At 42.2% G+C, this 70,865-nt stretch overlaps 6 protein-coding genes across 6 annotated transcripts in view; 4 read left to right on the top strand and 2 right to left on the bottom strand.

The window, feature by feature from the left end:
• got1 (glutamic-oxaloacetic transaminase 1, soluble) overlaps window positions 1-3,662 on the bottom strand; it is a 5,068-nt gene extending 1,406 nt beyond the window's left edge. The window contains exons 1-8 of the mRNA XM_061086906.1: window positions 3,414-3,662; window positions 2,000-2,181; window positions 1,791-1,914; window positions 1,426-1,538; window positions 1,235-1,339; window positions 972-1,122; window positions 346-511; window positions 112-254 (exon numbers count right to left, since the gene is read on the bottom strand). Coding sequence (XP_060942889.1) covers window positions 112-254; window positions 346-511; window positions 972-1,122; window positions 1,235-1,339; window positions 1,426-1,538; window positions 1,791-1,914; window positions 2,000-2,181; window positions 3,414-3,522 — 1,093 coding nt within the window. The 5' untranslated portion in view covers window positions 3,523-3,662. The remainder of the gene's footprint in view (window positions 1-111; window positions 255-345; window positions 512-971; window positions 1,123-1,234; window positions 1,340-1,425; window positions 1,539-1,790; window positions 1,915-1,999; window positions 2,182-3,413) is intronic.
• Window positions 3,663-14,460: 10,798 nt separating this feature from the next.
• Window positions 14,461-17,243, top strand: nkx2.3 (NK2 homeobox 3). The gene is made up of 2 exons (XM_061087681.1): window positions 14,461-14,851; window positions 16,103-17,243. Exons 1-2 carry the CDS (start codon window positions 14,464-14,466, stop codon window positions 16,735-16,737), a joined length of 1,023 nt encoding a protein of 340 aa, XP_060943664.1. The 5' UTR covers window positions 14,461-14,463; the 3' UTR covers window positions 16,738-17,243.
• Window positions 17,244-33,388: 16,145 nt separating this feature from the next.
• Window positions 33,389-40,337, bottom strand: slc25a28 (solute carrier family 25 member 28). The gene is made up of 4 exons (XM_061086965.1): window positions 39,766-40,337; window positions 37,225-37,453; window positions 35,623-35,679; window positions 33,389-35,193 (listed from the first exon to the last, which is right to left on the bottom strand). Exons 1-4 carry the CDS (start codon window positions 40,108-40,110, stop codon window positions 34,619-34,621), a joined length of 1,206 nt encoding a protein of 401 aa, XP_060942948.1. The 5' UTR covers window positions 40,111-40,337; the 3' UTR covers window positions 33,389-34,618.
• A 3,132-nt stretch (window positions 40,338-43,469) lies between these two features.
• On the top strand, window positions 43,470-50,109 carry pyroxd2 (pyridine nucleotide-disulphide oxidoreductase domain 2). Its single transcript, XM_061087532.1, has 16 exons — window positions 43,470-43,664; window positions 44,727-44,746; window positions 44,857-44,950; window positions 45,331-45,404; window positions 45,497-45,652; window positions 45,769-45,922; window positions 46,045-46,106; window positions 46,188-46,285; window positions 46,419-46,560; window positions 46,667-46,801; window positions 46,888-46,960; window positions 47,601-47,754; window positions 48,475-48,626; window positions 48,911-49,017; window positions 49,400-49,520; window positions 49,756-50,109. The coding sequence occupies exons 1-16, from the start codon at window positions 43,472-43,474 to the stop codon at window positions 49,824-49,826; spliced, it is 1,806 nt and encodes a 601-aa protein (XP_060943515.1). The 5' UTR covers window positions 43,470-43,471; the 3' UTR covers window positions 49,827-50,109.
• A 1,817-nt stretch (window positions 50,110-51,926) lies between these two features.
• On the top strand, window positions 51,927-61,386 carry zgc:123010 (uncharacterized protein LOC641500 homolog). Its single transcript, XM_061086856.1, has 16 exons — window positions 51,927-52,106; window positions 54,731-54,813; window positions 54,908-54,988; window positions 55,106-55,153; window positions 55,245-55,457; window positions 55,615-55,728; window positions 56,713-56,761; window positions 56,951-57,041; window positions 57,131-57,272; window positions 57,404-57,508; window positions 57,703-57,796; window positions 57,943-57,976; window positions 58,173-58,250; window positions 58,427-58,529; window positions 58,628-58,752; window positions 58,867-61,386. Exons 1-16 carry the CDS (start codon window positions 52,049-52,051, stop codon window positions 59,000-59,002), a joined length of 1,554 nt encoding a protein of 517 aa, XP_060942839.1. The 5' UTR covers window positions 51,927-52,048; the 3' UTR covers window positions 59,003-61,386.
• Window positions 61,387-66,225: 4,839 nt separating this feature from the next.
• Window positions 66,226-70,865, top strand: part of loxl4 (lysyl oxidase-like 4) — a 21,958-nt gene continuing 17,318 nt past the window's right edge. Inside the window, exons 1-3 of the mRNA XM_061087484.1 lie at window positions 66,226-66,544; window positions 67,438-67,739; window positions 67,826-68,034. Coding sequence (XP_060943467.1) covers window positions 66,226-66,544; window positions 67,438-67,739; window positions 67,826-68,034 — 830 coding nt within the window. The remainder of the gene's footprint in view (window positions 66,545-67,437; window positions 67,740-67,825; window positions 68,035-70,865) is intronic.

Raw genomic sequence — 70,865 nt, 5'->3', positions numbered from 1 at the left:
TTTCCCCAAAAGGGCTGCAGCCGAGGTGTGTGTATGTTTGTGTGTGTGTGTGTGTGTCCGTCCCCCGATGTTGAGCGAGAGAGAAAATGTCTGAATGGTCTTTGCACTCACTGTTGAGGCCTGTGAAGCTGAACATGCCGATCTGCTCCGTGATGTGGTCCCACGTCCCTGGTGTCCCCAGAGTCTGGAGCTTAGCTTTCAGCTGAGCCCTCATCAACAAGACCCTGTCGGCCATGGTCTTCACATTGTCCTTCCTGGAGTCAAAGACACAGAAACGAGTCAGTTCCTGTCAGAAAAAACTTCACATTACCACTTGTTGCTTCTTTGGTGATACATTGTGCTGACCATTCATTGAAGAGCTCAGGTGAGTTTAATGTGACCGCCACAATGCGTGCTCCCTGAGACGGTGGGTTGGACCACGTGGTCCTGACGATCTTCTCCATCTGGGACAGAACTGGCTTCAGGTTGTCTGCATCGCGAGCCACGATGGTCAGGTTGCCCACACGCTCATCTGATGGGACAAACACATCACATTTAGAACAATGGTGTAGCAAGTACTTATCCTGTAGATGGCGACATTGATTAATCTACATGCAGTATAGAGTCTAAATTGCTGCTCACAACTGTTGGCCTGTGTAAAACTGCAGTGACTGAACAGCGCCCCCTCTGGACAATCCACAACTTGGTAAATGTGAAATCCCAAGATTCCTTCTCTGTAAATTGTTTCTGTTGTAATTGGCCAAACAAGCAGTATCTTGTGGCATCTGTGTTCAAGTTCAACCATGAAATAACATATAAACTATAGTTTTCTGGTATTTTCTCTGCACCATAATCTAATCTTCTGATGTTATAATGAGGCCATATAAAGCTCTTCATAGCTGTCATTCTTTTTATTAACACTAAAATAAATGTCACTCTTGATCAAACTTTTACAAGCACGTGATCCACAACACAATGCACAGGTCACTCACTGTAGAGGCCAAAGTTCTTGGAGAACGACTGAGCGCAGAACATTTCAAAGCCCATGGAGACGAAGTAGCGAATCACCCAGGCGTCTTTCTCCAGGCTGCCTGAGGCGAATCCCTGATAAGCTGAGTCAAAGAACACAAACAGCTTCCTCCTCTGGAAAAAAGAACACGATGAAAGATCAGACGATCATCGGTCCTGTGATCAGCACTGAGTGTGCTTAAACTGACACTTGTGTGAGTACTGAGTGTGTGTGTGTGTATTATACCATCATAACTTCAGCGATCTGCATCCACTGCTCCTGTGTGGGGTCTGTGCCAGTTGGATTATGGGCACAGGCGTGCAGGACAAAGACAGAGTGCTGTGGACAGCTCTGTAGGAGACAGACAAGATGTATTGGTGCTGTGAACTCCTTTCGACCACAGAGAATTACATGAGTCCTTATCACACTCCTCTTACCTCTAAGTCACTGAGGAAACCGGACAAATCCAGGCCCCTCTTCTCCGCATCCCAGTACTTGTATGGACGGATGTCCTCAAATCCGGCATTGGCAAACACAGCATTATGATTTTCTGAAACAATTATCACAGCTTTCTCACTTGTCTGTTTATATTTGCTCTGAATACAAGGCTGAAGATTGTTTTGTTAATGTTTCTGACATCAAAACTGATTAAAAGTCAATATCCAATATTAAAGCACTCCGCTGACATGTTAAATCTAAAGTCTGAGTCTAAGGATCAAAGTCCTTGATAAGGAGACTTTCTAGGAAGTACGTTAGCTTCCACTCTGTGCTACACTGTGTGTTTGTGTTTGCATGGATGTACCCCAGGTAGGTGCCGACACAAAGACGGGTGTTTTGGTGTTGTTGTTTCCATTGTGGAAACGCCTCAGAAACTCAGCACCCATTTTCAGAGCCCCTGTGCCGCCCAGACACTGGACAGCTCCCACCTGGCAGGGACGGACACAGACAGTCAGTTTAAATGTGAATATATATTCAAATCTACAACATCTTATGGTCTCTTAGAACACAAACCCTGTTCTCCTGGATGGCAGGACTGTCGTCTCCCAGTGCAATCTTAGAGGCTGCTGATCTGAACTCAGGAAGGCCCAAGATGGGGAGGTACTCGTGGTTCAGGGTTGCATCCTGCACTATGATGCTCTCCACTTTTTTCACCACTGGTAAAACCCATGGCTTGCACTCATCGGTCCGGTAGGCTGAAAGGAAAAATGAAGGTTCATATTTAAGATACATATACTGTATATTTTAAGCACTGCAGCCAGCAGTGATCTTTTCACATTTTAAGAAGCATCTAACATTATGTAACTCTGAGCCTGGTACTGATATTGTAACGGACATGAATTGTTCCCTGTATATATTAACCAGTTGAACTCTAGTCAACACCTGATAATGACTGTAGAGCACAACAACCTTTATACCCTAAGAACAAAGACCAGCTCACCAATGGATCCCAGGCACAGTGACTTTATTTGTAATCTATTGTACAGACCACAATATTATAAATCCTCATGTGTAGTATTTAAAAATCCCCTGTTATGTACAAAAGGAAAATGAAAAGTATTAAATCCTGATAAAACCTAAAGGGATGGATACTGGTAGATTTAAGTATTTCCACAATTAGTAAATCAGCAAAATAAGATCTGTTTAATTTTATGTAAACCTAATTATCAGTAAAAGACGATTTAAGATGACTTTTCCTGCCACCAGGTCAGCAGATATGACAGATGTAGCTCTAGATATTGAGCGGCCTACATTTCCCAGTTTCCCCTGAGCTGCCGACCATCTGCAGTGCAGAGTACTGTACAGAGAGAAGGGGATTAACAGGCCTCAGCCTACCAAACTAATCATGGGACTCAGGTAGCCTCGTTCCTGCCTGGCTGTTCCTTTGCCATGTAAGCAAGAAGGATTACTTCTTCCAATAAGACTAACACAGCAACGTGTCATGCCGAGGACTGAAATATGCCATTTGCTTGCTTTGGAAGAGAAGCATGACTAATCCACACATATTTAAACTCCTGTCAGTAGCTCGTTCTGGCTCCAGTGAGGGAGCAGTAATCCAATCGACTGCCTGGTCCACACAGAACAGGTCATTACAGTGCAGAGGGGGAGAGAGAGAGAGGAAACCAGCGAGGATCAGAGAGGAGTGCACTGGGTGTATTACACTGTTACATAACAATCAAACATTAACAACAAGTCAATGGTCTGGTTTGAATGGGCAGATCCATTTTATTTACAATCAATAGGGTCTGATGAACTAGTTAATGGTTCAGGTCACAATCTCCCTGTCAGTTAATAACAAGTGATACATAGAAAACATACATTTTTCACACTTCTTATCCACAATATGGGAAATGCTCCGTTACAGGTGTCACAGTGAAGTTTGTCCCCTTTCACATCCTCTGACTCTGGACCGAGTTCACACACTCACCTCCCACTCCCAGGTTCACCTTGTCCGGACACGGGTCGTTGTTGAAATCCTGCGAAAGCTTGAACACGGCCACGGGGGCGGCCTGAGGAACCTCGCTGAACACCGACATGACTGGAGCTGGTTTCACCGGAGGCTGTGGACTGGGCAGCGGGCAGAGGAGGAGCAGTGACCGGGACAGAGGAGGAGCAGTGACCGGGACAGAGGAGGAGCAGTGACCGGGACAGTGGACGGGACGAGAGGAGCTGCTCCTCCAGGGAGGGTTCGAGAGGAGGGAAAGTGGGCGTGAGCGGATCCACCAATAGAGATGCAGAGGTCTGTGCCCAGCCAATCACAGCGCTGCTCCCGGTCAGGTCAAAGTTAATGAAAACGCACGCGCAGGAGCCTTGGACCAATGACGTCACATGAAGCTTGACTGACAGCCTGACAAATGAAAGCCGGTGGGCGGGGATTTTAGTGCAATAAAAGATTTGGCCACAAGATGGGGCCATAACCCTGCTAACGAAGTTTCTTTAGTCTTCCATGCATCACATAACATGAATTAATATTCAATTAATTTATTATATAACATGACATTATACTACATCATACTATATTGCAATATATTAAATTATACTGAATTATATTATATTATTTTGTATAATATTATTTTATATATCATTATATTATATTATATTACTATATTACATTATACTATATTACATCAAATGCCTTTATACTACATTATGCTATATAACGTTATACTATATTACATTACATTATATTTAAACAATTGTTTGTATAAAACAATATGAATAGTCAGTTATGAATAATCTTTTATGTGAAGTTACCCACAGACAGGATGATTATCTAAAATGGTTTCATCTTTAACAGTGGAAGCTTTGTTTCAGAAGGTCGGGCTGCATCCCACCATGTACGACCATGTTTGAACACTGCCCGAACAGTCACTAAGCCGGGCCCCCACACTATCTAACTCTCTTTCTAAAGCTATGTGGATAAATTAATGCAAGGATCTTTATCTGTTCTGTTTGGAGGGCTTTGGCTGAGCCGTATCTTTAATCCTCCAGCTCCTCTGTTTCTTCCCCTGCAGCTGTCAGCAGGAGCAGGGCTCGTTGATAAATGAAGGCCACTTCAACCTGCTCCCCATCCACCAGGAGCTAGACTGAGTTAGAAAGCTTTTCAGCTGCACTGGAGGCAGAGCTCAGTGTGTTTGAGGCCTCACTGATCACTCTGGATGTTTCTGTCTGGTGAAGAAGAAGCGGCTGTTGCACGGCTCAAACTAGTCATGTGGTTAAACAGAGAAATGGAGGGGTGCATTAACTCAGTCTCAACTTCTAATAAGGGATCAAAATGGTTTATAAACTTTGGCTTTCAGGAGGCTGGTAACATGTGATAAAGTAAATTTACCCATTGCAGTACTGTATTTACTTAATAATACTTTTGAGGTACTTGACCTGGATTTTTCCATTTTATGCAGCTTTGCAGCTCCACGAGATTGTCCAGGAAAATGCAGCTTTCACTGCAACACATGCATCTAGGAGCCGTAGTTACTGTCAAAATAGTTACTGAGTCACAGTTTAAGCACAAAAATATGATCACAACATGCATTGCAGCAACAGAGTATAAAGTATTTTAAATTACTGCAATTTATCTAGATGCAACAGTAAAATATTTATAAACTAATGAGGCAGTAACAATAAACGTCTTTAATCTAAAATAAAAAATTAAATGAAATGGGCAGTTTTTCTCTTTAAAAGTAAGTTACTGTTAAGTCCTATTTACTCTTAATTAGACTCAATCAGTAATATAGCTGTTGTGAGTTTGATGTCATGCAAGGTTTACATGTGGTGGAATGCATTAAAGCTTATTCATTTAATAAATGAATGCATGTTTCTTAAAGAATTTATGAGTCGTAGTTAACACCTTTACTGATGTTTAATACTTACTAAAAATGACCCCTCAAAAAATAAATGGGGTCCGCTCAGTGGCCAGTCATTTGTGTGTGCTTGACTTTCACTGAGCAGAATGATTAATGTGCAGTTTGACACTGGAAGGTTTCTTTTTTTCACATTCATCTTGTAAATATCATCTGCTTATAATGGTTACATTGCAATATTTATATTTTCCTTTATACTATCTTGTAGTATTATTTATATTATGGTCACTTACTTTTAATTATTTTTTCTGTATCATGGTCACTACTGTTGCAATATTACTTATAATACTTTTGTTTTCATTACAATAACACTTACATCACTCCACTTTCTCCCCAGTACCTGCTTTTGCACAGTGTCTGTTTTGCAGGTTGTTTTTGTTTTCTGTATATTTTTACTCTCATTATGTGTAGTTTAGTAGTGTATATATTTTGATCTTTCTTTTTTATTGTTGCTTCGGCACTGTTATTTAAATTCTGTTTTTCTCTTTTTTGCTGTAACAAGTGAATTTCCCCGTTGTGTGGATAAATAAAGAAATCTAATCTAATCTAATCTAAAGGGGCAAAGTTTCTCTGTTCTCACGTTAAACCTCAGTGTTACATGTGTACACATACGTCTTATTCACGGCCTCCAGTCAACAGGAGACATATTGTGTCCAGCAGAAACTTCTAAAACAGGCAAAATGTACATCTTCACATGTTTTAGAAAATATATTTTTTTTGATTTTTAACGGAGTAAATAAACAGGAAAACTATATTAGCCACAAATTATTATTCCAAGCAACATATCTTTATGGGTTTTAAACCATGACTCGAAGACTCTTTAATAGTTTATGTATCTATTTTAAGACTGTGATTGTTCCTAATGTTTCTCTTATATTAAAACCAGTCCATTGCATGACCCCAACCAAGTTTGTTTAGTTGCGTTAGTTAAACAGTAATTCATATTTCTTACTCGCAGTCAGTAAAATAATGTCATGCATGAGAAACATGTCACGTCTCATTGTGATGAATCATCATACTCTGAAGTTATCTGCAGTTTATGGAGTCTTCTGGTGTCTTTCAGCTCATTGTTTAGATTTCTATAAATTTTACATCTTCACTTTTTTTTTTTTTTTTCTTTTTTTTTTTAACAGAGTGCACCGTTCCCAGCGACACTTCAATGCTAGGTCGATGCGTGGAGAGAAGGGAGCAAGCTCCACATTTCTGCTTACATCTTCACTTTTGATCAGTCTTATCAATACAATTATCTAGTTGGGTTTTTTTTAATGCAAAATACAATCGACCCTGTCACAAACCACATACATTCAAGATATAAGAAAATAAAATGAGGTAAAAACATCAATAACCACAAATAAATTGCACATGTAACAGAGATTATGATGTATTATCACATCTTTGTTTTCAGTGAATAGACTCTTGATAAAACAACTGTACACTACCTGCCCAAATCCAAAAAGCACACATGCAAAGTAAATAACCAGCCTGTGAAAACAGTTTAAAACTTAGTGGTTAAAGAGGTTCATGTGTGTCCTTCCTACTTGGGGCAAAGCAGCAGAACAAAAAAACTGATTAGTTGAGTTTTCTGTTCCCTTGATTACTATAAATCCAACAAATTCAAATAAATGCTATGATGTGGTGTCTACTATAGGGGAGTAAATGGGGACCTGTACAGAGATAAACCAGTGTTGTGTTTACATCTCATTCCACTGACTCAACTTGCCAAAAGTGCTGCTTTAAACTCTAATAACAAATCATTCAAATGATCAGTTAATGCTTTATAGTTCAGGAAATCACTGAGGTGAACAATCTACATTGGGAAAAATCAATTTAACTCATAAATCTACAGTTAGTTGGTTAGTGTCTTGTGCCTGATAGATAAACCATTAATCAACACCCACTATTAAAGCATCATTTACGACTAATCCCATATAAAGTTGACTTTACAAAGGTGATACAGTTAATCCTAAAGCCAGTTATTATAGAACAGGTTACTGTTTTCTCCCTCTGTTTTGTCCCAAAGGTTACTCACTTTCCCCACAGCAGGTACCACCCCCACTCATCTCCTCGCTTCACTTTGACAGTAGATGTTTTCATTCTTTCCGACCAGGTGAGGGTTTCTTGTATGTTAGCTATAACTGTCAGCCCTGCAATTATGGGATTTGAGCTCCCAGAACAAGGCTGGGGGGCCCAGAGGAGGGTTTTGGTGTGTTCGATACCAGGATGCCCCGGGGGCCACGGTCTGCACTGTGATGTGAAGTGTGAGTCAGAGCGGGGACTGACAGCAGTGGCCCGTGGCAAGACAGTGCCCAGAGGGAGAGTATGTCACATGGAGATGAATGCATTACTCAGCCAAACCTTCACAGAGCATTCACAGGAGCTGTCTCTTTATTTCCTTGACGTTGATATGTGGAACGTTTATTTTGGCATCTAGCAGTCGAAAGCAAATATGACCACAAAACAAAGAGTTGTGCTAACAAGGTTTCTATTATCAAAGTGTTTTCATATTGCATGCTGGTTTTCCCCACTGCTGCAGCACGCTGACACCGAGACACACAAAGACACATATTCAGGCACAAGACAGTCACATTCCAGCTGTGGTATCACAGAAACACAAACAAGAGCGTGTGCGCACACACACACACACACACACACACACACACACACACTGGAGCACATTCCAAGGGGGACGCTGCAGCGTTGCTCACATGTTACGATGGCCTCTGTGTCTCTGGGTCAGAGAGCTGTGGTGAGTGACCACCTTTTTAGCTTCCCGCCGTGTTTGTTTTCCAAAGACAGTGTCATCAATTCTCTAACAAGGGACTAGACACAGCAACAACAATGTGCACAGGACCTCCCTGTTGCTCCTTGTGTAGTGCAATGACTGATGGAGCATGCATTCAATAACACACACCGGCCCTGTGTGCGTCTGTCTGCATTCCGACCGGTGTATTTGTATGTTCGTATGTCGTATTTTAAAACTAACACTTTGGTAGCACTAAAATGGCAATTACCAATAGCACTTTGTAGTTTTGCTTTATTTCGAAGAATTTGTACTGTCTTGATTCTTGTTGTTCTGGGTTTGTTCCCTCGGGGTTGAATGCACTTATTGTAAGTTGCTTTGGATAAAAGCGTCAGCTAAATGAAATGTAATGTAATGTATGTCTGTGCAAGTGTGCATATGTATACATAATTGTGTGTGCGCCAAGTGATATTATAACAGGATAATTTTCTGTCTTTACTGCATCATATAGATTGAAACTTAAAGCCTAATCATCTGCATGAGTAAATATGATGACTCGACATGTGAGATTAAGGAGTTGTTTGGATAAGGCTTTTCAAATGAAACACAAATTCAACCCGTCAGGGAACACTTAGACTTTCTTCGGAAAATGCAAATTCTCCAAAATCCCTTTAGAAAAACTCCCTTGGCTATTTATATTTTGGGTGTGCAAAGTGTGCAGAGTGCTCAGTGTACAGTTTCCATTGTTGAAAAAGCTTAACACAATATGTTTGTCTAGACCCATGTTTCCTCAAAACACGTGTTCTGAAAAGGTTTTTCCAGATGTCAGAGGAATGCTGTCAGTGTCACTACATGTGTCGCTCATGGAAAATCAAGGAATAACTCAACATTGGGGCAAATAACTTTCTTTGTGTTCTGACTTTGAGATGATCGACACCACTCTCATGTTTGTACTCGCATCTGTACGATAAATATGGAACTATACACCTTAGCTGGTTAGATTACGATAAACTCTTAAACTCACTAATCTGTTAAATCCATACAAGAAGTAAACTTTAAAACACGTTGCTGTGATAATGAGTGAGTGTTGGACGTGCTGCTTGTTGCCTCTGCACCTGGGACTGAGCCAGACTTTCTGTTTCCTACAGACGTGCAGATGTCATTTGACTCAATAGCTCCTTAAACAATAACAATTTGAGGCCCAAAGATTCCCTTAAATTCCGCACCAAATCTGTCACGTTCATTTAGACCTAATTATGAGATTATTAGAGATACAGAAAAACTGTTGATTCTCTTCTGAATCTGCATGATCTCAGCTCCACATGATTGATAGTTACATGTTTGTTTCAACAACTTAAAAAAAACTGCCCTCCTATCAAACCCCATTTAAATCCACTAAAAAACTGATTTTGTATTTGGATCTGCACCAAATTACACAGACTCCTAAATATCAGGCTCCTGAATTATGCCGGATATTTTTGTCAACAAGGATCCGTGACACATTCCCTAAGAAATTGTTGTCAGAAAATACTACACCTTGTTGAAGAATCTGTCTGGTTCCATAATTTCCCTGGTTCTCTCTTGGTTCGGCCCATATCCTATCCTCTCACCCAGTTTTGTGTGAATACAAGCTGAAGTTATCTGTGTAATCCGGCTGACAAACAAACAAACGCACAGGGGTGGAAACATGACCCCCTGCTGAGGGGAAAACACATGTAACTAATATTTAAGAAAATGTAGAATGTATGTTTCCTGTCACATATTAGAGCTAAGACTTGACTTTGGTCATCTTTTTGCGAAGGATGAGAATGACTATGAAAGAGTCAACGATTTGTCCTTCACCACATGAGGCTGGGTGGAACCTCCAACACAGAGTCTGTACAGTGGAGCTATTCTAATTGATTGATGCCGTCTTTTGGCCGACTCTCCAGACCACAGCTTTAAGCTAAGAACGAACAGAAGAACAAAGACAGGAAGCGGAACACTCATGTCTGAATTTTTTCACCCTATAGCTGACTGCTCATTTTTGTCTGCATAAAGCAAACTGCCAAAAAATTGGTAGCTGCCATGAACCCTGTGATATTGAATGAATCCACACAGGGAGGTTTTCTGATTTTATTCTTCTGGTCACAGAGAGGTCAGAGGTCAGCTACAGAGCAGATTGGCTCAGTATCTATATGAAAGCGGATGCCTGCAAACACTGGGGCTGGGACCCAAGTCGTCCAGCTGAGGTCGTCTGTGACGTTCAATCTGAACTGCAGCATTAGCAACGGCCATTGTTGTTATCAACACAGCAGCAATGCAGGACACTGAAACTGCATTGCTTGGTATTTTACACAGCGACTATTTACAGAAATCAAACTTTATTCATAAAGAGGCCGAGTTTTGTCAAAACAAACTGTCACAGTGATAAAGACACTGCCGTTGCTACCGGGGAGAATGTAGCATTTTCTCTCAAGGATGTTTACCTCTTGAAGCCAGGATGCTTTTACTTTAGCAACATTGTCTTCCCCAAGAGAGTCGTTATGGCCGGAGCGAGTCCGACCAAGTCCCATGCAGAAGCAAGATGAACTTGATTTAACCTTTGATATTATGAATATTTGTTCACCCACTCGGGCCAACATAGAGTCAGCGAGAGGGAACGTCCACGGCCCCCACATCCCACTCAGAGAGAGCCCTCCTCCCCACAGAGGCTTTATCTGCACGGCCGGCGTGGCACCGAGAGGATAAGCATATTTAGGTTGCGTGTTTCCTCCTGAACAACATTCCCAACACCGTAGATCATGGACATTACAGCCCTTACATCCCCTGTTAGCGCTCATGTATACAAACACACACCTGCTGGGGCAAGGCCGTCTGGGGGAGAATTACAGCGGGCTAATTTATGAGACCCAGGGGAGGCCAAAGGGCAGGAGACCCAGACTGGCCTGAACTCACTTCCTCCTCTCATGGTCTCCACGTTCAATGCCTGATTTTCACCGTCAACCTCTCACAATCTTTCAAACAACCTAATGAGAGTATCTTTTTTTCCTATAAACTCATCAACACAATGAGCCTTTTGGGGAGCTGTTGCAACATGTAACTATAGCTACTGCCTTGGCTCCGCCTTCGTCAAATATTTGGCACTCTTGGAGCCGAAGGTAAGTGGCTGAGAGCCTGGTTTTTGGTAAAAAAATCTGGCCCCGGGCTCGCCCCTGGCCTCCTCACTTCCTCCAGTGAGAAGACGCTGTCATCCGTCACTCCGGCTCAGGCAGCGGCACAATAGCAGGGTCTGGGTCTTGGCTACTGACACCGTTGCATGCGCTGCTGATAAGACTCACCTTCCGGGACCCAAGACTTGAGCCATTACCGACACACACAACAGTTTGGTCCAACGGATGACCGTGAAATAAAGAGGAAGAAGGAAAGTCCGGCAAACACACTCTGCATGCGATTGTGCTTCATATTTTAAAGGTCTTCTAATCGTTATGGCCTCATCACTTCCACATTGCAACACGGAATAAAGATTGTGCAGACACACTTGAGCTGATCTATTTTCCCATTGAAACAATCTATTGTTGTTATCAGTCTACCCAGAGCTGTGTAGGACAAATGGGTCATCATACTTCAGTTCCTCATCACACGTCCAGGCTGTAGCACCTGTAAACAACCAGCTGCTTTGTAGCAAGATGTTAAGTGCTACTCCACGAAGCTTTGTCATGTCATAACACACACACACACACTCACACACAAACACACACACAAGGCCTGAACAGTGCACCCACAGACACAAGAGATATTGGTGCTTTGAGTGCACACATATGCCAGTCGCCTCTTGGCTTTAAGGAAGCATGAGAGACCCCAGGGGAAAAGTCATTACCAAGTCATCAAACCTCCATTTAACATTTACCATTTCCCACAGGAGGCGTGCATGGTTCTGCTGAAACCACTGCCGCCTGCGACTGTACACCTGCCACTCTGCAGAGGAGACACTGCTTCGAGGTGAGCCTGCCACAGCTATGGAGAGAGAAAAGGAGACGAACAAGAAGAAACATGTTGAGCGCTGCCTGGCAAGTCACCAACTTTAAAGAGATGCACCAGAAAGTGAAGTGGAGAGGAATGCGTCCTATATTCAGCCCTCATATCCATGCATGAGCCGAGTGGTGGGCCTGACCTCACCCAGCTTATCGCGATGATTCTGAAAACGTGGGAGATGATGTATTGAGGGAGTCACATTGAGCACCGAGCAGCTCCTTGACACTGACTGGGAGTCTGGGTTTTGTTACAGGCAGGAAACAGACTCTTCCGCTGCGTAAACACCGAGTCTCTGCTTGGCCACCTTCGGGCCACCGGTGGCACGCGAAGACCACCGATGATGGTCAATGGAGGCTGCACGCAAGTGAGTGCGCGTTTTGGGGCCGAGGAGCTAATTGTGCCATTAGTGAGCTGTGTCTGTGACCCGTGAACTGACGTGAATGGAAGGAGCGGATTTCCAGACTGACACAGAAAGAGCCTCAAATAAACCAAATAAACCTTCTTACTTTCAACCACTTTCCATTTGTAACAATTGCGACCTAAATACTTAATGTGCCAAAGACATTAGTATTGATCACTGTTTGTTTTTAAACACTGCACTCAATAAACACAAATTGCTTTGTAAACATTTGGGGAAACAAATGGATCAGATTATTGCATTTTTACGCAAAGAACTTGTGCAAAATCTTCTTCCGTGAGAAAACTATAGCAGCAGTTTTTCCTTTGAATTAACCCTCAAGATCTACTATAGTAATGGACTGTTTAAGTGTTGTCTCATGGTGCAAAATCTCTGTTTATCTTTTTCTGGAATCGCTGAAGTCTTTGTGTTGAAAAAATTATTCCTCCTCCATGCTTTCACACTCCACTTAAGGGGAGAATTTTAAAAGACCGAGATCTAAAAGAGGAGGTGGGTGGGTGTTGGAGGTGGTAATGTGTGTGTGTGTGTCCGTAGTGGTTTTAGGGGGGGTGGGGGGTCTCTGTCCTAATCTAAACAGCGCCATGTTGATGGGGAGCGGATGAGATTATGTCGGCATGTTCTCCTTTTCTTTCCACACGGTTTACGCGCAATGGGCCTTCAGACCCTGGCGCCTGCACTTGGCCACAGATCGGCGACCATCGCAGCGGTGTCCCGTTTCACAAGACTCGCCCTTTGGCGCGAAGCTAAAATTAAAGCAGTTTCACATGTAAATATTTTTTCTTTATTTATTGGACACCTACATAAATTATTCTGGTGATGTCCCAGGCCCACGCAAAACTTTAAGAACTTTTTCTGATTTAAGGAATAATAATCGTCAATTTCAAATTTCTTGAGCAGGCATTATTTTTATCGTTATTATTATTGTTATCATTATTACCATTATTGTTATATTTTGCAGAGAATTCCAAATTTCTTTACTCTTCTTGAGTTTTTTACGCATAAATACTGTTTCTAATGCTCCTAATATCAAGGGAAAACATCGCCGTGGCCAAATTAGGGTTGAAAATATCCAGCACAACTTTCTCAAATCAGGGAACCATAAATAACCACAAGAAGCACTGCATTTATATTATTCGGGCTTCTTGTGTGTTGCCAATTTCATCTCATTTCCCACAGTCTTGGCACATTATCTTATCCATGGATGCGAGGACAGGAAACGGAGATATGCGTAATCTTAAAACCACCGCAGTGATGATGGGAAGAGCTGTGATGTCTTGGGACCATTCGGTGATAACGAGGGGATAATGGATGTTATGCTATTCCAGTCAGCGAATATATAAACAAAATACAAATAAAAGCGCTGCATTAAATTAAGACTTATAGAAAATTCAAAGACTTCAGTGTTGCTTCTTCTGTTTTCTGCAGTGAAAAATAACATAACTCTAAAAGTTTGGGCGGGGTAAATGGTTCTAGTATATTTTGTTTATTAATTCCCAGAGAGAGAGAGAGAGAGAGAGAGAGAGATAGAGAGAGAGAGAGAGAGAGAGAGAGAGAGAGAGAGAGAGAGAGAGAGAGAGAGAGAGAGAGAGAGAGAGACGCTATCAATCCCTCCCTCGCTTCAGGACGTCACTGAAAGGGAGAGGACAGAGTCTTTGCTGATCCAGCTCTGTCTGAACAGCCAACCAAACAGGATCGACCTCTCTCTATTTGTCTCCCTCTCTCTCTGTCTAGCCATAGACACACATCAGCCAGAAGAGAGGGATGTCAGAGCTGAAGGAAAGCCAGTCCTCCTCCTCGGTCTGCATGACAAACAAGCGCAGGGCGACCCTTCTTCACCATTACGCACGGGCTATTTTCTTCTTTTACGCGCTCTCCGGAGACAAATCGGTCCAATTTCGGACCCACTACTGACCGTTTGTCTGTCATATCTCTGCTCCTGGTGATCATGCTTCCCAGCCCGGCCATAACTTCTTCCACCACGCCTTTTTCTGTGAAGGATATTCTCAAATTAGAGTTGCAGCAACAAACCCAGCAGCACCAGCTCCAGTTGATCTCCTGCTTCGGTCTTCCTGGTGCGCTGTCACAGCAGCTGGGCCCAGACAAACTTCTGCGCTCCCACTCGCCGCCCTCCTGCATGCTGGCCGGCAGGGACAGTCCCAGTCCCATCAGCTCCGGCCTCTCGGAAAGCGAGGACAGGATGTCGTACCTCAACACCATGACGGTGCCGGACCGGCTGGTAGGATCAGGTCTGCCCGTCCAGATGTTCGGCATCCCGGAGCAGAACCACTCTGCAGAACTCCGGCTGGAGACCGAGCAGGAGGACCAAGACAGCAGTGAGTACAGACGCTTATATAACCCACAGTGATCCTCAAGCGAGGGAGCTGTCGTAACAGCATATTTACCAATAAAGGAATCAAAATCAGATAAGCAAGTTCACAGAAATAAAAGTAATCATCTCTCTTGCTAAATAATTACAGGCAATTTTCTAAACTGACTTTAATAGACAACGTGGCGGGCTACCATATGTTGATTTACTGTATAACAAGGTAACGAAGTGGTTTTAACTGAGGACCAAATGACCAGAGGAGGAACAAGTCAAATACAAAATTTGATGTCATTTTTATCAATAGGCTCATATAAAATGAATTTAATATTAGAATGAATTACACTGATTAATTGGTTCTTTTTTTCTGTAACGACAATGTATAAAAAACACCTTATATATAAGGACAGGAGAATTTCCAATATATATATATATATATATATAGAGAGAGAGAGATAGAGATAGATAGATAGATAGCATGTGCCACACCTTGAGCAATAGTAACCCATAAAATGGTTGTCATGGTGTTCATTAGCTTAAATAAATGTAATTGCTCTATATGGAGCTTGAGGTTATTTTAAGTGCTTATACGTTTACACTGATCAGCACTTTAAATAATCAAAACAATACAAATATGAAGTAAAAATCATATCTAATCACAGATTCAAAGATAGACAAATTCTTATATTTAGCCAGATGCATGGACTTTTAACAACCACAGGCATTACATTAAATCTCAATATATTATATGTTTATTTCCATCTTTAATCTCCTTTGTGAATTTTATGTTATGTTTATGTTCAGGTATGAAAAACTAATTACTTCAACAAATACTTGAAAATGTAATATTAATATATTATTTCAGTGAGGTCAGCGATGTCGGTTTAATTCCGAATAAATATGAGCAAAAATGTTGGTAAGAGAATTTCCAATCCATAGGCTACATTTCCACTTTATATATTACAAAGTATTCAGGCCACATATATTAAATATCTACATAATGTTGTAAAAAATAGTATGGGAAAATATTGCAGATATAAGGGAATATTTCAAATGCCCATAACAAAATAAGTTATATGCTTCAACAATTTCGGGAAAAATAATATTTTTAAATATATAAATTAATGTGTGTAGCACGGTGCAGGGGAATTAGGAAGTCATTGAGTGTTGGATAAATATTTAAAAAAACTTAATAATTACCATGTTTTGTTTAAGTTTTGGTGTGCAGGTATTTATATACATTTTTCCATTCTCCATGCAGACAGCTGCGGTGTGTTGCGGGGCGAGTGCGAGGATGCGGATTCGGAGAAACCCGCCACCAAGCAGCAGAGGACCCGGAGGAAACCGCGCGTCCTCTTCTCCCAGGCTCAGGTGTTCGAGCTGGAGCGACGCTTCAAGCAGCAGCGGTACCTGTCCGCCCCGGAGAGAGAGCACCTGGCCAGCTCCCTGAAGCTCACCTCCACCCAGGTCAAGATCTGGTTCCAGAACCGGAGGTACAAATGCAAGAGGCAGCGGCAGGACAAGACTCTGGAGATGGCAGGTCACCACCACCCCCACCACCATCACCCACCGCCGCCCAGGAGGGTGGCTGTGCCCGTGCTGGTCCGGGACGGGAGGCCTTGTCTCAGCGGATCCCAGAACTATAACTCGTCCTATGTGGGAGCTCCAAACCCGTACAGCTACAGTTATCCAGCCTACAGCTACAACAGCTCGGTGTACACCAACACTTACTCTTGTACTTACTCCAGTTTACCTGCTCTGCCGCCCAGTACCACCTCTGCCAATGCTTTCATGAACATGAATTTGGGAAACCTTGGTTCACAGACGCAAGGCCAGGCTCCCCAAGGACCAGTCACACCCTGTCAAGGAACTCTGCAGGGCATACGGGCATGGTAGCGCAGTATCTGTGCGCAAACACAACCGGGACAGACTCCTCCGGGATGACTGAATATAGACTTACGCACACAAATCGGATCGACTGATGCAAGAATATCACAATTCACAACTGTTACACGCTACAGAAAGTACACATAGTGAGGAAACCCTGACCCACAGACTGAGAGACAGAAAATGCTCCTTTTTCTCTGAGCCACAAAGTATAAAAGACGTTTTTAAACCTGCTGTTGAATATTTGATTGTATGATTGAATGTTGTCGTTGAACTAAGACTGTGCGTGTGTGGCCTGTTGTTTAAAATGTGCGACAGAAAATGGACCGTTTGGACATTTTTATAAAAACATACATGTTCTATGCACACAATAATCAGCCCATGAGGAATTGACTGGGCTCATTGAATTTAAACCCCAAAATGCATTGGGATTATCAACATGGACCATAACGATGCAGTCTTATAAAGTATTATGTTTTTCTTTGTGACGGTGTGATATGTTTTTGAACAGCAGCCTTTGTTTTAGTCTGAAACAGCTTTTCTTTTTTGAAAATGATCAATGATGATGAAATTAAATGATGCAATTGAAAGTTTTGCACTGTGCTTCGTGTGTATGTGTCTGTGTGTGTGTGTGCGCACGCACTCTTGTATTGTCTTATTTAAAACCATGCAGTACACATTTTTATAAAAGTGCACATTTTCGTACGCATATGATACTGTAGGATGCACGTTACGTTAAATTTAAATTTCCACATTCCTATGGGAATAGAAAACTCAAATAAATAGCGGTTGAGTTCCTAATGCATGTAGTTTCTCATCGTCTCGAATTGTTTGTCAAGCCAGGAAAGTTTTTTTTTTTCTCTTCTTGTGAGAAAAGCTTGAGATAGACTTTGGTCTGAGACAAGAACCAGAAACTCGGAGGCGACCTAATGTCCGGTCAGGATTCACAGACGGACATTAACCAGACAGCCAAGATCCTCGGGAACCACAGAGCGAATAAACTCAGAGATTTGGATGATAAATATTGTTCGAAAATGTTCTCTTGGTTGATGTAGCCCAGATAAATATATAATTTATCATTCTAAAAATATAACAATAAAACCATCTACACAATGATAACAAAACAACCACCACTATATATATATAATATATCAAATAATAATTTAATCGGTATAATCTCAGGATGTGTCTAACTTTAATTATATTATAATATTAATACGGGCTCACAAACACACAGACACACACACGCGAGATGAACATAAACACACACCTCCGCCACCCAGACATGGTCGAATACGCAGACACTATTAATGGAGATGATTGGCAACGTAAGGCGAGTGTCTGTCTCCTCTGGTCGCCTCGCCGGCCACTTCCCCTGGCTACTGCGCTGCTGGTAGGACATACCTGTTGTCAGCTCTAAGTGCTGCGGAGTCACAAGTGTAAATAGAGCTGGCGACAGGACGGCGATGCCTGAGGACGCGCGGCCAGGCCACCGCTGCTCTGACAGGCGCTGCGATCACTATCTCGCATCCTTCCAAAGATAGCAGCTCCGGCTCATCACTGCGCGAGGAGTGGAGTTCCCAAAACAAAGTCTCCAATGGCAACCACTCAAGGAGCCCACAAAAGAGCCAGGGCCCAAATATAGAAGAAACAGTGGGTTGAGAGCTGGAGTGAAGGCTGGTGGTGGTGGTGGCCCTCCGAGTAACGTCCCGGCAGCCAACATGGCATCGAATGGAAATGAAAGAGTTGTGCAGAGCTGCAGTTACATTTATACCAACATTTTACCTTGAATATTATGACATCAGAATTTTATGTAAATATGTTCTAGCAGGATTTAAAAAATACAATTTCAACTCAACGTGTTAAGTGAAGGAGAGTTGTGTGATAAGAAAAAATATATTTAGTTGTGCAGACTGAAAACAACTCAAAACCAAGATTGAAAGGAGTTTTTTCTTTTGTGCGTAATAGAAACCATTTCCCTTTGCGCATGACTTCAGTCCCGTAGAATACATTTTCAGTAATTGCTGACTGGAGCGATTCAGAGGATGCACATGCAGAGTCAGGATAAGTTGAAACAAACTGATCCCGTGCGGAGGAAACTACCTCGCAGGAAAGAAAGGGATAATGGAAATATAATTTTGTTTATTCTCAAATTATAACTCAGGTATGTAATGGAGGTGAAGGAAGGGCTGCTTAATTCAACAGTAACATAATTTATTAGGAGCATGTTATTTTAAAGAACTAAAATGTCACGTCGTGTAATTGTGCCAAACTCTCCTGCTTCATATTGTTCTTACCTCGGAGCTGCGTTGAGCTCTGTGGCCAACAGAGATTTCTCTGTTTTGTCAGAGGAAGAAAACAAAACAACCGAACGGAGGCAGATCATCGCGTCTGTCATCACGTCTCCTCTCCGGGGATAGGCCTGCTGATTGCGTAATGCCCGGGCTGGTGCATGAGTGAGAGAGGAGTGTGTGCGGATGTGTGTGTGCAGAGTCATCGTCTTATCTTTTTACGCACCAAAATCATGACCGCAAGGCGGCGCTACTCTCCTGTCATGTCAGCAACAAGGCTGGAAGTACCTTTACATAATAAAAAACTCCGTCTAGTCATTCAGTGAAAATTCTGCTGTGAGTTTTGATCTCACACTTTATGGCATCATGGTCTCCAAAATCATTTAAGCCAAAAACAATCATAATATTACGCATAAAATAGAAGAATGGCTGGCATGTTAAATTCTTATAAGAATTAGAAGTAAATGAAATCTTAAGTCAGTGCCTTCCCACAGAGAAGTGTAGAAGTAAAACAAATTAGGCATAAATCAAAGTAATAAACTAATGTAATTAGTACTTCTTCCAAAAATGGTTGTTCCAAAATTGAAAGAAGCCCCATTTTACGCACGCTTTGGGAACTTTATGCATCTGGTTTTCTTACAGAAGTTTGCACTCGGGTAAGTGGTAAACACACAGTTTCAAAAACAGCTAGATTTGGCAAAACGACTTGCCAGCATCCACTAGGTCCCGATTCATGCAAATAGTCTCAGTATTATGCTTTGCTTTACTCGCCTCATCTCCATATTTCTAACAAGTATTGACAGGTTTGGCTGCACTGAGCTATTAACTGATTTCCAGACCCAATTCCTTCCGTTCCTACAAAAAAATCTGTTTTCTGAGGTCAAACACAAAACTGCTCCGACAGAATCCCTGACCCTCGTCCTCAGTTAGAGCGCAGATCCAGGGCGAAGCTGGGCGGTGCGAAGGAGGGACCAGGCAGAGAAAACAGCCTATCAACAGCACACTGGAGGTGCTGCTGCAGAGAATAGTGTAATAGACCTGACAGGTCATGATGTGGGCTGATCATTAGCAGACCAAAAACTTTGTCCACCACAATTAAATTAGAATTAAAGAGAACAGCGAGAAGATCAGACCAGTAAGGACGCGTGCTTTGCAGAGGGCTGTTCTCTTGATGCTTCCAAATAAAACGCATCCGAGCGTGAGGGACTATCCGTGCTCTTGTTTCAACCATGACATTAGATTTTTCGTCCTTCTCCATCAAAGCCATCCTCAGCGGACGTAACTCTCGGGGACAGCTCGGCACCGGGAGCGCAGAGGAGCAGTGCGGAGCCAAGCGCAACATCGGCAGCGCACAAAATGGCACCAGAGTCCCAGATCTGTGTGGCCAGGACGCGGATGAGCGCCGCATCCTGCCGGGGAGACTTCCTCTTGATCTCAGGCTGCCTTCTGGAAACCTCCGAGCTGAGACCTACAGGGAGGAGGCCACGGGAGAGGAGAGTGAGCTCACAGAAGGTGAGGAGTTTTATTCCGTTTGGCAGAATAGGACTGTAAAGATCAAATCTGGTTAATTCAGAACAGACGAACTAAATGAGAAGATATTTTCAGAAGCGTTAACAGGGACGGACTATATGTAATTTTAATCTTTGCAAAAGAAATCCAAAAATATTAAGGAACATATTTTGATCAGAGCGACTAAAGTCAGGGTCACTGTTGTGGAGTGTGGGTGTGTAGGAAAAACACCACAAGCAAAAGGTTGTGCTGGAACCTGAGCATTTAGCTTGTGAAGTGTTTGCCTGAGCTCATTTTAAAGTCTTGTTTAATTCACGTTGTCATCCGAGTGAAATTAATTAACGAGGAAATTCTTACATTGGTTGAAGTGACTTTCAGCAGCGGATGACCTTTGCTGAGAGTTGTTTTCATCTTTCCTAGTCTTTACGCACCAGCAGCCCTGCTCCGTGGACCTGGAGGAGCGGCCCAGTGGAGAGGCGGAGGCAGACGAGGAGGGATGTGACCACAGCGAGGTGATGGTCAGCAGCTCATCCGACCAGCCACACTGCCGGCCCGGCACGAAGAAGCGCTCCAGGGCGGCCTTCTCCCACGCACAGGTCTACGAGCTGGAGCGGCGCTTCCACGCGCAGCGGTACCTCTCCGGTCCCGAGCGGGCCGACCTGGCCTCGGCCCTGAAACTCACTGAGACCCAGGTGAAGATCTGGTTCCAGAACCGGAGATATAAAACCAAACGGCGCCAGATCGCGGCCGAGCTGGCGGCGTGCAGCTCAGCAAAGAATGTGGCTGTGAAAGTGCTGGTGAGGGACAATCTACACCAGTACCACCATGTGAATGGAGTACACATCCCAGTGACTGTGCCACTGTACCAGGCCCACCAGTACTACCCCTACCTGCAGTATTACAGTCAGCCCTGGAGCATGAACAGCATGTCCTGTAGAGGGATGATGATCTGAGGCTTGCTCTTTACCCTGGACTTCAACATGCATCGCTTCAAAAGACTTCTGAGCTGTGGGCAGCTTTTTTCTTCAGTTAATGCAGGGTGCAACACTGGGGAGGTTTTTGATCAAATAATATTTTTCTTCAAACTGATTTTCTCCCGAAATATAAATGATTTTCATTCATGATTAATGTTTGTCTTATAGCCTACCTCTATGGCACCATGTTCTTTTAAAGCAAAACATAAGCAGATATTCGTCAAGCATTCAGGATTTATAGAATTTTTCTCACCATGGCTTTAAAGTCAGAGATTCTGAGAGAGACCAAACGTTTTTTTATAATCTGGACATTAATAACATGGGTCGTAGGGCAAACCTTACCCTGCTGTGAACAAGCCATGTTGCAAAGCTCTTTTGAGACTGTCAATTAGATTATATCTGCATGAGGAAATCTCTGAATTCTACACCAAGATTTAAGTGTTTTGAGTTAAAAGTTCCAACTTTCTAACTGTCTGATCTGGTGGGGGGGTCAGAAAGGCAAAGGCCAAGGCTTCATAGGTCTTCCTTTTACGTATTGCAGCCTGACATTGCTGGGAGAGCAGAGTTTTGATCACCTCACAAATATGTTAGCATTCCCCCAGAAATGCTTTAAATAAAATACAAAATATATAAGATTGAACTACGAGGAGAAGAGAGAATGTCTAAATGCTAAAACACAGTTTAAATGCACTTGACAAAAAACCTGCTTTGAATTCAGCAGCACAATTAATCTAAATAATAATTTAATACAGTTGAAATGCTATTTCAATTATTCAGAAAGTGTATCAGTAAATACAGTGAATCAGGTCACGTTAAAATCAGCTATTAAAGTCGGCTCCTGACTCATGAGCCCATTTGAAGATCTGTAAGTTGCTCTCTCCCTCTCCTCCGTCACTGTCACAGTCCATTTTAAGAGACCAGACCGAGCAGAAAGGAATCCTGAATTTATACAAACCCAGCAGGAGAAAGCAGCTTCTCTGGAAGTGTGAGAAGTACGACCTGGACGGTGACATTTTTAGTAGGTATTCATGTTATTTATGGGACGTCTTTATTGATCATTAGTCTCAACGCAACACCTGTGAGAACACACTCTTTACAGGAGGTTTATGACCATTCTGGAGAGAACATCTCTGTGTGTATTGGCCGTTTTCTTCTCCACACAATGCTAAAGCAACAGGTTGTGCAGAGACAGCATGAAAAAATAACTCACTGTACGCTCTTTCAAAATGTGTGTGGGTGCAAAGGGACATGTCATACCAACAGTTGCATGCAAAGAAAAGCACACAACAGCAAACTGATTTTGGTTTTTACCTGTTTTATTAGAAGTCAAACTGGCACCTCCAAATGATATTTAAAAGCAGAACATTTGTTGTTATAGTAAAAAAAAAAGAAAGGAGGAGTGTTTTATGTGTGAGTCCTGCATAGGCCTGCGTGCTGCATGACTAATAGAGGGCCAATAGACCGTGGAGATGTTGCACCATGAGTCCAGGGCTTCGCAAGACAGCGCACATTAATCATGCCTTTCTGAAAAGACTGCACCCTCATCCCAAAGTGATACAATCAATAGTGACACTTGCTGTGAAAATAAAAACATTAATGTGACTAGTTCTTTGGAAGAGTTCTTAACTGATTCCATGTGACAGTCGTGTTGGTTTGACTGAACTTAAAAGATGTTCTGATTGTGGGCAGGAATCAGAAGACAAAATACCTATTGTATACTTATGCCACAAGTTAAGTGATATCCCTTTATGTCATCTTGTACAAGATGTTTGAAAGTATTTGTCGACAGAAAGGCAGGTATGTCTTTGTAAGTCCAGAAAATATTATAAATAAAAAATGAAATCAGTGAAGAGGCTGTGACACCGGAGAAATAGGATCTGAAATAGGTGCTTCAACTTCCCGTTTCCCACCACAAGCTACTTTGGGCCACAGGACAGGATCGCCCTGCACCAAACACTGGCACCGACCCAAACCTCATCTATCTCTCACATCAAAACACCACTTCAAGCTCTCCCTACTGTAAGTGGTTGGCATTGTTCAACAGGTTCCTGGGCATGAGAAATAACGTATCTCTTTTTGACTTTAAGTCCGCAAGGTACAATTAGGTAACTAATTATCTCTTCATTTTTTCACAGTGTATTTGCTATTCAGCTGAGATTCTGCAACAAAAAGGTCAGGGCTGTGGCTGTGAAGTAGGCCACTTTCTATGAGCTCTGATTATTCTCATTGTGCTGGTGAATGGTCAAGTATCTTCTTTTCCTGAAGCCCTTCTGTGTTGCCAGACTTGCCACACTCGAAAAGCGACCGAGACAAACCCCAGGACGATCATGATGCCTTTAAAGACCTCATCCAAATCAGCCCTTCGATTTATAACAAATAAGGTTTTTTTTGTTTCAGCTTTTTTGATCTGTTTTGATGTTATTACATATTAACATAATTGCAGTTGTAACAGTGCTACAAGAAAGTCTCATGGGGACGAAATACAAAGCAGTCTAACAATCACAGAAGTTAGAAAAAATGCTAACAGCTTAGATAAACTGTTTATACATGTCATCAAGTATGTCAGGTCAAAGTTGTAAAAACTGACTTTTTTATAGCAATGTCCCCCCCCCGTGGCACCACCACTTCAGTCCAGACGGAAATATCTCAACAACTATTGGATGGATATTTTGAGGATCTGCTCTCACTGTGCCTTCATGAATTCAACATGTCTCAACAGCCATTATATATCAACATAATCCGGTGCACTCTCTCCCCCGTCACACTTAACTCCAAGCAAATAAACGCTTAACCAAAATGAACTAGAAAAATATAGAATGTAGAACAAATATAGATTGGAACAAGGTAGACTAAAGAAAAATGAATGGAAAAATATAGAATATAGAAAAAATATAGAAAATAGAAATACATACAAATCTTTATCAAAATTTGCATGTAGATAAAAACAAGAATACAGACAAAAACATAGAACATAGAACAACTGAATATAAAAAAAACATGCTATTGATAAAAAGTGAACATGGACAAATCACCAGCTTAACATCAGCATGTTAGCATGCTTATATGTTAGCCCCATGTGTCCGAAAAACACAGTTTCCATTCCTGTGACGAGTGATTGAATCAGGCAGTGACTCAAACACCTCCTTTGTCTGGCTGCTTTAAGTTCAGCGACAGTGGAACTTGGTTGTTATTGTCTCGCGCCAGTTATCGATAACACAATCTCAGCAAGGGAAACATACCGAAACATGTGAAACCTGAATTCCCTATCCATTGCTCCATCAGCACTGAATCCCCACAGCCAGTGCCACTTCTTTAACTGCCTTCTCGGCGAGGAATGTGCTCCAGCCAGTAGGTCTCGGAGCCATCGAGCATTACTGTACGTATAAATAGTAAAGTTCAAGTATGTAAACATTTTGAGTTGGGCTTTATTTATGTGCCTCGCCATGAATGGGCTCATAAAGCAGAGAGAGAGAGAGAATAAAAGGAGGCCGAGAGACGTGCAGAAGAACATGTTCGTCTGCCTCATTAAACAATTGTCGGCAACAGCTTCCGTGACATTAAATGGCAGATTTAAATGGGACTTCTTAACGCCAGTGGTAACATGTCATTTTCTTTTGTATTTTTTGTCGCTGCCGATTTGTCAGCTGGGAGGAATGTGCCGAGGGTGGGGCCGAGCTACTGTCGAGCAACACCGGAATGACAGTCCTCACCTAAACTACGCTTGGCTGCACTTTTGAAGATACACATCTATTGACAGAGCGTTCTCTCAGGGCTCCTGGGCAGCAACTACACAATGAGTTTCCGATGGGCCTATTGTAACAAGAATCTTTTTCTCAAGGGCCCTGTTGATTAAACAATATCGTATTCACTTAACGGCTGCTGGCACGGAGACGTCTGGGTGAAGCAAGGTCGGGTGAGGCTTCCCGCTCCAGAGATGCAGACACTGACAATTGTTGATTGTTCTGTAAGAAACAAATATAATCAGCATTAAATGTTTTTGCTTTGGGGGAAATGCGAAACAAAAGTGTGTGTCTGTGTGTGTGTGTGTTTTGCTGCCATTAATGCGTTGGCCCTTAGCAGACACAGGACAGGACTCAGGAAGGAGAGAGGTCATGGTTAATACCTCTGTTTAAAGACAGATCTGCTTCCCTTTGACCTGGTCTCTCTCTCTCTCTCTCACTCTCTCACTCACTCACACACACACACACACACACACACACACACACACTAGCTCACACACGCCAACTCGCAAACACACACACACACACACAGACACACACACACAAACAGCATCTAATCCCACCCAGAGGACTCTTCAGGCTTGTTCCAGAAACTATTAGCAGATAGCATCAGTGCATGCAGGAATGTAAACATTTACAGTAAAGCTATAAGACATCAACTCCCTGTGGGGAAGACACATCCATCACATGGAAAACGCATCAGCTCTCACAAGCCCCCTCTGGTTTTAAAAAGGAAATTAGACATCACACCTCTGTGGCCAATTTGAGCCGCTCCACACAATCAGCCCTCATTGTTGTGACCATGCTGCAGTGCAAACAGTGACTGTCATGCAACCAAAGAAGAAGAATTTCATGTAACTGTACAATTCAAACTGCTCTTGATAAATCTTGTTATTTGGTTTTAGGCCGAGCGGAGTTGACAGGTGGAAACAGCTATTTTAGCCCATTGGTCAGAGCAGCGTGTCTGTAAAGAGAGGCACTGGTTCCAGGTCTGTTAGTCAGAGCAGGAGCAGAGGTCATGATGAGGATTAGGGAAGATAGAAAGATGAGCCCACCCAGAACTCATAAAGAACAGGCTAATTTTTAAGAAAGTCTGTGAGTGTGTATTTGTAGACAGATTGAGAAAAAGGTGAAGCTTGTGAGGAAGTCAAAAGTAACAGAAAAAATACACCACATCATATAGGCAGAGGTGTGAAGTACAAATACTTTTTTACTGTACCTAAGCAGATAAGTAGTAGGTATGTATTTTACTTGAGTATTGTATATATATATTATTTAGTTAAAGTGTGGTTTTATAAAAACTTTTATATTTTGATTAAATTTTGAATCAGTACTTATATTCTTACTTGAGTATAAGTATTTGTACTTCGCCTTCTTTTGCTACCTCGGTATATATACATTATTCAAATTTGTTAGAATATTATTATTTCTCAAACAATTCCTATAATATACAACTAGAATAACTAGTTGAGTAGTTTTTGTATAATCCTGCTAATGAACAAAATAACCAGAAAACAAACAAATGCATACAAAAACTTAATCTTTGTTGTTGTCTCTGCATCCATAGAAGCAGCATGTCTGTCAGTGGTTGAGCTCCTCTCTCCATAGATGGACAGGAAGTATTTCAAAGTTCTACATTTCCTTCCTCCGACTCCTTACGTCTCCCACACACATGCTCCGACACACCCACCCACCCACCCACCCACACACACACACACACACACACACACACACACACACACACACACACACACACACACACACACACACACACACAACTCTCCTCCAGAGCCAGCCAGAGGAATCCAAATGTTTTAATTAGCAGTGATAAGAAAAGACAAGGAGAGCACTGAGCAGTCTCATATCAGTGAGCTGATAAAAAAACTACTCAGGCCCCACTTACGGCCTCTCAACCTTCCCTCCTCCTCCTCCACCTCCTCTTCCGGCATGGTCTGCACCTCCGGTGAAAGAGACGCTCATCACTGCCGTGTTAAACAGAAAGCATCCAGGTGTCATATTTTAGATATCATCACAACCACAAATAAAGCTGCACCTTTGCCCACTTTGCTATTTGCAGTTTAAATGATCACTTGGAGCTGTTTTGTTTTATCCTTTTCTTTTAGGCCACATCAGTCACCACCGACTGCAGATTTAGGATGTAGACTCAGAGCTAAAAAATGTCCTAACCTTGAACCAATGTTCACACACACACCAAGCTGGTGCTCACTGAGGGATACTAGTGTAAACTAGGAGGGACCTCCCTGATGCTGGTAACAAATTCAAACTTTTAACCTGGACTCTCCCAATAACTTTGCACAGCAAAAAACAAGGATTGAAAAAAATTAAATAAGTTACATTAATTATAAAATGGCTTCAGTATAAATCACTGCTGATGATATCTGTGTGTAATAAAAACTGAATTTGTAAGATTGTTTTCAGTGAGTGATTGAATGGCTCTCGATTTCGCCGGACCAGTTTGTGAGGACCACGCTCCGAGGCACAAGCAGTTAAGCTTATTTGACAGGATAGGAAGACAGCTTGGCTTTCAAGATCAAGTTCAAAGGGCAGCAGGCCTGTTTCTTCCTCAGTGTCCCTGACTGCACCTGCGTCGCTTCAACACACACACACACGCACGCACACAGACACACAAGTGCACATGCAAGGAATCTTGTCCACACCGCCTCCACGCCACTGACAGACGACTTCAGTTTTGGTCTCAGGCAGTTTGTGTGAAAACCTGGGTGTCTTTGCGCTTGCACACGTGCTGGATGTGCACAGAGAAAGAGAGTGTGTGTGTGTCTTAGGTTGCAGTTCTCTGAAGTGTTTGTTAGAAGATTTTATGACCTCGCTTACCTTTTTAAAGGGATTTGTCACAACATTGGGGGAGGGGGGGCTGCACACCTGCAATCAGCCGTAACATTGCTGCAAGTTCATCAGATCCAGCTTTACTCCCAACGGCCCAAAGGGATAAGTATGTGTTTGTGTGTGCAAATGTATTTAGCTTTTTGCTTTGACCACGAAAGAACTCTGGCAGTTTTCAGTAAGGGATCCCTCCTTAGGCAGCACAGTGAAAATACTCCATCTTTACACTATTAAGATAGACGATGCGTCTACACTTCCTCCCACTACCCAGGACTGAAGCCAAATTTCACTAATGCTACAATCTTGCACATTTGGAGCCAGAGCCCGCACAGTGGGAATCAGGGTGTAGAGCAGCACTATCAAGGTCCCGCTGATACGAATACTCTACCATTTGTGAGTCGGTCTCAGCTGTCAATCTTGACCACACTCAATCATGGCCTCACAAAGAATAACTAATTAAAAAAAATAAAATACTTGAAAAACTTAGCAAGCACTGGAAAATAAGTGTGATAAGAACAACCTAAAATGACAAAAAGGACATCTGGGCATCATTTTTAGTTTGGCCCATGTCCCGTCCACTAACATGGAGAAGGCAGGGTTTATGACCTGTACGACAGCCAGCCACCAGGTGGTGATGGAGAGGCTTCACTTGCAGGGAGACGTAATATAGTCCATGCTTGACACGCAGTACACATAACCTAACTATAGACTCCCACTGATTCCATATTGTTTTTATCATCACACTTTTTCTGTTCATGTAAAATATAAAAATCAGTTTCTCTGTCATGGTAGTGTAATTACATGTCTTATTAGCATAGAAAGTCACCCCAAACACAATGGAACAGCTTTCTATTCAGTTTAAATCCTCCATGATGTTTTTTTTATTGCACAAGAAGTGAGAAGGATCATAACTCACATAAACTATAGCTGCACCTCTCCATGTTGTCCAGCATCTTCTGCAGGCTTACAGTAACACCCCATGCTGATAGTCCAAACAGCTGTTTTCTTCCACTGTTGCAGCTTTTTTCTCACAAAGGAACTGCTGTGTGGGTGAGTATGTGCGTGTGGGTGAGTATGTGTGTTAGTTAATGATCATCTTGTATCCGTGATATCCTTGACAGTGGTGGGAAGAATTTCTCCTCCCCAACTTGTTCTCTTAAGTGATGACAGGAGCCGTATCTCCCCACAGCAGCCTAATTCTCTACAGCAGTGTATCATGGGAAACAGTCGAGCCACAACTGGCACAGTTGGCTGATGGGTCTGTTTGGTCGTCCCTTATCTGGGATTCACATTTTGCTATGCTTCATTATTCAGTCTGACGCTGCATTCCTGGTGTCTTCTTAGGTTCATGTTACAGTTAATGATGAATTAACTATATAGCCAAGGACCATTTTGAAGTCTAAATGTGAAGACAGAAGGGCCTGTCGGAAGAAATGTAAAACATCGACTGAATTATATAAGTATATAGGTAATGAGGGCCAGGCTTCAGGACATCATTGCACCAGATGCCCATAAATGCAGTGAATTGTAAAATCACACTTAGTAAAGGCAAAAAATGTCAAAACACAAGGATTCAATGCAACAGGTTTATTTAACCCAGTATAAAATAAAAATAATATAAAATGACCTGGGGTTTTATTTCTCAGTTTATAGTACCATGACATTTGGTGGTATGCTGGAACACAGTTTAAAAGCTCAAGGAAATAATGTCACTACTCACTGTCCCCCCGGAAAAGGCAAGAAGCTCCGGACCCTCTGAGTCCAGCGGTGAAGAAAACCTGCCCTGAGGCTCCATCCTTCATCCAGAAACTTAGTATGAACTGTGCTTTCACAGAATTATGGGCTCCCTTCTCCTCTAGCCGTGAAGATGAGCTGGCAAACAACAGTCCAAACAGTTCACATGTTGGGTTTGTGCTGATTTATCAACACTACTGACTGGAGCAGCACTCCAATGTGGTCTCCTTCCCTTTAACGTGAGATACATACTCTTATACAACCCTGAGGTTTTAATTGTGAAACCTGCACATAACTACTAACTAAGGAGTTAAACAAATGTGGGTCACTGATAAATTTATTAAAAAAAACTGAAGCAAGTCATAGATTCTCCAGGGCCCAAGTCAACTGTGAAGCAATTAGTTCGAGGAAATGTGATTCTGGACATGTTGTTCAGTTATATTACACCCATATAGCAAAATTGCGCAGTTTAGGTTAACATCAGATTACACCTTACCTAGAGAACTGCATGTTTGGCAATAAAGGCTCACATTTGTTTTGGGACTATTTGGACCATGTTTGCTATTTTACAAGTGGGCCACTTAAGGTTCACTTCCACAAGAAGGCCAGAAGACTGAGGCGGCCCCTTATGCTAGCCACATACACAGCTAAAGAATCAGAAAATGTAGGTGCTGGTGCATTTTCCCCATTTAGCTTTTGTCTCAAGATCAGAATTCAGTTTCACTTTTTTTTTTATCCACATGGTGCATGTTCTAAAATAAAATTATGTTTGATAAAATGACAACCTTACTAAGCATTGGACCCCATAGTCTCAGGGACCCACAGCACATCACAAGAGCCCCCAGTGTGATCCGACCCTAAAGTGGAGTCAGATTGAGGATAATATTACAGCATCACTTCAACAAAAGAAAAGCCCTCTATTCTCAGAAAAACAGTTGATATCAAATTGCATTGATCCAGTTAGCACTTCGCTTGTGGTTAATAATGGGAATGGAACATGATGAAGATCAGAGATTATGTCTCAATTCGTGATTATCTTGTCTGCAGATCAAGTTTGACAAAAGGCCTCTAAACAAATCATACCAACCATAACCACGTATCACATGTTGTTTTAATTGCTAAACATTTGGGGGAAAAGGCTTTCTGCTTCAGTCTCTCGTCTCTCCTCCTCTCCTGGCTTCTTATACCTCCTCTTCTCACTCCAGAGTGGGAAAGACAGCAGCTCCTTTATCCAGCGGCACCAGCAAGGAGCATGAGATCACACGCTGTATGTGTCTGTGTGTATTAGACGAGGAGCCTGCAATCACACCTCATCTATTAGCCGCGGCCGAGGACGGGATAAAGTGGACATTATGGCACAATCCTGTATCACTCTGTAATTCATGCTGAGTGGTGCAGTCATGATTTGGTTTAATATATGGAGAGAGATCTGACTGGAGGAGCAACAAAAGAGTCATAAATATGTGGAGAGGCAGAGCAGGAGAGTTGTTTTAGAGGACCTGAGTCCTTCAGGCGTTCACATTCCTAAGTACCCTTCGAAAGTGTGTGTGTTTGTGTGTGTGTGTCTGTGTGAAATACACCCCTCCACAGGTGCTTGCTGTATGGGGCTATGACCGGAGGCTTGAGTTTCCAAAACATGGGCTTACACCAATACACAAGGGAGCAAATATGCGTGTGTGTTTCTGCCAGCCCTTCATCAACTTGTACAGATCGTTTCCACTGTACAAGATGGACGTAGTGTGTGTGTGTGGGGGTGTGAGTGTGTGTGGGTTTGTGCACATGTGTTATTGTCCAAATAAAGTCAGGCGGGACGGCCTTGGATTAGGGCTGATATTCACTTGAGAAGGGAAAGTGTTCCAAGTTTGGTTGGTGAGCAAAACAGCTACTGATCTACACACACACACACTACGTCACATTGATTATGACTGACATTATAAAGTGTGTCACTCTGAGAGCAACAACTACATCCTCTCTTTCATAGCTCTGTAATTACAACTGTCACATTGTTCTGTTTAAAGGATGTAATTGGATCATTATTCATTGTTGTGGTGTAGCACTAGTAAAATAATGGAAGACCTTCGATTAAGACCTTTACTGAGCGACATGGCCCCCCCCCTGTATATATATATATATATATATATATATAAAACCCTGTAGTGTCCATGTTTAATTAATTTTCATGCCAGTGGTTTTTTTTTAAATGCTAAAAGTGTTTTTGGAAATACAGAAGGGACACATACTTGAATTTCAGGGACGCAGGTTGAGTGAAACTTAGTGTTACGTGGGGAGGACTAATTTGTGTTGGTTTTGAAGTCTCTTGCATTTTCATTAACCCCATTCTTATTTCCCTTTTTGTGTCTAACTGAACAGAGCTTTATTAGTAACTGAAGAGATAGAGTAACCTTCATGAGGTGAAAACATAGCCTCCTTCGCAGAGGTAATAAAACCTCCACACATGTATCAAGTAAATGTCACCAACATAAATAATAATTAGAAACACAATAGGACATTAAAAGTAGAATGAGGAAACATTGAGGGAAGAGAAACCTTTTTTATGAACTGAAAGACAGAGAATTTCATACAAATTACAGACAAATCTGAAGTCCAAATGTGAAATGGGGATTTTGTCGCTAAATATGGCTATCAACCCATTTGACAGGTTTTTTTGTCACAAATAGTTTTGGCTGGAGAATTGTCAGATCCAGAACTTACTCAAACTCTATTATAACCTCTGCCATGGCTCAGTTTCACCTGTCGACTCAACAGTGACTGATGCAGGATGGTATGAAATGTCTTTTTTTAAATTGACACAATCAACATTTAACTATATTTGCTCAGATGTAATTCTATGTTTGGCTTATTTCTTATACTTTAAACTTCTTCAGCACTAATATTTAGGGCCCGAGCACTGACAGACAGTGAGGCCCTATTGAAATTGTAACGATTAATATTATTATTATTCAGGCAAATGAATTGGCTTTCTGAGGGCTTTAACATTTTCAAATTCGCAACTCTTGCGCAGAAGTAAACCGCACATCTCCTGCGCAGGATTCATTTATTTTAATTCAAATATTTTTTTTACAATTTGTTCTCTTTGCCCACAAAAATATGTTATCATATTTTCAACATTTAATCAATCTATTTCACTTTCATATCAAATTCCACTTTTGCCTTCTCTGGTTATTATACTTATAAGTGCAGACTGCATCATGTGATGAGCCTCTCTCTCCTTACTGTTTGAATGCAGGCAAGTTCAAATTGTGTTTTCACTGTCGTGGGTCAAAGTTGAAACCTGCACCTGTGTTCAAGACTAAACAACTGTACCTGCCTCAAACTGAAAAAAAATACCTGAAAACATACACAAACTCACCATGTGCCTTACAGATGTGAATTAGGGCAGCTTCTCCATTTCATCCATCCATTTGTTTACTAGGGACCCAACATAAAAATCCCTGAAACACAACTAGATAAAATGGCAGTGTGTAAGAATCTTCTATTCATCTTCACACACAGCATTCGGAAACTGTTAAGAAAATCAAAAGACAGCTCCCATTATTTATGAGCAGAGAATAATGAGTGCCCTGCTGCTCAGTCTTTATTCATCGAGTGCAATTCAGTGTCTGAGACAATCAGACATCAATCATTAAGAATGACAGCTTCCATTTATGTGTACAGATACATATCTTATGAGATACTGACTTCCATAAAATCCGGGGTTAAATTCTTCTTTCGGACATAGTACATTGTACACAACCTTTGCGGTCAAGCAAGATATTGAAACTCAGTAGTTCACAAGCTGAGAACAGGCTCCCAGCTACAGTTAATGGACAGACCCTTAATGCTGCCCTGACCTGATCTGATCTGCCAAACACGTGCATAGGACTGAAGATGAATGGATGATCCAGGAGTTGAATGAACACATGACTGGAGAAAACTAATTTAAATCGTGTATTTGCCGGAAATAAAATTCAAATAAGTAGTTAAGTAATTAAAAATAAATTACACACACACTTCAGACACCTTAGAGCTACTGACAATTTGAATATTTGTTTAACACAATTGGCACTGCTCTTCCAGCTGTGGGACATGATTAACCAGACATACCTCATATTTATTTAACTGTCAATAGCCAAACAAAAATGTCACCAAAATCGGAACTATGGCCTTTTCGTTAATCTATGGAATCATTCAATTCTATTGGACTATCTTTCAAATAGACCGGTTCAATTAGTAGGGTATAAAAGAGGGTCTAACTTGCCAATGTGAGAAGGGCTGCTCTGATTTTCTATAAAGGTATCTGAGGAAAATTTAGAGACAAAAGATCTCAGCTGGGTCAGTTTTCAATTAATTCTAAATGGCAGAAAAACTTCAAATTTGGAACAAATCAATAATCTAATTCAGATAAAGAAGTGAAAAAAAGACTGGGATCTGCTAACTCAAACTTTGAATGGATGTAAAAAAGAATCTGGTCCTATACCAACGTTTTGTAAACTACTGTAACAAGCAAAGAAACTCTACTGCCCTCTGCTGACTACCTTTCAAAATGAAAACTTGTGCGTTTTTCACATTTATCCTTGGCTTGGACAAACGTATTGGCCTCTAGAATGGCTGTAGTCAAACCATACCTAGTGTCTAAAAGTCGCTGCAGTAATATGCCTACTCGAGCTGTCTTTCTTATCTGCTATGTCTGAAAGGGATGGGACATCTGAGGTGGACTTTAGGTCAGATTCTATGTGCGTATGGAAGTGTCTCCTCACAGAGCGATGTTGAGAGGAGGTCTCTACAGCTCAGCCTCCTTGTGCTGCGCTCTCCTCTTGTTGTGCTGGTGCTTGGTGAGTCCGTATTTGAAGAACTCGTACACCGACCAGCTGATGGCTGTGGAGGGCACCTGGTAAATCACCCTTGCCTGGACCCCTTTGAAGAAGCCCTTCAGGCCGCCCAACCTATACACCGTCCGGAAGGCGTGGGCGAGGCCTGAGATCTGTCTGTGGGCTCCCTGGCCTTGGCCCTTGCCGGGGCCTTGGCTCGAGGACAGGCAGCTGAGGGTGAGAGACTCCTGGGTGTTGAGCAGGGTCTTGCAGACGTCGAGCGGTGTCGTGGCCGCAGCTGCGATGGCTCCGGCCAAAGCTCCCGACAACATGTGGGATGAGGGATTGTACTGTCTGTGGGGGTTGAGCACCTCCTGTAGGTACTCGTAGGTCATGAAGTGGAGCGCCTGGAAGGGCACGTTCATGGTGAGCTGGGTGGTGTAGCTGCGGTAGAAAGCAGCAGGGCCCTCTTTCTGCCATACAGCGCGTATACAGTCCGACACGCCGCGGTATGGAGAATTATACATCTGCATGCGCTGCTTCACCACTGAGGACACGGGTGTAGATGTATCGATGGAGGAGAGGACCATAGACGATCGTGGTTGGCCAGTGCGAAGATGGAAAAGATAGAAGAAAGAAAAAACACATTAGTTGACTATAACCTGCAGTGGTGTTAATATAGGTTTGATGACCACACAAAGATGCAGTGCGTCATTTAAACAGTATCTGCTTAGACAGCTGCAGCCCATCGACCAGCTGCTCACGAGGACTTGGACCAGTGTCCTTCTACTGACGTGTTAGGGCAGCTGGACTAGAGGCAGCTGTGAAAGACAATATGTTGGACTGCAGGGTTAAGGCCAACACGTGAAGGTGGCCAGACACAACACCTGCACGTTTCTCTATTGAAATCTCTGTATGGAAAGCAGAGAGAGATAATGAGCTCAAGTGGCATTGGACAATAAAAAGTTGCTCTTACCTTCGGTTGGGTTCATGGCTGCATCATGAAGAAGCGTTGCCACACACCCAGCGGTTCCTGAAATAAACACGCCTCGGAAATTACTACACGTTATTATCGCGAAGAAGGCACAAAGAAAACAGAGGCTTAAGTAAAGAGTAGAATAGAAAAGAAAAGCATTTTGCAAGAGCAAGAGACTATCTCATCGTGTCACAGCCTGCACTGCCTTACTCCTAATAGCTGCAGATAACATTTAAAAAAAACAATATCATCAGAGCAGAACTGGTGCTTAGTCAGGAAACTGCACAGGTGTAAACTACAGAACACTCCAGAACAAATGCAGGAGGTCAAACCTGACCAAAGAGTGACACCTGCTGGACAAGTCAGTCCATCTGAACCAAACGCATGAGCTTTAAAAGACACGACCTACAGAGGATAGAGCAGATGAGACGGCAGAAAGAAGACTTACCCAGCCTCCTACTTAACTGGAAAAGAATGAAAAGCAAGAGAGTCAAGAGATTAAGAGCAAGGTTTCAAAATTGAATCTTTGCCTGACTCTTTCTATTTTTCATAGCTTTACTAAACTTGACCCAAATCGTTTCACAAAATCCAGCAATAGATTTGACAGCTGACCCTTGCACTTCTCTAGTGTACAGCTGGAGGTATTCAAAGGCTCTATCCAATTAGTAGGCCTGCCAGGGGTTTTCAAGACTGATCAGGTCACGTCAGCTGTGTGCAGGGATTAGGCTGAGTCAGCATTGCTTAGCTGTCCACCGTACCAACGTACCAATTTATCTATAGTGCTAAGAAAACGTATTTTTGTGTCTATACGGTAAATCTGGAGAGTACACTTTTTTCACAACTTGATATTTTGCAGCCTCATGCTAAAACTACGTTGTTTCCCTCATCAGTCCACACTGAAAACCTCAAAACGATAATGCAAAAAACACATTTCAGAAATGTAAAAATTGGAAAGCAGAAATATCGAAAGATTTGTCCAATCAATTGGATTTCCCACATCTAAATTTCAAGTTAATCCATAGAAATAGTCTAAATACCTTGGTTATGCTTGATGTGCTAAATGTGCTAAATTACGTTTTTGCTTTCTTGTTTGGAGATTTTAAGTGTAGATTAATGGATCTTTTTTAAATTTTAGCATAAAGCCAGACTTCATACTTCTGTGTCGTTGTGAGCATTTATACTCGTGCCCTGGTGTGTCACGAGTGGATCACATTGGAGTTGTAGCTAATAAAACGTAACACCTGTTAGTTATATTTAAAAACAGATTTACTGAAAAGAGAAAAGACGTTGGAGATTATGTGTATGACTGTTAAACCGATTGAGGCAGGAGGAAGGTGAGTGTTGTGTTATTGCCACTGAGAGACATGGATAGGACGCACTATCGAGCAGAATAATCCCAGTTGTTGTTGTCTTTGTCGTCAAAACGCGTATGACATTTCTAGTTTTTCAGGCTACGGCATAAAGTACCAGGCCACACTAAACCAGCAGTGTTGATCTAACACAGAAGTATAAACCGGCTTTTAGGCTTCAACATAAAAAACATGTGAAAGAAGTGAAGGGGTCAAAACACTTTCTGAATGCGTATATGTATGTTTGTGATACCATTAGCCAAATGACTGTTTGCCCCTGGATGAATGAGATCACTAAGAGTCTTTTTTAGTTTCTCATAGCTGGCGAAATACAGGGCATGGGCAGGTCCCGCCCCCACCGCCGTCACATTGAGCCCTCTCATCGGCCGCCAGACTCCCTCCGTGGCCACTATTCGCCGAAGGGCATCCATTACGTTTCTGTAGCGGGCTGCTGGTTCGGGCTGGAGGCACTGCATTCGTGTCTGGAAGAGATGGAATGAGAAACAAAATTTAAGTCAAAAACATTGTGTTGCCTTTTCAGCCTACATGGTTAGGGAAACATTCTTAATACACTCAGTTAATTTGATTTAAATAACAAAATGAGATGCATCATTTAAGTCTATTAATTTGTGTGCCTTTTACAGCAAATAATAAAACAGCAATGGGGAGAGCCCTGAATACACTGTAGTGTGAATACGCTGCTGAGTGAGGGAAATGAGGTGTGTGTGTTTGTTTATGTATATGCATAATTGAATAGACGGAAGTTTGGAATTACAAGCTCCAAGGTCACAAAGGGACATAAGCAGACTTCCTGTAAGCCTCTTTTCCCACTGACCCTGAGGCCCACCTTCGTCCCCTCCTCCGAACACACGCACAGATAAATAAGACAAAACAAACATTAACTAAAGGACGTGCAGAGGATCAGCATTTGGGCCTCCTGTTGTGCAGTTTAAAAAGAAGGTTGACAAAAAAAAGCAGCCGACACAAAACTTCCAGCCAGATGGAAAATCGTACACCCCATGCATGTGGTTTACTAGTGTAAACATGACCGCGTATCATCCTATGCAGCTGTGGAATGCAGGGCATGAAGAGAGCTAGCTAACCGTGGTACAAACCCATTCATCAAGTTACTTCATGTCTGGCACACAAACATGAGAGTGAGGAGTGGCTGTGGTGTCGGTAATCTGCTCCTCACTCATTCATTCATTCATGGCTGTCTGATACACACGCACAAACACATGCATGCACAGAGGTCCTTCCAGCCATGTTATCTGCTGTTTGTCTTTACCATGTGCTCACATATCGCTAAAGAAATGACCTTTGTGCACAATGTATAGACTTTGTCCCCACACTGTTGGGAAAACAGAGCAGACTTTTTTGGGTGTTTCTCTCAATGGCTGGTAAAACCATCCACATGTGAAGTGTGCACTCAGACAAACCTTCAGATGCAGCCAGCTTATTCTAAATCCACAACCAATTACTGGGATTTAAGATACATTAAAATGGGGAATGGCAATCTATTGTAAACTATAATTACACAATCTCTTAAGTGAGGAGATTATCGTGCAGGAGTGAGCGCCTTTATTTGACACAGCGGGAGACGTTCAAGAAAACAGAGATGTGTTTGCTGTATACAAAAGGAAAGGGATGTGTTTGAAGCATGCCAAATATTTCTCAAATTTATGCAATAGCTTTTGCAATCGCTTTGAGAAGTGTTTTCCTGTTGAACATTGGACAATGCCCCAGATCTCTGTTGTTTTGTGTGGCCAAAGGTTGAGCTCCGTTACCAGACACTGTACAACACCGAGAAGGATCTGTAAACACTGGTGCTGTCCTGGATCAGGGACAGAGGTGGACCACAGGTGGAGGAGACGTGTGTGAAGCGTGGGCACATTGAACAGCCTGTCAGCCTGACACGGACAGCTGACCACACCAAGCTCATTGTCTCTCCCCCTCTTCTCTCGGGTCCTCTCACACCAACAATCACATGTGCTGCAGCCAGCTGACCTCTCGGGGGTCAATAGGTCATGCATCCTTAGCTGGGTTGACAGTATGAGTAAAAAAAAAAAAAAGGCCACATTATACAACTAACACACATAACAAATGAGATCCCGTGGTCAGAAGTGGCCCTGTGTAGAAGCACTGACTCACATGTGATCAGGAGAACTATGTAAACAATTGGACATGATGTGTGACGCAGGGGGGCCTGAGGCTAGCACGCTGTCTGATAGGAAGCTGAAAGGGACAAAATACTTATACAACTTAAGAGCAATTCGTCCCTATGTGTGTTAAAGGAAGAGAAACAGCTTTAGCTAAGATAAATAAGATGCAAGCATCTGATGGTTGTTTGCAACTTAGCTTAGCTCTCCTGGAACTTTTACCCCGTTGATGCAGTTGTTTACTTTTATAAGCATATCTGTTACTTAATATTGTCCATTTCCTGACACGTAACACTGGTTGTGCAACCTTATGTGACCTGAGGGTCGGACAGCAGCAGTTTGATTTGATTTTGTTCTGCAGTTTAGCACAACGTGTGCACACGGGCGACCGTGCTAAATGTTGTCATAACGACCCCAAGGCTCAACTCAGTGATAGCATGCTAGCAGGTTAGCTAGTGTGGGTATGAGATGCTAACGGGGCTGACTGACCTTGCCTCACAGCTAATGAGCTATGCTACCAAAACACGTGAAGCTACACGAATAAACACATGTACGACACAGCCGAGTGGGGGGTGCAGGCTCGTGGCACGCTGTGGGGGGGTTAGCTGGTTAGCCGCAGAGTGGTGCTATGCTACCTTGACACAGTCGATGGGGAACATGAGGCAGTGCTCCATGATCCCGGCCACGGCTCCGGCTAACATGTGGGTGCTAGTGGAGGCTCCCTGTGGCAGACCCTCATAGTCCGGCTCGGTGTCCTCCGTCCCTGCGTCCTGTGCCCCGCGGAGGAACTCGACAGTCTGGAGCTCCGTCTCGCCTCCGATCCGGGGGGTCAGGCTCCCCACGATACTTTCGGAAACTCCCCAGAATCTGCCCCCCAGCCATCGAACTTCAGCCCCGGCGGAGGCACCAGCAACCCCGGGATCGCCGCCTGTCGTCTCCGCTGTCATCCGACGCCTCCGCACAAATCCAGCAGCTTCCATGAGAAACTGGGTGTCTGCGTCGAGTCTGTGGGCGCGCGGGCGCGGCGGCTCTCGGGTGCTTTCGGTCCCGAAACTTTTACATTCCCTCGGGGTGATTTCCGTTCCACGGCTGCTTGGCTCCGCCACCGTTCCCTCCCCGCCTCCCGGCCACAGCCAAGCAGGGAATCCGAGGCAGCGGTCACACACACGCCGAGGAGCCTGATCGCAGGCCTCGGCCACTAACTCCGCTCTGATTGGTTGATAAAGCCAAGTCCAACTTACGCTATTGGCCAATGCACATGTCACTCACGACTGTGGTTAAACTTAAAACCTTGTCATGTGGCACTTGACAGGGAATTTCAGAATGACAACTGCATCTGTGGTGTCCAGCACACGTGTAGGTCAGTGCAGGTCAGTGTAAGAGAGAGACTCACAGACCATTCAAGGACATGGTTTCATTTGAATTTGGTTACATTTCAGATGTCCAAACCAAATTTCCAAATCATAAAACTCAACACAACTGAACTGCTCTTTTATGGCGTTTTATTTTTTAAGTTGATGTTTGTCAATAGATGCCTGTAGCTTGATTTTTGGGTATTCTGAACCAAATTGCCTTAAGGATTAATAAATTTGTATTGTATTGTGCAACAAATATCATTTGGGGCGGTGTGGCCTAGGGGGTAGAGTGGTCGTTCTCCAACAAGAAGGTTGCCTGTTCAATCCCCACTCTTCCCCATCTGCATGCCGAAGTGTCCTTGGCAAGATACTGAACCCCTAAATGGCCCCTCATAAAATAATGAGTGTACTAATTGTAAGTCGCTTTGGACAAAAGCGTCAGCCAAATGACATGTAATGTAATGTAATTTCCAAGTGACACAACATGTGTAAATGTCAAGATCCCCCTCAGATGGGGTACCAACAAAATATGCCACGATGTAGTTTGGATCTGTGATGTATTTTCATATCGATTCATCTGTAATTTATGCTTTCTCTAATGAAATATGATACTTATAATATGCAGGAGAAATCAGAAAACCCATGTATTTTGTGACTTTGTCCAGTGTCCCTCCATTTTGAAGTTGCATTTGTTTTTCTTTGTTATCCATCAATAAACTTTCTACGAACAAACTTACTAACAACCCATCATGGATAAAGACCACAGACTGTATATACAGAGATGATCACATGCATGTGTCACAGTGACAGTATTGATATTGTGCATCCTGCACTGTAACACTGTCAGCTGTCAGACAATAGTTTACTTTATGATTAAATAGTGATACATTCTGAGAGGCCTGATGTGTTTGCTAGTGAATCTCTCTGCCTGAAGGCAAAGAATCAAATTTTTTCCAGAAAATGAGGTAATTGTGTTTTGGTGTGGCGCTGTTATAACATAATTGAATTTTCCCCTTTAATGCCTGGGAGAGCCTTTGAGGGCTGCAGTGTTGGATTTCTGCCGACAAAGGGGAATGAAGTGTTAATTTCTGCTTACAAGAACAAAATCTCTGGCTTCTGATCTAGTTATGGATGATTGGCCGTTGTCTGCAGACGCTCCTTGAAGGAAAACCACGCAGACAGCATATTAGGATCATTCCTCTTCCCTGGCCCTAATGCTGCTCTAATACACCGAGGGAGAGTCTTGTTAGGTCTGGCAGGAAACTCTATAGCAACATAACACCTCATTTCATTCCCTCTACCAAGTAAGTGCACAATCCATATACGCCGTAGGAATTATTTTACACTGTCTAAGCAAAACATAGTAAAAAGTCCACATTATAAAGACAAGCTGAGAAGATAACTTGCTTATGTTCTGCTGTGTTGCTGTGTCTGCTGGTTATTTTTCTGCCAATGAACACCCTTCCTTCCACAGAGCCCCATGGAGAAACTCATCTGTCTATTCCCTGGACTGCTGGTTGGGCCCACAGCATGATCTATGGCCTCTTATCTTATCAATACACTGTAAGTGAACCACTAGGCCAATATGACATCTTCAACAGCAGCACTAAGAAACCATTCAGTGTTAAGAGCACATCCTAAAACTCTTAAGGTGAACCCTTACTGTGAGATGAGCTGTGTCCAACCCCAAACCAGCTAAGAGAGGATTTCTTATACTACACTTTCATCAATTATAATCTTTTTGTAATTAATTTGTTTCAATATTTTGTTATCTTTAATATGTGCACTGTGGAGCAAATCTTTTAAATGTTTCGATATTTTCCTTTTTATATTTCTATATTATACATGAGGGTCTGGAAAATCTCTGTATTTGATAAAATACTTACTTATGTAGTTATATATTATATTTATACTATATATATTTATTAAAACAACCCAACAACATGCAAATATAATGTGAATGGCAACAATTAGTTTTGGTTGGTCTCACCGACACATTTATGATGCAATATTTAAGTACTTGTACGAGCTGTCTACAATGGAGCCACTGCGCCACCAGGTGGTCAACTGTATAATGACAAGCACAGTGGAGGACCAGGCTAAAAGAACAGGAATGGAGGAATAAACTTGATTCAGTGATGCAGATAAATTAATAGATAGATAGAGAGAGAGGGATATAGACAGACAGATAGATAGACAGATAGATAGATATATAGATAGATAGATAGATAGATAGATAGATAGATAGATAGATAGATAGAGAGAGAGAGAGAGAGAGAGAGAGAAAGATTGATAGATAGATAGATAGATAGATAGATAGATAGAGAGAGAGAGATAGATAGATAGATAGATAGATAGATAGATAGATAGATAGATAGATAGATAGATAGATAGATAGATAGATAGATAGATAGATAGATAGATAGATAGATAGATAGATAGATAGATAGATAGATAGATATAAAGATAGATAGATAGATAGATAGATAGATAGATAGATAGATAGATAGATAGATAGATAGATAGATAGATAGATAGATAGATAGATAGATAGATAGATAGATAGATAGATAGATAGATAGATAGATAGATAGATAGATAGATAGATAGATAGATAGATAGATAGATAGATAGATAGACAGATAGATAGATAGATAGATATCTGCACATTCTGATATTGATCAGTTTTTGTGCCACAGATTCAGTGTCCTTGTGTAATAAGTTATTGTACTGTGGTCAGTTTTACACACACACACACGCACGCACACACACACACACACACACACACACACACACACACACACACACACACACACGCACGCACACACACACACACACACACACACACACACACACACACACATACACACACACACACACACACACACACACACACACACACACACACACACACACACACACACACAGTTTGGCGCGTCTTGTCCAATGAGCTCTCTTATTCAATATCCACCTACAAACTCCAGCGATGGGACCCGGATATGGAGTACTCGGCTCCAGGCTGAAGGAGCGAGGCACTGACGTAATGGCTGCAGCGCTGTGGACTCATCGCGGGCAGAGATCTGTGGCTGTTGCAGGGACAGTGACTCGGTCCACATGCAGGTCCAGGTCCACTGGCACCGCGTTAAAGTCCCAGTATGACGCACTGGTCATTGGAGGAGGTGAGCGCTGCAGAGTTTGTGTTTAAAAGTCATTTTGCTGCTGCTGCTGCTGTTTCCTGCAGAACAGCTTTGTGCAAAAGTTCTGAAAACTTTTGCACAAAGCAAAAAGTACGAGTAAGCATTTGTGGTAACGCTTTTGACCACTGATCGAAATTTACAGCGTAATTGCGCAAACTCTTGGACTAACACAGCACCAGCAAAAGTATATGTAACAAAAGACAATCTGTAGTGCCTGGGGAACAATAGATGCATTTGTGGAATAAGGGGTTTTTATAAAAAACTTACACTGCAATTCATTTGTAATTATTTTTAATTAGGCTACAGGGTGAGTATGACCCACTGAGATGTAATTTTTTTGAAGGAATTTTCTGGCAACTCTATCCTGCATACTTTATCCTGGGATTATTGTGACAAAGTTGAAACCAACAGTGCTTTAGATTACATTCCACACAACCTGTAGTTTCCCTGTAACTAAATGTAAAAAGGTGGGAGCTTTAGATTACAGTCTGCAAAGAGACTACAAACACATGTACAGTTTACTGTGGAACTACAGATGTTTTGCTTTTGTCTCAAATTCTATAAAAACAAACTGATGTAACACTTGTACAATTGCTACTTATGCTGCTCCAATAAGACTTTCAACATTTTGGCAGGTGGAGCCGTGAAGCTTTAAACAAATGACCAGTGATGAAGTTTGTAAAGCCAACAAACAGATGTGCCTTACAGTTAGCAGCCCAGCCCACAATTATATTGTAGTTTTGCAGTTTGTTGGTGGCCAGATTTAAAGGTGATGCAGAACTCCTCCCGATTTCTGACACGTCCAGATTATTGTTCATGGGGTCATAATTACCCCTTAATGATGGATAGGGACCTTTTGTAAGATCCCAAATACCCTCTTCCTCCATCATCACCATGGTAACAGGGTGATGCTCAGTATTTTACTGGTACAGACTTAGTACAAAATATGACACCATTATTATGCATAACTTTCACACTCATGCAAAACTGTAGAATTAAATTTTTTTTTAAACATTGTGTGACATTTCTTATATTTTCTTGCAGGACACAACGGACTGGTGGCAGTGAGTTCAAGCAAATGTTTCCCAACACTTGGCAATATGTTCCAATACATTATATGGTTTAGAAACAGGGCAAAGGTGACGTGTGTGTGTGTGTGTGTGTGTGTGTTTAGGCTGCCTATCTTCAGAAAGGAGGAGTAAAGACTGCTGTGTTGGAGCGCAGATATGTGCTGGGAGGAGCAGCTGTGTCAGAGGAGATCTTCCCTGGTAGGATGTTCCTCTGTCTGGAGAATATCTGGCTGTCATACAGGTTCACCCAAAATTAACAGTAAACAAACAAACAACTTTTTGTTGCTTGTTTACCTCTCATTTGATCTCAGTCCCGATGTACTATGCACTTGACCTACTTCAAATTAACAGATAGTGTTATTTGGAATATCCAGTCTAACAGACACAAACAAACCCCAAACTGTTAGCAAGGCTCGATATCCATAGAAGTAAGCTAAGAAATGTTCGGTAATTTGGGTGAACTGACCCTTTAATTGTATAAAATGTATAAAGACAGCAACTGAATGGTGTGGGTATTACACTGTTCTGTATTTGTAAAATGTTCACGTATTTGTAGCTTAATACACTCTTGTGTGCAGGTTACCACTTCTCCAGATGTTCCTATTTGCTCAGTTTGTTACGACCACACATATACAGAGACCTGGAGCTCAAGGTAAAAACTATAATAAAAACTAGATAAAAACTATAATAACAATAATGCAATGATAAAAACAATTGTTTTCATCTCTGTGTATTTCTTTTCAGAAACATGGGCTGAAGGTGTATATGAGAGACCCACATGCCTTCACCCCCATGTTGGAGGAGGGGGTGAACGGTGCTCCACCCAGGTCCCTCATCCTGGGCTCAGACATGGCCATGAACCTGAGGGAGATAGGCAAGTTCTCAGAGAAGGATGCTAAGGTGATATAAGCGTTATGACAGCCTTGGCCAATGGTTGACAGTATTTACAACCCTTGTTATAGTAATATGATGTAACACGGACTCATCCTCGTTACTCATTCTTCGACATGTACCAGGCTTTTCCAGATTTTGTTGCACACCTTGAGAAGCTAGCAGGAGCCATTCAGCCTCTCTTGGATGCTCCTCCTGTCAACATCCCAGAGCTCACCTCTGGATCCCTAAGGACGAGGCTGGCTGCAGCAAAGACGCTGATGCCTATTGTCAAATGTGGTGTGTAGGTGGATGCATGCTTGTGCAATTAACTTTTATATTTATGAAGCTAGAATAAAAAGAAAAGTTATGATATACCAATTTTGTTTTGTGAAGTAGCTGAGTCATGTTATGTTTTATAGGTCTGAAACTGGGCAATAATATTCCAGACATGTATGAGATTATAACCGCACCAATAATGAAGGTTTGTTATAAGTTCACGAAAAATGCACCATTTCCATTTTCTATTTGCTGTATTATGACCAACTCCTGTTTTGTGTCATAGATTCTCAATCGGTGGTTTGACTCGGAGCCACTGAGAGCGACGCTGGCTACTGATGCTGTGATCGGAGCCATGACCAGTCCAAGTAATCCTGGTAGTGGGTGAGACACATTTGAAGGCACCCCGTTTCTCACAAATACACAAACAAACACACACACACACACACTCACAATTATCTGCAGATAACTCAACAATGACCTCTAAAAAGGTGAATTGTGTGGTCTTTCCTTGAAGGTATGTGCTTTTACACCATGTGATGGGAGAGCTGGAGAAGGAGAAAGGAGCATGGGGTTATGCGGAGGGAGGAATGGGAGGCGTGTCTCAGGCCATTGCAAGTGCTGCTCGATCCTACGGAGTTGACATTTTCACAGAGAAGGTAGATTGGTTTGATTAAATACTGTTGAATTGTTGCAGTTAATTTTTTGCCTTAATGTTAACAAGTGTATATTGTACATTTATGCATACACGTCTACATTATTCAGGATGTAGAGCAGGTCCTTGTTGGTTCGGATGGTGCTGCCAGAGGGGTGGTGCTAAAAGATGGCACCGAGATCTCCAGTAAAGTAGTTTTATCAAACGCTACACCATACGTCACCTTCAAAAACCTCACGCCACAGGTAACAGAGAATAACATACAACACACCTAACTATGCCACAATTTAATTTAAATTACTTCATTCTGACTTCCTGTTTTTTATTGTAGGCTGCACTTTCTCCAGAGTTTATCAAAGCCGTCGACCAGATAGACTACACGTCGCCTGTCACCAAGATCAATGGTAAATCTGTAACTCTACAGCACAAATACTGAAAAAAAATTTTTTCAAGTAGTTGGGAATTTAGTTTTTTGTGGATGTTAAAACATTTTTTGTTATATTTCCAGAGGTACATGTTGGTACATAATATATATTGATTTAATGTAAAGATTTCAAAATAAAAGTTTGGAAAGTAAAAAGTAAGAAAGGAAGATTATATATTTAACATCAAAGTTCGTGGAGTGGAGGATCGGAGGATTTTGGAGGAGCAGCCGGACATGCAAACAGACCAACACACACACAAACCACTACCCACTTATAGTAGTAGGATTATTGCAGCTTAAGATCAGGTCACTGCCTCGATCCTGAAGTTCCAAAGTGTATAAAATTGTAAAGCCCGAAAAAAATCGGTGTGCTGCGATTTGTAGCTGTGGCTTGTTAATTACAGTAGAGCCTGAGCTTCAGGGCTTTAGTTCTGATCCTTTGCATCGCATTGCTTCTTAAACGTAATCATAGTCTTTTCTGTTTCGAGGAAAATTGCTTAGCTTCAGGGTGAAGGAATGGAGCAGTTGAAGCAAAACATGCTGCATGAATTACCTCGATCCTAATTCAGGGTGGAGATACGTTAGAATGAACACTGATACTGTGTCATTTTGCTTTGCAGTGGCTGTGGACAAACTACCAAACTTCTTAGCATCTCCTACACCAGATGGTAAACCCGGACCCCACCATCAGTGCTCCATTCATCTCAACTGTGAAAGCGTAGAGTTGCTAGAGACGGCATACAAAGAGGCTATGAATGGACGTCCCTCAGCGAGGTACATACAGTATATCTCTACCATGGGCCAGCACAGCTTAAAGAGTAGTAATACATTTTTGAATTTGAATAGCTGACATTATGGGCCTGGTTGGGCTACAATCAACCAAACAGCCAACCATCAATCAAGTTGTATTTGAATGCCCATATTCACACATCACAATTATCCTTATACGGTTTAACAAGGTGTGACATCCTCTGCCTTTAACCCTCAACAAGAGTAAGTAGAACTACCAAAAGAAAACCTTTCGAAACCTCTGAGAAAGCTGTAAGTGAGGGATCCCTCACCCAGGACGGATAGAAGTGCAATACATTTAACAGAGCAGGTCAACTAAATAACAATATTAACAACATTTATAAGAGGAGACAGTGTCCAGCTCAAATGGAGAGGTGTATCAATGTTCAAAGTAGTTGAGATAAATGTGATCTAAATTTAATGCTCGGCCAGTGCAGTGATGCTAAAACTGGGGTGATACGACAAAGGTCTTCATCTTTTTCTTGAAGCGTCTGTATGTCAGTTAATAAAGTTTGTTTGCAGCCTGCTAACCGTTTGATATCAGGCATTACATATTTACATTACAAGCTTGAATATTTAGTATTTTTTTTTCTTAAATTTCAAAATGTATATATATTATCTCCTCATTTCCCATATTTTCTTCAACATCTCACCCTTTCTCTACTTTCCACCATATCTGCCCATCATGCTCCCCTCGTCTTGCAGACCCATGTTGGAGATGACCATCCCCTCAGTGCTGGATCCTACTCTGGCTCCCCCTGGCTGCCACGTTGTGTCCCTGTTCACCCAGTTCACCCCCTACCATATAGAAGGCAGAGAATGGACTGACCAGGACAGAGACGCCTTCGCCGACACGGGTTAGACATTAAAAAAATCCTCCAGGATTTCTTATAGCTCCAAGGGCTGAAGTTATGCATTTCTGCTACATTTATAATTACTCAAGTGCACAAGTTCTAGCATGTTTTGCTTAAAGCTGAACTTAAACATATGTCTTTTTTAAGGAAACTATCACTCACAGTCATAAACCTTTTTAAATGATCACAATTATTTCCCAATAACCAACAAATAGTTTTAAAAGGACTCTTCTATAATGTAGTAGTATGACTGATCTGATAAAGTATGTGTTTTTGTGTCCTTTCAGCATTTGACTGGATAGAGCAGTACGCCCCAGGGTTCAAAAAGTCTGTTGTGGGAAGAGACATCTTGACTCCGCCAGACCTGGAGAGGATCTTTGGGCTGACTGGAGGGGTATACACCAAATTTACACACTGTAGAACTGAGTAGCAGATTGTTAACGTTGATACGCAAATAATTTCTTTCACACAACCGACTGTTGGAGTGAATGAGGAAGTTATCTAAGTCCTCTGCAGTGTTCTGTCTGCCAAACTCCACTCAGGCACAGACGTGTTGTACAGTATACACTGTTAATGGTTACAGATAGTTTAACCCCAACACATGAGTATGAATCAAAGTTCACATCAACTGTGTAAAGTGACACTAACTCCCGAGTGGTGTTTGCTTCTATTTCTGAGAACTTGGGAGGTGGCAGGGTATATTTCTCATAATAGTAAAAAGATCAATAAAAAGAGATAAGAAAGAAAAGTTAATATTTCTGTTTTTTTCTTTACAGAATATCTTTCATGGATCAATGTCCCTGGACCAGCTCTACCTAGCTCGACCTTTTCCCTTTCTCTCAGATTATCGGTCACCGATTAAAGGGCTGTATCTGTGTGGCAGTGGCTGTCATCCAGGTTTGCTTTACATTTTCAACCCTAGCATGAGCAGCAACTTTGTGGTTCTGATTTGTTGTCTTGTGTTAGAAGTCAATGAACCTTTGCCCATTCCGATCAAATCTTATCCTCACTGCTGATGATAAAGAGATGAAATCAGGTGGTGGTGTTAGGTGCTTGAGTAAGCTGCTTCAGATTTTTCTACGCAGAGCAGGGTTGATTAATTCTGATTTTGTCTTATTAAATGCTTCTCTAGGTGGTGGAGTGATGGGCTCTCCCGGATGGAACGCAGCGCTCACTGTCATCGCTGACCTGAAACGTCAGTGAAACGCCCGACAGCATCAGTGCGTGGTCCCTTCAACAACGTCAACCTCTTTTTATATCTGCTTCATGTGAATTTTACACTCTTTATACTAGTAACTCTCCTGATATTTAACATTAGTGCAATACTACCACACAATCCCCCTGGTCTGATGCCATGTAACTGAGCAGGCACAAAATCACCCAAGTGTCTTTGAGAATAACTAATTCTTGAAATCATAATAAAAGTGAAAACAGAGCCTTTTGTAATCATGTCAAATGTCAAATAAATTCTAACAATTGCAAGCAAGCTAAGGCGTCTAATTTTCCCTGAAAAACGTATTCACTCCAAATGGACTGATCAAAGTCAATTTATGTTATACAGGTAGAAAACTGATAAATATTTTCACAGAGGAAATTTTGACTCAACATACTAGGAACATAAAGATCGAACCTGCTCAGTAATGGATGAGCGTGCACTGTCCCTTTAAGACGCAGCTCTGTGGAATTAATGGCATTAAATGAATAGGCCCCGAGCACCGACAGTGCGGAGGCCCTATTGCTTTTCGTGTGATTATTCAGGCAAATGAATCGCATTTTTGATGGCTTGAACATATTAAAAACAGTGCGACCGTGGCATGGCATCAAATTTTGATGAATCATCATCAAAACACAGGGTTGTTGTATCTCGGACATACATGGTCCAATCTACTCCAAACTGGACATGTATGACAAGAGTCCTGGCCTGATGACATCTTCACAGAAATCCTGACTTAAAATCGGATCGCCCCCTGGTGGAAACAGGAAATATCTTGTTTATTGCACGTCTAACACTTTGATGTAGTCCTCCTCGTCCATTCACCACAACCATGTCAAACCTTTCTCTTGAAGGGTCTCAAGACATTGATACTATGGAAATTGTGACTTGTTGTCAAACACTGTGTTCGTTTAACTCCACCCAGGCTTTATATTAAAGAACATTTCAAAGGATTCATTAAGCAAATAATTCATTGCTATCAGTTTGCTTTAATGCCACAGTGTCAGTGGTCAAAGATTATTTTTCATGGCTTACTGTTGCAAAGGTGAAAGATTTATATGATCTGGAGTGTTTTTGACCTGAACAGATCCATCAGTCTGCATGTAATGATAGTGATCGCACCAACTACTACGAAAGGAGGTAAGACTCGTTTCACAACTTTAATTCGATTTACATAAAATTTCCCTGTGTTGCCTCCAATTGATGGTATGGACCATAATGAGTGGTTACTGGGCGTGGTCCAGCACTGCGTGACGGATGCAGGAAGTAACTTAATTAGAGATTAAATGTAATTATTTCTATATACATCTCATCTTTTGTTATGTTCTATAATAAGTGCTGAGCCACTAATTAAAGAATGGGCGTGTACTGTCCCTTTAAGACGCAGTTGTATGATATTAACAGCAGGATTAAATCCTCATTATTATTATTAGCAGTAGTAGTAGTGGAAGTAGTGGTATTGTTATAATATTAAATTCATGATAAAAAGTATTTGTATTAACACCTAATTTTTTGTTAGTGCAGCTCTGTGGCATTAATATTGGCCTTAAATCCTAATTACTATTATTATTATGATTATTATTATTGTTGCTGCTGTAATAACATTTAATTCGATATTAAGAGAATTTGTATTTACTGTGATAAGGACCTGTCAGTAATGGATGAGGGTGTACATTTAATTTAGCTGATGACGCTTTTATCCAAAGCGACTTACAATAAGTGAATTCAACCATGAGGGTACAAACCAAGAACAACAAGAATCAAGAAAGTACAATTTCTTCAAAAACAAGCAAAACTACAAAGTGCTATAAGTAAGTGGCATTTAAGTGCTACTAAATTGTTAGTTTCAAAATTTTATTCAAGGTATAGTCGCAAGGTGTGTTTTTAGTTTGCGGCAGAAGATCTGTAAAATTGTGTACTGTCGCTTTAAGATGCAGCTCTGTGGTAATAATATTGGAATAAAATCCTGATGATGATTATTACTATTATTATTGTTATTATTATTAAAAGTGTTCTGGGTGAGGGTGTACTGTCCCTTTAAGACGCAGCTCAGGGTGGCCCAGCCGTTTGACGTTCCGGAAGTGGACTAAACCAAAGAGTCCCGCAGATTCGATACCGATTGTCCCGATCGAAACAAACGTGTCCAGACGAACCGCTAACAGAAATTCGTGTGACTATTTTTTGGGGCTGACACTTGAGAGGATAATGCTGGATGGTCGCGCTCATGAAGTTCACCAGAGATCTCTGCAGGCTCTTGGGACTCGGGAGCGGTAAGACAACGTCCCACTTTTTCAAAAACTTTTTTCTAAAGTCGCTCTCGAGTTTTAAGACGACCACACGAAGTGAGAACGAAACGCTTGTGACAATCGAAACGGTGTCGTGGACACGCAACGCTGCGTTTTGGGGGAAAAGGCTCGTGTGTGTCTGTTTTCGCCGCTGGGTCGATTCCTTGGTGAAACAATGAGAGTTCCCCCTCCTGCCAGTTCCACCCTGGCTACCACCGCTTTCAAATTCTTTGGCAGCTGGCTCCATTAAGTTGTTACAATGCCGCATAATCAACAAGTGAAGACACGAAGCAAGTAATAACAATGTAATAACACATTGTGTAGCAGGGGATGTGTGTACAAAGGCCCTGAACTAACGGATTGTTAGAAGTGTCTCCCCGGCTACATAGTGGTATGACAACAATGCCTCAAATAGGTGGTGAAAGCCCTGGAGCCCTGTCCACGTTTACGAGGTGCAGAGATATATGATTGACTATACGTGTGTGTCCATCCAGAGATGTGTGTATGACTACGTGTGTTTTAAAGTTGTGTGTGTGTGTTTAATGTTCACAGTTCACATTGTTCCTCTTCTTGGTTCTCCATGTGTGTTTAGTTTCCCACTGACACAGGCAGCAGTGAAGGCTGTTAGTTTACTGACTATAGACAGATCAGAGGCAGCTCAGAATCACACGAAACGCCTCGTATCTAATCTAATCTGTGTATTTGAGAGTATTCTGCTACAATACTGGGTCCAGACTTACACACATCAGAGGGAAAACTGAGTATTTTCTCTCTGATTTGTGGCATTTTGTGACAGAGAGTTGTCATTTCACAAATTGTCTGTGCCATTTAAACTTCCTACAGTCCCTTGGGCTCTTTGTTGTAGAAGCACATGGTTTACTCCACTATTTACTAGGGTTTTAAAAGTTGTGCAAACACCTGTCTTTAAAAGTTCGCTTTAAAAATCACGTAAAGCCCCGGACATGAGGTTGTAGTGATTGCTTTAACGGTTACGTCATGTTCTCCATCTCGCTCTGCACAACTCTGTAGAAGACGTTGAAGAGAAAACAGAAAGCGTGAAGCTGATTTCCTGTTTTAAAGCCCCAGTCAGTGATGATGATGCACTGTAGTTTTTGCATTCCTGTGGAAAGAGCTCACCTTTCAACCGAACACTAAGCTAGGCAGCTTCCTTGAAGAGGAGAAACAGAGACTCCATTGTTGCTGTTGTCCATAGATTCTGGATCATTTATTTGTTAGGAGAACATTCCGGTATAGTGAAGATTTTGACCAAAAGCTTGATTCAGCGAAAGGGATGGAGTGTGTTCTTCGACAGTTGTTGTTGTTGTTGACGACACAGACAGCTGACACTCCCTCCACCTTTTGTGTATATTTTGAAACACCAACTCATTTTGTCTTAATTTGACAGATGTGAAAAACATGGACTAAAAGTACATATTTGATACTATTTATCTAATCTTATTTTAGTACATTTTTTGGCACTGTCAAAATGACCTTGTGAGCTTGTGCACATTTCCCTGCAAGAAATTATGTATATTCATCAATGCATTTGGCTTAAACATCCAGAGGAAAACTGCAATGAGAAGTAGTCGAATCACAAACATTATGACCTTGGCCTCATGATGTCACAGCATGAGTCACAAACCAGTTTTAAACATGGCTCTATTGAGGAAATATTTTTGGTCAAGTGATATATTTCTTTTTGTCTTGAGGTTTGTTTGCTGGTATTGGGCCTAAATCAGCTACAGGGTTTGATCTGACCAATGCCCCCCCAACACATATGCACACATTCACACGCTGATATCCTGGGCAGTGGTTGGTTGTTGTCTATGGTATTTTTCGACCAGTTTCTGAGAAAAGATATGGTGTTCTCAAACAGCACTACCCGAGTCAGCTGTGAGTTGCACATGGTTGCCTGTGGCAGTTGAAAAGTGAGATTACACATCTCTCTCTCTTTCTCTCTGCCATTGAACAGTTTTCTGTTCTGCGTGCATGTTTTAGACTCTTTCTTCTTCTTTTTTAAATAAGCCACTCAATGCCTGTTATATATTAGTTTCTCTATCGACTGTGACAGTGTTTTGACTTGCAAGTAATGAAGGAGCAACATGGTTTATTTACATAGTCAATTGTTTTTCTGGTTGTCAAGTTGACACACTTGCAGGACTGCATGCCTGTCTGCCATGTCACTTTACTAACATCCCACAGGGCAATGTTATTGCAAATCATATTGACTTCAAGTCAAAGATTTAAATTAAATGCAAAAAGAAGTTTTATGAGTTCAAATGCTTTCCAATTCACCCTCTATATGCATCAAGCGTTAGGTTGGAGTGTTATTCCCCTTTTATGGGCAGGGTAATGAAATTAAATTTGAGATGAGCTGTTTGAGCAGCGTTGCGGAGCCGAAGAACAAATGCCTCTTTCACATTAGAATTTGATGGAGCAGAACCAGCATACATACTGACTTGCTGGAGAGATTTCACCTAAATGCCGTATCAATATAACACAGCTATAGAATCATATTAAGTCATTTAGTACTTTAGAAAACACTAAAGTCAGCAGAAAATAGTGTAATCAGGCTCAGAGGAGTTAATGTGCTGTGTGTTGCCCAACAGGCCCCCCTGTCCAGCAGCAGGAAACGCCGATGGACTGTGGTGCAGCAACCCCTGACGCAAGGGATGATGCCACTTTGTCACAGGTAATCAAATAGTCTCAGACTGACAGGGCATGTCAGGACTGCAGGGGTGAAGGTACAACCTGCAAAGCTGAATTCACTGTGTGTGTTTGTTTAGGATGTCCTAAATGGAGAGGAAGATTTGAGCGAAGAGGAGAAGGTCAGACGGAAGGCAGAGCGACGCAAAGCAAAGAGGAAGGTTAGGGAACGAATCCTTACACCCTTTAAAAATACACATTTTTCGCCATATTTAATAAGTGAAGTCTATTTAACTACATATGATGGGTGATATGTGAAGTACTGCATCTTGTTTCAGCGCCGTCGAAAACGTAAGAAGCAGGAGCAGGTTAAGCAAGATGAGCAGGTAACAGTCCCATTATTATACTGGGAATATACACTCAGCCTTTACTGTTATACACAATACATATATATAATTATATTCTCCGACTTGCTAGGATGACGACGACGAGGAGGGAGGTGCAGAGTCTGAACTTGACGAGAGCGAGTCGGAGGCAGAGGTTGGGGCTGAGGAGGAGAAACCGAGAGAGCGAAAAGAGGAGAAAAAGGAGGCAAAGTCGTCTGCCATGCTGAAAAGTGCCACCGCTCCAGTCATCCCTCCACCAGGGATCAAAGCACATGAGAGGAGCCACGGCAGACCCACTGAAGAGGTAGGGCCACTGTACTGGAGTGTTATGTATCTATATCTCCTCTGTTGCTATTATTTTAGTTATTAGCCATTGTCGCTCAACTCCAAAACGCCTGTATGCTCTGTGTCCTGTAAGACACATCACTGAACTCCAATGACTTATTCCTTCTCTCCCACAGGAGCCTGAATGGGACGTGAGCTGTGCCTTCTTTGCTAACGCTGCTAGCCATATCAAACCCAAAGGATCAAGTCGCAAGTCCAAAGAAAATAAGGAGAACGAGGCCAGGAGAGAGGTGAATGAATGCTAATGCAAAATGAGAAGGAAAAGCTAGAGGTCCTGACATAACTTTCCATCTCCCAGTGGCATGAGGGTTGTGTTTACCAGCAGTTGAGCAGGAGGGAGTTGCCAGATCTCTGATAATAGCCATCAATAATCATAACCATCCATTGGTGTTGAGCAGTCAAATAAATTAAGAGTTGTTACTGGAAAGCAGTCACTTGACAACAGTTGCTCAGAGTGAGAGAACAAAAGAAAGCACAGTCATACCCTACATCTGGTTTCAATGACAACAATCCTCTACTTTCTCCTGTTATTACATGCAAAAGTCAAATGGTCAAGAAATAATCTTTCTAGTTGATCATGATTTGTCTTATTTGTTCGTCCCTCACATAATTTTGTATTCTATATTTAAATCTTGATAACTTTCCTCAAAAATCAACACAGTGGCCAAATGTAATTATTCTAATACCCATTATCTCAACACATAAATTCTGCTCGTAGGTATAATGGTGTGACTGTTTATGTCAGGCCGGCCTCAAATTTCTGACCTGGTTGCATCATTGTTTTCGTCTGGCAGCTCTAAAGTCCGATGTGTGGCTAAGTGGACCTTGGACCATGAAAGCACGATAACTACAATATCACAGCTGTAGCATGAAGCTTAGACCTCGGTCCTTAGTGTCTCAATGAGGCTAAGTCCAAGGGCAGCAGCCTCATGGTCCGAAAGAGCGTGTCATTCCCCGACTCTCTCACCCACTGTCTGGTCTCTTCTTCACCATCTCTGTCAGAAAGAGGCAAAAATATAAACACTTAACAAAACTAAAACACTCAACCAGCTATATGCCCATATGCATTATTTTGCCAGTAGGAAATGTATTTATATAGTTTGTGCATTTAAATTGGAAAGGTAAACCTTATCATATCATTTCCAGAACTTAATGAACAAGCACATTTGCACAGCTGTGACCATGAACTGATGAAAAAAGTATCTTTCTTGCAGACAAATGGAACTGACACAACCACAACCAAGAAAAGCGCATCACTGACAGGTAGGAAATGTTTTTTGTCTAAAAAAGCAGCATCGATAACCAGCCTTTTAAAAGCATTTAAGCGTTGGAGGAAATTGCTGATCACAAGCATCTGTGACTGTCAGAGTGCAGCGCTGCGTTCAGTCAAGCCCTCAAGCTGGCGACTCACCAGAGAATAATGTACAAGCATTTTTCTCGTGTTTCTCGCAGAAAAGGGGATAAAGCTGGTGCAGGAGGGGCAGTATGCACAAGCAGTCATTATGTTTACAGATGCCATCAAATGTGATCCAAAGGATAACAGGTACATCATGATTTGTTTGATGCAAAGGATTTAGCCTTATTAGATTAGACACATTCAACATCATTTTGCATTTTTTTTAAATTATGCAGGTTCTTTGGGAATCGCTCCTATTGCTACTACTGCTTGGAGCAGTACCCTCAAGCCCTGGTAGACGCCGAACGCTCACTCCAGTTGGCTCCAGATTGGCCCAAAGGACATTTCCGCAAGGGCAGCGCTCTCATGGGCATGAAGGTGTGTAAAGGTTACCGTGGTCATGTGATACAGCTTGTAATTAAAACTATATCTACTGAATAGCTTCATGTGTAAGCCTTTGTGGTAAGGTTTGCTTGTACTGACTGTGTGGGTCTTTGTGTGTTTTGTAGCGGTACAGTGAGGCAGAGAAGGCTATGGAGCAGGTGCTAAAACTGGACAAAGACTGTGAGGAGGCTGCCAATGACCTCATTAACTGTAAAGTGCTGCAGTTGATGGTAAAAACATCCACAAACTATATGTTAGACGTGTTTCCTGTAAGATTATTAGCTGTGAATGTACTTTAAATACACAAACCTTCAAATTTTAGAAGCAAGATTATTCTGCTGAATTTGTGCTGTGGATTTAAAGCTTGATTCCTGTGATTGCATTTTTATGATTTGTCTTAAATTTGTCTCCGTTCTTTCCTCAGGATCTTGGTTTTGAAGAAATGCAAAGTCTCCAACTGCTGGAGAAATTTGCAACCGTGCAGGCAATTCAGACCGCTTGTTTGGATGCAGCCGGGGGTAAGAACACGTCTACAAATATGATTAAAAGGGACGCCTGTATTTTTCCCTTGTAACAATGCAGAGCAGATAATGTATAGAAGAGGCTGTATGCCAAGATCATACTGTTTTTTTTATATTGTGTGGTTGAAACTCTTGTTTTCCAGCTGGGGGTCAGGATCCATCAGTCCTGCAACCTGGGTACGTAGGTGACTGTGTGTTTGTCCGATCAAAGCTATTGGTAGCTTGTGGCTAAAATATAGACCTTGGTTTGCTTTTGTAGTTTGTCATACTTGTCATTCTTTTGAGGAATTATCTAGGATTGATGTATGTAGACTTTTTAAATGTATTTTTGCAATGTTTTTAGATTCATTCTGTCTCTTTCTCCTTTCTTCAGAAGCCCGTGTCCATCTCTCTGGGTAGGAAATGTGACGACTGAGATAACGGAAAAACATTTATGGGACCTTTTTAAAATGTACGACCCCAGACTATTTCATACTTATGAGCTGAGATCAGATCAGTAATCGAATGACTTGATAGACATTCCAGCAAACACTAGTGTTCTACGTCTCCGACCAGAAACACGGGCGATTAATGTTTAACAAAAGTGGTTATCGACTTGTCTGATAAGTTGTTTGCTTTACGTTGCAGGCATGGTGAGATAGAGAGTATTCGTGTGCTGCATGAGAGATTCTGTGCCTTCGTCAACTTCAAGAATGCAAACATGGCGTCTCGGGCAATGGAGAAAATAAATGTGAGCATTTACTGTACCTGGTCCCCCTCAATCTTGTGCCTGTTTTCAAAGAAACGTGGTTACAGCATTAACAGCTGCGTGTATGCTTCCTATTACAGGGTTATTGTATTGAGAACACACGTTTAGTGGTGCGCTACCCTGACCGTCGCACTCAGAGGGTCCTCCCCATTCCACTTAGGACCTGTCTCCCGGTCACACAGCAGGCAGGAGCAGCTGCTGCTGGGTAAGAGGCACTTCAGCCCCATTGTAGAAACTCTCGTTTTAATTTATTTTATACTTAAAAAGGCTCTGGGTTTTTTCTCTAATCTCTGTATCTGTAACCTTCCTCTCTGTCCAGACCTCGGCGACGTGGTCCGGTGAACGGAGACGAGTGTTACTTCTGGAGAACCACTGGCTGCCATTTTGGAGACAAATGCCGCTACAAACACATTCCTGATCAGAAAACCAAGGACAGGAAGCCCTGGCAGCCTTGAGTTGTGTTTACTCTCCGCCCCAGTAATGTGCAGGAAACTGGGAGAACATAGACTGAGCCACAGGACTGGATCCGGTTTTCTGGTCTAAGAATTTTAAGTGTGGCAGAACAGACCAGAGGAGTCAGATGGATGAGAGTCAGCACTTGGGCTGTAGGGCTGGGATAGGCCCACGTGTGCCTCAAAGAACCAGGAGTATGGAGGATTTTTGTTTCAACTGAAGACGATACTGTAGCAGCAAAATCCCCTGATTAAGTCTTTGTTTCAGATGAAAACCTTCATACTTGTAGTTCCTCATGGTGCACAGTGACCTGTTCCTTCTCTAAGAGGTACACCCCCCCCCCTTACGAAAGACGGAGGAAGTGAAACTGCCGGGATTCGTTGTTGGAGAAAAGTAAAGACTCTGCCATGTGACGAAGCAATAAAAGGAGTCAGCATGGATTTTGCAGGCCAAGGCTCTTCAGCGATAACCCCGGTGACCTTCCTTCTTTCACAGGTCATGAAGCAGTGTTTCCTCCCAATTTTAAATGTACAGTAACTTCATAATTATAACTTTAAGTCTGTGAACCAGATTTATTTTTTACAGTTTAGGTTTATCAGAGATTCACAACTGCTCACATCAGTCTGCGTTTCCTACTTGGGCTCCATTTTTCCTACATTTTGTCTCTGTGCCAATACCAGCACATCGTCCCCAGACCAAAGACTTGCAAACAGACGTACTTAGTCGACTTCAACTCAGTTCAGTTCCTCCCGTAGGCCGACAAGGTTTTTCTTTAAGCCAGTAAACATCAGAGATCCCAGAGGTGCCTTCACTATGTGGTATGTAGCCTTTAGTTAAAATGATCAACAGTGGGCTACTGGACATCAAGACCCACAGACTGAACTTGAGGGATTGCAGGATTGTATGTATTAATGCATGAATTAAATGTATGTCACTTTATTCACTTACTGGCGGCCCTATAGTTGAACAATTGAATACACACACTGCATGTCTGGGTTGCGTAGGACCTATTGTCCTTTGTAATAATACCTGTCGGCTGCAGAAGAAGAAATACAAACACTGGCAATGCCATGCAGTCCAGTGGAATACAAACCGTCTTTATGAGGGCTGCAGTGTTCACCGTGTAGGTGGGACTCTGTCAGAGAGGTGGTGGTAATTCTGAGGCCTTAGTTTTTGGTTTTGTTGTGGAGGATTGTATGAAATGTCAAGTGTCAAGTTTTTTACTTCTCCCCGACTCTTCAGAAAGCAGCAATCTGTTTACACGATGCAAAAAAACAGCCTTCATTCATGTCAGCAGTACTATTGGCAATGTCCTTTCTTGGTATTTTTGCATCATATACGTCACAGTGCTTTTTGTCTATGCAAAGGAAAAGTGCCAGTTCGATTGCTATTTCTCTCTCTCGCTCTCTCGCTCTCTCTGACTTATACAGACACACACCCACAGAGCCTCCTGCATAAATAGTCAGTTTCTATAGGTTGTTAATGTCAATGACTGACAAATCATGTATTCTATGACAAACTAGTGTACTATGAGACAGTGCCTTACAAAAAAAAAACACTCAGTCGTGTACATGTGTCTTTAAGGGCCATGTGTGTTTACACGATCCATTAACAGAAGTTTTGAATCTTGAAAATCAGTATTTTTGACCTAATGGCGTCCTTCTCAGTATTTCAGTGAACAAAAGAAAGCTTCACCTGACAGCGCCGCACTGAAAACAGCTTCCTTCTTTCACAAGTTTCAACACTAGACAGAACATTCAGCATGTGTCTTAACATTTACAGCCATGACACCTGGTTTCAATCCACACTACATTCGCCTGTAAACTACACACAGCATTGTGAGAGTATTTATTACTTTATTTATATCTGAGTTTTTTCTTTTTTACAACAGACCTTTGGAGCGAAATTTAGCTTAGAAACTTTAGTCGGTATTTTAAGTTAAGTGAAATAAAGGCCCATCTGCTTATTTCTGGCTGTCGAGTCCAGCGTTAAAAGCTGTCACATGCTTCCACTTCTGCTTTTGTCATTACTCTCTGTCTTGTGGCTAAAACTTGTGAAAAAGGAATTGGACCGCAAACTTTCAAACTGCACTTGTATATTTTGCTTGCTTCTTATTTGACTGGTGCTGCACAGTGTATTTAATTTTGCAGACTTGAAATCCATTGGAAATCACCATCGGTTATTTTAATTTCCCATCAGGCTCTTAGTTAGGCTTTTTAAAATTCTTATTATCCACTTTTAAACTGTGTCAGGAAAATGCATAATTAATCATAATGTACACACTGATCAACCACAGCACTGCAATCCTGTTAATCCCCCAAATATTTTGTATTATCGCACTGCAAAGAAGAGTATTTTATATTTAATAAATGAACTACCTATACCACATATGTCTGAGTCTATACATGCATAATGGCACCAATGTGGATCAAATGAGTTTTGTTGCTTTCCACAAGATGGCAGTATTGCACCTGAAACATGTCAGCAGTTTATGCAATGAATCTTTTTGGGAATTTCCGGAACAATTCATCTTTTTTGGAGTTTCCGGAACCAAAACGTTTCCCTAAATTATTCCTCATGCTCAAAACCACCAAGAAGTAAATCAAAGCAGGCCGGAGCGGGGGGAGTATGGTAACCCTGTCATCACTAGAAGAAGACACTTGTGTGGCCAGCATGAAAGAAAGATGAGGGATCCTGTGACCACGCAGACCAGTGAGAGATGGAGACATGACTAGCATTACTGAGGACGTGTGGGAAAAGCAACCATCGTGCCGCAGATGACATTGTGAATATAGAGAAACTGTGGCCGACACCACCTGCGACTGTGTGAGAGAGCAAGATGCTGGAAAATGAAAGGGACACTCTGCCAATTTCACACAAACAGTTTAGTTAACTGTTTAGAATGAGAAATTTACAGTGTGAAAGTAATTGTTTAAAGTAAAAAAAAACTGCGATAATGTCATCAGGGTTGTCTCAGCTTTGGCTGAAGACAAACAATTCAACAGAACGCCTACATTAAAAGACAAGAGATGAAGGGTATGGAGGAAGAGGGCACCACAAAGGAAGCGGGCATCACAAAGGAAGCAGGGGTGGTTGGATTAAAGAAGCTTTCCAGATGCATTATGGGATATGTAGGATCAAGGGTTTTTGAGGCTTGATCTGGATATCTTTGCCTCCACTGTGAAGATTTGTAACTTTTATGTTTGAATATGTTGAAGTACAATTTAAAACTGCAATAATATTAATAATGCTTTATTTAAAGAGCACTTTTTTAAATCCATGTTCTAAACTGCTTCACTATGGCAGCAAAATATAACAGACTAATCCTTATTCAATCCATCAGGAACTGGTTGAGACATTTTTATGCATAATTACCGCGAAGGAACGTGAAAACAGAAATGGAGAGATTAAAACTCAAATAAAATCAGGGAAGCCAGTGGAGTCTTAAGAAAATAATTGAAATACATCACTGACTCGTACTGACCTTATCTCCCCAGGCAGGCATTATGCAATTCCTTAAAAGTTACTGATTTTAATCTGGATGGTTATTTAAAACATTTCTGTCATTGCATATCAGATATAAGTGAATGTGTGAAGGTGTGCATGTTTAACACTCTGGATTATAACCCCAGTTCAGGTCATGTTTGGCTTATAGTCAAATTTTGCCACCTTCAGGTTGAGGCGAAGATGACCTTTTACTTCTCGATCTAATGGGGTCAACCTAAGAGTTACACAGCACATCTTCTATACAGTGTGTGTGTGTGTGTGTCTACATGCTCCTATACCGCCTCCCTGAAAGTAAAAGCATTATGAAAGCCTGGGGAGACGGCGGTGGGGGGGAGCATGGGGAGGTGCTGTGTCGTTTGAAAAGGCACTTGTTTATTGTTGGAGAGCGTGTATTTATTTCATGCCTCCACAGATTGTGGGTTAAGGGCAGAGCCGGCTCGGTCGGCGTAATTAGAGAGGTGGAAAGAGAGCGAGAGAGAGAGAGTGAGAGAAAGAGAGCGAGATAGGGCGAGAGCTGCCTCGCTCAGATACTTTATAAAACACACTCTCTCTCTCTCTCTCTCTCTCTCTCTCTCTCTCTCTCTCTCTCTCTCTCTTTCACACACACACACACACATACACACACCCACTGAGCTGTTAAGTATTGGCACATAGGCAGGGACACCTGTCTAGTCTAGTTTAATTAGTCTGATATGCAACAGTTGCATCACGAGGTATAATGGAGGGATGTCACACACAGCACAGAGCAATGATCTTTGTATTTTTAACCTCAGCAGCCCCTTTTTTTCCACTTTTCCTTTTCCCTCCCTCCACACCTCTCTCTTTCCTCTCCCCTTCGGCCTTGGAGATCCCTCTGATTTGGACCTGCTAATAGGGGCTCTGCTCTTCCTGTTCGGGGTTTACAACTCAGGGAGGGACCACCATCTCGCCACCCAGTTGCACCAATTACAACTTCAAAAGCGTTTAGCAAGGGAGGTCCAAAAGTCTGAGACCACTTTCAAACGTTACAGTATGTGCAATTTTTTACACCCTTTAGGAAATCAGAATACAAAGTGTGTTTACGGCGTTAGTCAATGATTTGGTTGCTACCGCCCCTGTCACGACTGTAATTTTTCATGCCTATGAATAACCTGCGCTGCCTCGAAAAAGGTACCCGCTGAGGTTTACTTGAACAACTGAAGTACAGTTTATCAACACAACACCCCGAGGCCCAACATTTCCATGTTGCTAAATTGGTCCCAAATCCTCCTGAAATGGCTCAAAACATAAATAAACAAGTTTGGAACATGTAGAAAGAACTGAGCAGGAACCTGAGCGGGATGAGGGCCGAGCACTGAAGTGACCTCGGCCGCTAACAGGACGTTTCCCTCATCTTTTAAATCTGAATCTACACTGATGAGTTAAATCTTTATGCTTTCTATACCATAATGACACGTTATACTGCAGTAACATAAACCTGTGCAGGGGTGGTAAAGGCATGTTCTCATAAGTCACGTTCACCATAGCTACGGGGAGGCTGGGCCTTTTTTAGAGTCGGTGGTTTTGCGGCCATCTCAACAAGGAAATATCTACCCTGTGGTACAGGGAGCTTCTTTAAGACACTTGGAACTTGATGTTTGAAAACTATTCTGGAAGCAGAGTCCTTCCTGTGGGTTACATTTACACACATTTACCCCGAAGCTGCAGAATTGTGTAAGGCCTCTTCAGCCTATCAGAGAAGAGCAGAGCGGAGAAGCCCAGAGTAAAACACAGGATTTGATTTCGATGAAATTAAATGGATACACATAAGTGTGTTTGACGTCCTTGGATACTAAACATCTTGAAACATTCACTCGTTTCATTTGAAGATGTCATCCGACAAAAGTATTCATCCACAATTTAACAAAAAATCTCAAAAGAAAGAAACAGAATGGGTCAAAATTGCAAGTTTCCCATCAAGGGAGAGAACCTGCGACTTTGATACTTTTAGATTTCACAGGACCGCTGTTGTTGCTTTATCTAATAAATCAGCTTTACGTATGTAGCGTGTGAATTAAGTCAAAACTCCTGTAAAAGCAAAAGAGTCCTCGAGGGAACGAGAGCACAGGAGGAGGGAGGGAGGGAGGCAGGGAGGGAGGCAGGGAGGGATATAGGGAGAAGGAGGGAGGAAGGGAGGATTGACTAAGGGGAGCATTTAGTAGACACACTCCTTCACTCAGTCACTCTCCCCTAGGCAGTGACGTCCTGCACTGCGAACATCTGCTGCCGGCCAGGTGAGCTGACTTTCACTTTAACTCCCCATGAAGGAAAAATTAGAGTTGAATTTTTATCAGTTATTTTTATTAACTGTGTTTTTATTATTTAAATACAAATGTATGTAACAGGTGTTTTAAGAGGTTTTAGGCACATGTTGCTTTCCTCCTCTCATGATACTTTAATTATAATCATTTTATTTTCAAGTTGTTAGCTGTAAAGCAAAGAGTTCAAGCATTTAGAACAAATTAAAATAGAATTTAAAGTTAGTTTTAACACTGAATTAAACAGTAAATATGTAAAGTGCAAAGCTTCATGAAATGTAAACTACTGTGATTTATTCAATTTGCTTCCTGCAGCTGCTTGCTGTTTGTTTGTCCCTTTGTAATTTCATCCCCCACAGTGGAAAAATGTGATTTCTGTGCATATATATTTTGTGCTCAGTGCAGTGTCGTCCTGCGGCCTGCAGTGTCATGGTGTATCAGCATCTGTCTCCACCGCTGCCCTCTAGTTTGGCTGCGACACTTGTTCGCCCCGAGTTAAAACACTGCCTTCATGTTTCTGTCTGGTTAGTTTGCCTCGGGGGATGTTTATTCATGTGAATTGCATAACAAACTCGAGCGGGTGAAATTATACACTGTGCCTCCGCTTGACATGAGAGAAAACTGCTTGATTTTATGGGCTTCCACTGCGCCATTGTGTGATTTATGTTGCACCAATGGCTGATATCAAAAGCTGGAGTACAACATGTCAGGCGTCCCTTATCGATAGCCTTGTGTTTTCAGGACCTCATTGGTTTCTTGTGAACAGCACGGAGTACACATGATGTTTTCTGGTGCAGAGTAGACTACCTGAACTTTTTTGTCCAGAGGATGTCACCATTGGTCCATGGCTGACTGTTTAGAACTCTAAAATGAATTACTTTACTCTGGATGGGATGAAAATAATTACTGTCTCTTCAAGCATTATAGTTTTAGTCAATATTTTGCTGTCGCCTCCTGAATCTAGGCTGAAAACTAAGGGGGACAAAGTGTTTGCCCTCAGGGCCCCAATAAAGCTCTGGAATGTATTGCGAGAGGAAATAAGGCTGTAGTCTCAACTAAAAACGTACTTTATACACTTTATGAACGGTATATACCTGAATTTACTAGTGGTTTATTTCTAATATTGTTTATATTACCATCATTATTTATGTACCTCTTTTTGTGTTTTAACCATTTGTTTTCTTGTGCACAGCATTTTGTAGTCTGTGTTGAAAAGTACTAAAGTATTCATTATTTATTCAGGATGTATTTAAAATGGATGGTAGATGTTTATCATCACATGAACTTTGGCTTCATAGGCTGCTTGTTTGATTGGTTAATTCATCAATAAATAAATCAATAAATTAAACTGGTGAAAAATAAATAATACAATCGTGTAATTAATAATTAGTAGAATAAACTAATGGAGATCTCTACCTGCAGGCCCCCTCCTCTCTGTCAGGATGACCCACTCCCTCTTCCTCAGCTTCTCCCTCCTCCTACCCGCTCTGCTCTCCCTGTGCGGCCCTGCTCACGCTGAGCCTCGCCGGCCCACCTCGCCTCTGCGCAGGTCGCCACGTGCGCCCGCCGCCAAAGTGCGCCTGGCGGGCAACTTTGCGCGGGAGCCGAACGAGGGCCGCGTTGAGGTGCTGCACAACAACACCTGGGGCACCGTGTGCGACGACGAGGTCAACATCAAGCTGGCCAACGTGGTGTGCCAAGAGCTGGGCTTCCAGAGCGGCATAACGTGGGCCCACAGCGCCAAGTACGGAGAAGGAGAGGGTGAGAGAGCACTTCCTGTATCTAAATGACGAATACACCAAATGTTACCGATGGAAGGTCAAAGGTCACTATTACCCATGAGCGACCAAAGCCTGCTCAATATGATTGGTCGAACTATTTCTCAGACTATGGCTCCAAATGACAGCAAAGTAAAAGATGGTGCCTCGTCCATTTTTATATGCAGTCCATGATTGGAACACAGCCATCTGCGTAGTATTAATTTCACCTGTGCTTTTTCCTGCTATTACAAGTGAAAATGTCTGTTCTGGAGGAGGCACATCAGATTAACATAGTCATTTAACAGATTTAAGGCTTAGACTCAGTGGTAGGCATCCACACACGACCATTTAATCTCCTCCCAAACTTCCATGCTGCAGCGTACGTGCACCACAACTCATTAAGTGCACGGTTTCATGAAAAGACCACCAATTTAGACATCCAAAATAACTAACATCATAAAGTGACAAAGATAACTTGTAGTGGGCTTGGAGTCTACATCTTGTTAAGGACGCCCGGCAGGCTGGCAGAGCAAATATATGGTCCGAAAAAGGGCATTTGTGCTAGAATAATGACAGCATTCACTCTGCCAGAGTTGTGCAACACTTGCTGTGGTTTATGGACATTCTTTACTGCTGCTTTTAAATCCAAATTAAAGAGAAGGCTGAGTGGATTTAAAGAGTAGGATCTACAGCTCCCTGCTTTGTAATATACCGTGTATCTACTGCTAAACACGCCGCAAAGGTGCAACCCTAAATCAGCGTGCCAGTAAAAGTCAAGTGTTGGGTGTTTAGGGACTGATTCCAGCCCCTGTGCAGATGCATTGCCCTGACTGTCTATTGGACAATCAATAAAAAATTACAACGAAGGGGGTAATGAATTGTTTCTTTCACAAGGCCCAATATGGATGGATAATGTTCGCTGTGAAGGCTCGGAGAAGTCCCTGAAGGACTGCAAACACAACGGCTGGGGGGTGAACGACTGTAAACACGCCGAAGACTTGGGGGTGGTGTGCACGGCCGAGCGCAGGCTGAACCAGACGGCCAGCCGGGGCTACACTGGTGCCATCAGGCCCAACGGCAGCCCCGCCCCTCAGTGGCAGGGACAGGTGGCCACCCGCAGGCATCCAGGATACGGCTACTACGGAAACGGGCATCCGGATGAGGTCCCACGGTTCCAGAGACACCACCAGAACCAGGTACACTAGTTTACTGTTGATCCATCTCCTGTGGTATCCTTACACAGATATTTAACAGTGGATCCGATGTGTGTGTCTCCCTCAAGGGCAAGGTGCGAATCGAGGAGGTCCGTCTTCGTCCCATCCTCATGGCTACCAAGAGGAAGAACCTGATCACGGAGGGTGTGGTGGAAGTGAGGCATGCTGGGAGATGGAGGCAGGTCTGTGACCAGGGTTGGAGTCTCAACAGCAGCCGGGTTGTGTGCGGGATGCTCGGCTTTCCAGAGGCTACGCAACACAACGTTAAAATATACAAGTGAGTGTGAACTCCCCCTGCAGTTGTTTTTATGAACTGGAGGTATTGAATTACAAACCCTTTGGCCCCTGAGTGTATTTTAAGAATGGAAGCATGCTCTGCCATTCAGCCCCTTGTTAAATGAATAAAAAGACATTCACAAAAGTAAAAACCCAACAACCTGGCATCCTGTTAAGAGCCTGGTTGAATAAAGGCATTTTGTTTGCCTTATCTTCTTCGCCCAGCTACTTCTCCGCCGTGTCCTGCTTCACTCCCCCTCCCCTCCTCATCCTCAGGATGATGATAAAGGGATCCCTGTCCCCTCTCTGCTGCCCTTCGTCTCCTCCTCTCTCTAGGCAAATCAACTCTCCTCACCTCATTGCCTCTTGCTCACTCTCGTTCCCTGTGTCTCTCCGATGCTATCTTCAGGTTGCAGGTCTCAGACAAACAGCCTCACTCTAATTTTTTTTTGGTCCAATACCGAGGTGTAATATCAGCTGGTGATTGTACTTTAACCGTCCCATCAATACCATGAGACGGTTAGCTGCTGGACAGTGGGATGAGGATCTGTGTGAAGCGACCGGTCTTGTTGGCCTGAGGCTTGAGCTCTGCATCTCTTCACATTTATTCTAAGAGCCTGTGGTGTAATGTGTCACATAATTACAAAACCTTTCTGAATAAAACAATTGCACATTAGGGTAAATGTAATTAAAGCCAGAGAATAATCGACTCAAGTGTCCATTAGCCATAGTGTCTGTACTTGTGGCACATTCTTTGATACTCAGTTCTACAGACATATTTTGGTTCAGAGAATATTTTGACAGTTTGAAAACTAGTTTGCTTCTTTCCAAGAGTTAGATGAGAAGACACCACTCTGATGCTTGTATGGTAAATATGTAGCGGGACTCAGTGGCAGTTTGCTTACTTTAGAATAGAGCCTGGAAATAGGCCTGATAGGTCGATTTTGTCACCTTTGGATGTAGTCGATTTTCTAGACTAAGCCAGCTGCTAGTTCCAGCTGCAGCACCGAGAAATATGGGGTCACTCATTTCAGCTTACTCTTGACAAGAAACCAAATAAAAATATTATTCAAAATGTCAAACTTTACCATTTTTTAAAGTGTAAATGTTCAATATCTCTATGACGTACGTACACCTGGCCTCCATGTACAAACAGTGACACATAATACATTGTCCTTAGGTGTCTCCTTTCACCGCTTTGACACTAACCTACATTTCCTCTCCTTTTCACTGCTAAAGAAAAAAGAAAGAAAAACATTGACGGTGGTTTAGGGAAGGCTCTGCTCATACACACCACAGGAAGCGGACCACACATTAGCAGAGAAATACTCCAGTGCTATTATGAGAATAAATAGTGTTGGAACATTCGCTGTCCTCAGTGGAAGGGGAACCCGGTTGGATTTTGTTCCTCCCGGAGAGCTGCCGGCCATAGGTGATTCACAGTTCAGCCATTCCTTCCCTCTCTTGGCCTGAGTTCCTCTGACTCAACTGAGGACAGACCGCAACATCTGCTCCGTACTCTAGGTGCTAGATGCCTTGTGCTACTGAAGCGCTGTAACCGCTGAGGGGGTAAATTATTTGTTTTATAGACTTTTCTAACTTTTTAATGACTTTACAAACTGCCCCCGTTGGAGCGCACACACTCACTTAAAGTATTTCTGCATTGCCCTTGAGTTAAGCTATCTCCATTGAAGTGGATGTTATTGGGAACACGGTGAAGCTATAACTGGATTCTATTGTTGGAAGAGGACATCATCGGGCATCATATCTTCAGCAATAAAAGGTCCTCTGAGTGAGCTGTCGTTGAACAGCCTGGCCTGACTCTGTTCCCAGTCGGCACTGGATCATTTATTAGAACAAGCTGTCCCGCATTGCAGGGATTTGACCCTTCTCATGCCTCGCTTTGATTTTCAATTACAGTGCAGGAGCAGTAGTGACAGTTAAGTGACAAGTTACATGAGTAGATTTGGATGACTACAACACAAAGACTGTTTATAAAAGATGGAAGACACATCTCCACTTCATCCCACTATCCATAAATGATGCCAAAATATCCCGGATACGCTGCCATCTTGCACATTTGTAGTCAAATGAGTGAGTGCAGTAGCTACACATCGCATGTCAATCTTTACTGTCAAACATTAAGTTTATTTTACCACAATTAATAGCATCGAATAACTAATAAAAACCAAACGTACCAGAAAAATTAGCAACGGAACATAACATGCAACTAGAATGACAATCAGTCGAGCGCATACTGCTGCAAAGGTCCAACTGACTCAGTCAAGATGTACCTGAATTTTTTTCATCAATATCTATGGATTATCCCCCTGAGAAAATGGTGAAAACCAATTTCGCGATGTAAGAAGAAAGTAATCTAGACCCGCACACAAATGTAATGGATTCTGACCTGACCCATACCGATCCTTCCACCAAGTTTCGTGGAAATACATTCAGCTGTTTATGTGTAATTTTGCTCACAAACAAACATACAAACCACACAACCAACAAAGAGACAGGATGAAAACATAATATCCTTGGCTGAGATAAAGACAAAACATGACTTGTACTTTTTAGTTTGGTCCAGGCTCCATCTATTAACACGGAGGAGGCAAGGTTTTTGACCTATATACTACAGTCAGTCACCAGGCAGTGATCGAGACACTTTGGCTTCACTTCTTGGCAGCAGTCACATCCTCCATCTTTATCACAGTCTATGCTGCGTCACAAGAGATTTGGCTGCTGACCATGAAAAGAGAGAGAGAGAGGGCTGCGGCAGCCTGAAGGTCTTGGCTTGGCGCCTGCAGGGTTGTGACGGTGGTGATTTGATAC

Source organism: Limanda limanda, chromosome 15 (genome assembly GCF_963576545.1).
Source record: "Limanda limanda chromosome 15, fLimLim1.1, whole genome shotgun sequence".
Taxonomy (NCBI): Eukaryota; Metazoa; Chordata; class Actinopteri; order Pleuronectiformes; family Pleuronectidae; genus Limanda; species Limanda limanda.
Note: the sequence above shows the minus strand (reverse complement) of the source record. Positions and strands in the feature narration are given on the sequence as shown.

Excerpts from the sequence above, each read along its gene's own strand:
- nkx2.3 (XM_061087681.1), top strand. The coding sequence starts at position 14,464 with ATGCTTCCCAGCCCGGCCATAACTTCTTCCACCACGCCTTTTTCTGTG. Across the intron at positions 14,852-16,102 it reads GCAGGAGGACCAAGACAGCA|ACAGCTGCGGTGTGTTGCGG; the intron begins GTGAGTACAGAC and ends TTCTCCATGCAG.
- slc25a28 (XM_061086965.1), bottom strand. The coding sequence starts at position 40,110 with ATGGAAGCTGCTGGATTTGTGCGGAGGCGTCGGATGACAGCGGAGACG. Across the intron at positions 37,454-39,765 it reads TCCCCATCGACTGTGTCAAG|ACACGAATGCAGTGCCTCCA; the intron begins GTAGCATAGCAC and ends CATCTCTTCCAG. Across the intron at positions 35,680-37,224 it reads AAACAGTCATTTGGCTAATG|GAACCGCTGGGTGTGTGGCA; the intron begins GTATCACAAACA and ends TGTTTATTTCAG.
- zgc:123010 (XM_061086856.1), top strand. The coding sequence starts at position 52,049 with ATGGTCGCGCTCATGAAGTTCACCAGAGATCTCTGCAGGCTCTTGGGA. Across the intron at positions 57,797-57,942 it reads TTGTTTGGATGCAGCCGGGG|CTGGGGGTCAGGATCCATCA; the intron begins GTAAGAACACGT and ends CTTGTTTTCCAG. Across the intron at positions 58,530-58,627 it reads GGGCAATGGAGAAAATAAAT|GGTTATTGTATTGAGAACAC; the intron begins GTGAGCATTTAC and ends TTCCTATTACAG.
- pyroxd2 (XM_061087532.1), top strand. The coding sequence starts at position 43,472 with ATGGGACCCGGATATGGAGTACTCGGCTCCAGGCTGAAGGAGCGAGGC. Across the intron at positions 44,747-44,856 it reads GACACAACGGACTGGTGGCA|GCTGCCTATCTTCAGAAAGG; the intron begins GTGAGTTCAAGC and ends GTGTGTGTTTAG. Across the intron at positions 47,755-48,474 it reads AATGGACGTCCCTCAGCGAG|ACCCATGTTGGAGATGACCA; the intron begins GTACATACAGTA and ends CTCGTCTTGCAG.